Source organism: Nycticebus coucang, chromosome 10, assembly GCF_027406575.1.
Source record: "Nycticebus coucang isolate mNycCou1 chromosome 10, mNycCou1.pri, whole genome shotgun sequence".
Classification (NCBI taxonomy): Eukaryota; Metazoa; Chordata; class Mammalia; order Primates; family Lorisidae; genus Nycticebus; species Nycticebus coucang.
The window spans coordinates 89,112,056-89,173,003 of record NC_069789.1 but is presented as its reverse complement, the minus strand read 5'-3'; the positions used below and the strand labels follow the sequence as shown (position 1 = coordinate 89,173,003).

The 60,948-nt window shown below is 42.4% G+C and overlaps 1 protein-coding gene across 1 annotated transcript; it reads left to right on the top strand.

Moving 5' to 3' along the window:
* Nucleotides 1-22,462: 22,462 nt before the first annotated feature.
* FASLG (Fas ligand) lies at nt 22,463-30,082 on the top strand. The gene is made up of 4 exons (XM_053606736.1): nt 22,463-22,850; nt 23,429-23,474; nt 27,571-27,627; nt 28,897-30,082. Exons 1-4 carry the CDS (start codon nt 22,524-22,526, stop codon nt 29,289-29,291), a joined length of 825 nt encoding a protein of 274 aa, XP_053462711.1. The 5' UTR covers nt 22,463-22,523; the 3' UTR covers nt 29,292-30,082.
* The last annotated feature ends 30,866 nt before the right edge of the window (nt 30,083-60,948 follow it).

The following is a 60,948-nucleotide window of genomic DNA, read 5'->3' as shown; positions in this document are numbered from 1 at the left end:
TATGCCTGTGTGGCTTCGGTTTTCTGGGGATGCACAGCTTTCAGCGTGCTATCTTCCAAGTGCAGGCAGTCAAATCGATTCCATGGGAGGTTACATGTGTCTGTGGTGACGTGGCAAGGCAGCGATTAACAATGATATTTCAACCTACCGTTGTAACATGGGGCGTTTCATGTGATTAGATGTCAGGTAAGCATTTTTTATTTGATTACTAAGGGTATTTCCACACCTCGGCAGCACCTCACATATTGCCCACCATGCTTTATAATCAGCCCTCTGACTCACCTTGCATCGGCAGTTCAGATTCAGAGGGGCCCAGACCTTGCTTTCTATTCAAGGATGCTGACCAGCTGAGGCTCCACCCTTTACGCTGGCAATCACTGCAGCTGGGAAAAGCAAAAATGGAAAGCTGGCGCCAACTCTCACATCTCAACTGGAAGGCACACTCATTAGTCATTACCTCTTCTCCTCGAATGAAGACACTACTGGAGACCACCTGCTGTGTATTTGGTGAAACAAAAAATATACTAATGTTATATTCAGCTGATGAGATTACAGGATTGTTTGTTACTTAATCCAATTTAACCGCTTCAAAATATTGTCTTGCCTCATTCCAAAAAGAATTAAAAGTATCAATAGTTTAGGCTGAGCTGTGTGGCTCACACCTGTAATTATAGCATTTGGGGGGCCCAGGTAGGATGATTGCTTGAGGCTAGGAGTTGGAGGCTACAGCAAGCAATAAAGCTGCCACTGTCACCGGGGTGACAGATCAAGACACTGTCTCAAAAAAAAAAAAAAAACTTAAAGAGAAATATAGCACAATAGGATAAAAAAGTGACAGTCAGTTAAGGACAACATATAACATTTGCCTTACAGAATCACTGGTAGAAAACACAGCAGTAGAAAGTCCATAATTGACCATCTCCCTACCTTGACCACCTCCTTAAGAGGACTTAATTTTCATAGACCAACCATGCCCCACACGCACGTACCAGTACAATAGGCCCAGTTCCTTACGTTGACCATCACCACATGTTGACCAGTTTGTTACAGTGCCTTAGGTGGTCAACTTAGAGGGGTTCTACTCTATATCCGTCAGTGTGGCTGATACTCAGTAGACACGAGTATGTAGCACCAGCTCCTTTTTATGTTTGTCACCCTTCTATCTGTGTAACTGATGGTCCCTCCCACCTGGGTGCTTCTTTCACTTTCCATCATGATTAGGGAGACCTTCCTTGACTTACTTATAATTACAACCCAGTTACCTCCACCCGACACTCGTTATCACCCTTACTTAATTTTTTTTATCACACTTATCACCATTTGCCACAATATGGGTTTTATGTATTTGTGTGATGAACACTAGAGTGGAAGCCTATGAGGGCAGGGATCTTTGTTCACTGCTGTATTTTTAGTACCTAAGATATATAGTCTGTGCTGTATAAATATTTTTGAATGACTAATGAATCAATGAATTGTGCCTTGACAGTAGCTTCCAGAATCCTTAGAATAGAAAACCAAAATGGGGCAAATAGCCAATTGCTTGGAACTCTGGAGCATGGGAAAGCAAGTCGTACCCACCACACTGAGTGCTGTCTTTTTCATGTACACCCTCCTTTAGCCTGATCTGTCCGTCAGTATCTTTCCCGCCTCTTCTCCCCTCTTCTTCCTTTTCTGCATCCTGGTTTTGAGAGATGCTATCTGCTGGACATGCTTCAATAGCAATGATAATGAGGACCAAAGTGAAATAACGATTAGCAATTATTGAGCGCTTACTATTTATTAAGGGTCCTTTTTCTAGCTTCATGGCATAATTTATAACTTTCCACAAACTCTGTGGTGTGCTATTATTATTATTATTTGAAAGATGAAGAAATTGAGGCTTAAGGATACTGAATAATGTGGCAAAGTCCACACAGCTAATAAATAGTAATATGGGTGTTTTGGTTATCACTGTGTAACAAATCATCTAAAATACAATGATTTAAAACAAATTATTAAGGCTCATGGTTCTATGGATTAAATGGGCGTAGATGATGAGTTCTCTCTCAGGGTCTCTCATATGATCGTGTATAGCTGCAGTTAGATGGCATCTGTTCCGAATGTCCTAGGCGGTGTTCACATGCCTGCCATCTCAGATGGGACAACTAGAGTGCCAGGTCCAGCAGGGCATCTCTACCCCTTTCTGGTATCTCTCCACTGAAGCCCGGCTTTCCTCACAGCATGGAGGCCTTAGGGGCGTCAGACTTTGTGTGATGACTGGCTTACGAATGTCACTTCCCTCACATTCCCAGCTCTGACTCACAGTGGGAGAGCATGAACATACTGGAGGGCACGGGTCATGGGGGGGTCGTTTTGGAGACACATTGTCATGGTGGAACTTTCAAACCAGATATTCTGAACCTCAGCTAGAGGTTGCAAACTCGCCTACAGAACAGGCAGGTGACATAGGACTAAGGAAGGCCTGACGTGAGACCATCGAGACTGGTGCAGACCGAAGAGCCCGGGCCTTATTTATGGGCCCAGCACCAGCTGACTTAGCCTTCAAGACTACAAGCCCCAGGCTACTGCATCCTCTGTAGTTTTAAAGAAAATCAAGCAATTTGGGTTTTTATCTAAAATATCCTAATTTGAAAAAACACAGTATTGGTCAAGCAAACAACTGATCTGTGGGCTAACAGTTGGTGACAGATCTAGGGTCCTAGATCTCAAGGTCATTGGCACAGCGCTCAGGCCTCTCAGGACCTGAGGGGGCTGCCCTGCCTAACCAGCCTCACTCCTCACTTCTTTCCAGCATTCATATCTTCAGCAAGCATTTATTGATTTCTGTATGTTCCAGGTGCTGGGGATGTTCTAGAGAGTAAAATAAAGTCCCTGCCCTCAGGGGCTATGTATTCTAGTTGGAGGAGACAGAGAGATAAACAAATAAATGTTATTATAAAATGTCCGATGGTGTAAGCACCAGAGGGAAAAATAAAGCAGGGTGAGCCCCGGTATGGCAGGTTACAAGCACGCCTTGCTCTCCGGCCGTGCTCTTCTGCCTACCTTGCATGGCCCTCCTTCCCTGGCAGCTTAGCTGCCTCCTGCCTGTCAGTTGAGACCTAGCTTGAGGATCACACCGCTGAAATGTTTTCTCTGATTCTTCCATCCTGCCAGTGTGAAATAGCTGACCCTCCTCCTCATTTCCAAGACACTTATTCCTCCCCTTTCCATGTGATTATCTGTTTCTTAAGTCTATGTTGACTTTTGAGTACCCCCAACCAGGCAGTGAGCAAACTGAGGGCTTTTCTTATTCTTAAATATTCTATAAATCATTGTCAATCAAAGGAAAAGTGTCTTTGAAAAGATCTCCACCGAGAGAGCTGCTTCCTGGGAGAGGAATTCTCTTTTTCTCTGTTTTCTGCTTTCCCTTTTCCAATAAGAAAAGTTCTTTCTCTTGCTCTGCAGAGAACTGTGTGTGTAAATTTTTTGAAAACCAAGTTAAAGGAAATTGCTTATGTCCTTTGGTTTGGGGGCAGGTTATTCATAAGTGTGAAATATTGCCTTATATTTGATTGAGTCAAAGGAGCCCAAGCTAACTTTCCCTGGTTGAGAGAGGCTGATGGGCTCAGTCTGTCTGCAATATCATAGCACACTGAGCACATGAAAAGACGAAACTTATGTTCCCTCTGCCCACAGGCTGGGACTTACCTCTGTGCACTTCCCCCCAGGCGGGGCCGTAAACAGGATGCACACTTGTAATCGACAAGCGTCAAACACTGAAAGCTGCTCTGGCTCTGCCCTATCTCTGCCCGTATCTTTGACTTTCTGGGTGCCGTGGTTTTCCCTGGTACCTGTTGCCTGCACTGCCAGTAGTGAAAGCCTTCTTAGTCGAATATTCTGAGAACCCCAGTGAGCATGCCTTGGAGGCCAGCTCGGTTTTCTAGAAGATGCCAGTCTGGGGCTCCCTCTGCCCCCCATGTTGCTGCCCCATGGAACAAGATGCTGGCTAAATTTCTGTTGCCCCACGGAGCACACACATGTTCCACTGCGCTTTGGAACGCTTGAGCTCTCCAGCCCAGACCGCAGAGTGCTGTGGGCAGATGAGCCTCTGATCTGTCTCATCTCTGGAAACCCTGACTTTCAAGCTGTGTCAGTCTCTCCAGAAGAAAGTGACCAGGGACAGATCCTGCTGGAGGAAAGGGGCAGCCTCGGATAACAGATCACTGCCTGGGACGCTTGTGGCCTGGGAGGCTGTTGTGGAGAAATGACTGCTGAAGGGCACCGTGCATATGTGTGTGGGCTGCACACTTGCCTCTCCTCACTGGCCCTGGACAGTGGTCATCTACCACACTTGCACTTGGCCTTGTTGCTCCAGCTGAGAACCAGGGGTGGGAATGCCCAGAACGTTCTGAACAAACTGCAATGAGAATTGAAGTCACTTACCAAATTTATAATTTCTCTTGAATTGTTTTATATATTCTTTTCAATGGAATGGGCCCAAAGTTTTTTTTGTCTAGAAATAAAGTTGAAAAAAAAATGAAGATAATAATTCTTTAAGCTCCATCTCAAAGTCAACCTTCTGCATGAAATATTTCTTCTGCTCCTAACTCTGTCCTATTCCTCCACCTGCAGTCCAAATGTGCTTTCCCCCTCTTTTAAGTCAGTACTAATTTGGAGGCTTTTAAAAATATTCTCCCACTTGCTCTTATAACGTAGTCACTGTTACATGAAGACTGCTCGGCTTCAGTGCTGTTTTCCTGACTGTGGACACCCAGAGTGGGAGGACTGGTCTGCTCCCCTTTGCCTCCCTGGAGTGAGTAGCTAGTAGAGCTTATCTCATAGGAACTCAACTATCTATGGAAGAACCAAAGGGCTCTTAGCCTTGCACCAATCCCCTGCCCACTCCTGGAATGTGATGATGCACATTGGTCACAAGCTGGGAAGGGGATTGCAGAGCAGAATCTTCTAAATGTTTCAAACAGATCGGTTCAGGTTGGTAGAGCACGCAGTGTGGCATGGGCTTCAGAAATGTGTTATGTCTTGCCTGCCCATAATCCCTATAGCTATTTCATAGGCTGAGAATTACAAACAAGTTTCACTCTGATGGCAGCTGTATAAATTCCTTGAGGACAGGGAACATTTTTCATTCCATTATATACCCATAATGGTACCTGGTGCCTGGTGCTCAGGAAGGGTTGGCAAATGACTGATTAGGCTGCCTGGCTGTATGGGGCTCATCAGTCTATAATTTACCCCACCCTTCTCTACTCCAGATGGGGAAAAGGGACTGATGGTTAGCAGGAAGTCACTCAGGAAAGGCAACAAGAAAGTAAAACTTTTATTCAAAAAAGAAGGATTTACACAGGTCTCGAAGGTCCGATACTGTGCCTTTGCTCAGGGACTGAAGTGTGCCCTGTTTGTGCTCTGGAAAGGCAGAGAGGGATGACACTCAAAGGGGAAGAGGGACTTTAAGATGGGGATGTCTTTAGAAATGGAGGAAACTGATTTTAGCAATAGAGACCATGTAGCTGGTGATGAACTCTAACTTCAAGCATTTGGGGGAGCCTTTAAATTAAAAATTGTATTCTGGGGACTTGGAAAGCATTGTGGGAGTCAGAGGTGGTGAAACCTCAACAAAAGCAGTTTCAGATTCTCACACTGAAACTCAGTGGAATGTTAGGTGGGTGGGGGACCAGATGTCAGTCCAGGATGAGCTCTACTCTCCTGTCACTAGAGCACCCTACTTAGGGCTAGGACCCACCCACTCTGGGTGGGGTTGACCTTTCCTCTTCTCAGGAACCAGCAGCCATCAGGCCACTTGCCCAAAATATTGTCACTGCCCTTTCACTCTTAGCATCTTAGATGCTCTTAGATGCTCTCTTAGCATCTATTCGGTGTCCTTGCTGTGAGTATATGAGGTCTCTTCAGGTTGCAAATGACAGAAACCCAACTCAGATAGGCTTACCCTGAAACGAGAAAATGTTGACTTACACAATTTATAACATTTAGGGATCGAGTTCCCAGCTTGAGGTCCAGGCAGCATAAGGTTCTGAGATGACATCCGCGAGAGTCTGTGTCTGTCTCTCAGCTCTGCTATCTCAGACACTCCCAGGTAGAGGACTAGACACGCAGGTGCAGCTTCCCCTCTATGCTATTAGTAAGCCCAGCAGAACGGAGCACTTCTTTCCAATACTTGCAGCAGAAGTCTCAGAGCTGGGTCAGTCATGGCCCAGCTAAGGGCATTTGACCAGCTACAATCCAGTCAGTGGGGCTATCAAGACTCAGAGCTGTAACAGATAAAGTTGGGTTCCCTGCCTGTGTCTAGAATGCAATGGGGTGAGGTCTGGGTGGTGTCACTGCAACTGAACCACACAGACAAAGGGAGAGGACAGCTGGTTACTCAGAAGAAATTGTACTGTTGTTACCAAAAACGAGGTGATGGTTCAGGGCAAAGTCTATTGCAGTGAATGAGCGCCGGCACTCTGTAAGGGTTCCTACGTGTAAGAGTGATCTCGCAGACACACTCGTTTCCCTCCATCTGTGATTTAAGGGCTGGGACCCTGAAATTTGATTTTCCTCCTTTCCTTTTCTCTGTCCATACCACAGAGAAGCAGGTTTTATTTAAAAAGTCAGAGATTTTCTCACAGAGGGCCGTCATGAAGAGAACAAACACCATTTCGTGTTTCCCAGCCCAGGGAACGAAGAAAGAGAATCTCTGACATCATAGATTTATCTGGATGGGAGCAAAATTCATGCAAGTTGAGGCCCCCAGGGCAGCCAGGGTGTTTGGTGCTTCAGTGGGCGCCCCTGACCTTGACTCAGGCTCACAACCGGGCCTTCATTCTGTTGCTCACAACTGGGTTGAGCTGAGAAGTTCACTTTTCTCTGAGTCTCAGTTTTCCCATCTTTAGCTCCAGGTTTTGGACTAGATAATTTCTCTCTGGTGTAGTCCATTCCCTTTCTAAAAAGTCTGATTTTTAGCTGACACTCAAATCCATAATCTGAGTTCCATTCCATGTTCTTAGATGGGGGAGTTTAGGGACCATAAAAGACTAACTAAAAACCCCAACGTTCCGCTTGATTCAGGAAAGGGGAGTATGAGTGACAACCTTTCCTTTAGAACAAGAGATGTCTTCATATCTACACTTAATTTGGGGGATACTGTCAACGGTCAGTATCTACTGGCCTTGTGAAGTGAAGCTGCCTGCCGGCCAGGGTCCACCCTGTGAGTGCCTGAAGCAGGGAGAACACTAAGCTGGGAAGGAGAGGCATTGTGTATAGAAAACTGTCTACATACTGAAGATTAAATTTTCTAGGTAAACTCGGAGGCATTTTGTTACTGGAAATAATGGCCTGTCATCCATGCTGCTGGGTACAGTTTGGGGATGTCCTTCTGTGTCAGATCCCCAGCTGGATGATAAGGAAGTTACCGTACAGAGCTGAGACCCCAGGGCAGGGTCCGGGCCTCTCACAGGCCACAGAATAGATGCACAGTGGGTACATGAATGAATAAATAAATGAATAGATCAATGCTGAGATCACTTGCAGTTCTGACTGCCACTCCTGAACGCAGGGAGGACAGGGAGAACTCCTGAGATGTGTCTGGGCACTTAGAGAAAGGGGCTGTGGGAAGAAGACATTTTTAAACTGAGAGGTCCTTGGCCTTAACTTCTGTCCCCAGGCCTTCTGCAGAAGGAGGTGCTTCCTGCCACCCACTGACCACTTCCTGGGGTTCCCACCCACCCTACACTCCACTCTGTGGACCTGGAGCTGAACCGATCCCCAAAGGTGTGCTGGGGCAATGAAACTCCTTCAGTGGCCAGTTACTGGGTCCTGATCTGTGTCCTTTTTCTCTGGCCCATTCCAGCCCCCTCCTGTGCCTTGAGCATGGTGCTGGTTAACTGGAGCACAGTGAGAGTGAGCAGAAATCTGCAGGAGCACACACTCTCACTCTCTCTCTCTCTCACACACACACACACACACACACACACAGAGGCTTGTGCAAGGATCAGGGTGCAGGTGTGAGAAGGGCTGGCTGTGCAGGAGTAAGGAAGACACGAAGCTTTGAGGTACGGCTCATTCAGAGGTAGAGGAAACCCCAGTACCCTAGCTCCCTCTGCTGAAATTTCCTCCCTTAGGGATGGGCGTCAGAGGCGTGCCCGGGTCCCAGGGCTGAGGTCTCCCCTTCTCTACAGTCAAGTAACCTTCACATGTGAGAGGCTAGATGAAACAAGGAAGAAGTGTGTTGGGGTGGGGGGTTATTCATGGGCTGGAGATCTGTGAAGCAGCAGCTGACGCAGCCAGCGGGGGATGGATGAAAGTGTCCCAGTGTAGGCTAAAACCAAGCTCCCTTAGGGGAGGGACAGACCAATGGTGGGTGGCATGATGCAAAGGTTAACCTCTTTGTATTTTAGCTTGATGATGGAGCCAACTTTCTAAAGCTGGTCGGGCCTCCACAGCTGCCAGGCAGGGGACCAGGAGGCAGCAGGGGTGTCTGGGTAGGCTGACAGGGCGTCTGCCACAGGCCTTCGGGAGACACAGCAGCAGGTGCCAGGGACCGTGGGGAAGGAGAGCAGGTGGGCCCAGGTCTCTCGAGATGGGTGTGGTGGGCAGGGCTCAGGGACAGGTGGGGAGCGGACACCACTCCTGTGGGTGGTGGGCTACTCTGGGCCCTGGGAAACTGGACAGCCTGGGTTTGAGTCTAGGCTCTGCCACTGAGTAGTTGTACATGTAATTCTCAAGGAATTACTTAATCTTTCTCAGCCTGTCTCCTCATCTCCAACGGGTATACTTATAGGCCATGCCTCACTGGGTCAACTGAAGAATCCATGCCATAATCTGTGTGAAGGATGTGATTCAGTACCTAGACCAGTAGTTCTCAACCTTCCTAATGCTGCGACCCTTTAATACAGTTCCTGTGGGTCGCGACCCACAGGTTGAGAACTGCTGACTTAGACATACGGGTACCTTGCGAGCACTCCTGGAGGCTCTGTGGGGTAGCTCCTCACAAGCAGCAGGATATGAAGCTAGACCAGAGTGGCAACGAAGGGGAACCTTGCTGCAGCCTCCTGCCGTGTCCCCGCCAGGAAGTTAAACTAGTCCTGGGATGTGGTGTCTTCTGGGCCTACAGTGTCACCACATGCAACGTGTGATACATTCTAGACAAAGGGAGATGGTTATGGAGCTGGGGATCACCACAGCTGGGGGTGCCCCCTCCCCCCTCCCCCCCCCCCCCCGCTGTGGGTTGACTCTGGGGAGTGAGCACTTTGACTGCACTCCTGTGCAACTTGCAGCTGATTTCTTTGGATTATGGTTCCTGTTGGGGTGGGATGTGCATTAATCTGTTTCTGAGTAACTTCCAATAACAGCAGCTTGCAGTGTTAGCTGCAAGAAGTTAGAAGTCTTTCTGCTTCTCCCTCTGACCTGTGCCCATGGCAGGGAGGTGTTCCAAGAATCTGATTGTGCCTGCACACTTGGAAACCAAACTTCCAGTGTGGTGCAGCCAAGTCTGGGAGCAGAACCCCCAGGGAGAGCAGTTGGGGATGCATCCTGCAGGCCTGCGGCAGAAGGACACAGCTCGGTGGGCCCCACTTTCTCTCTGGAAACTAGCAGGGCTGCCTTGTTGCTGGTGGGGAGGTTGGGGAAGGGTGGGGTAGAGTCTGAGAAGATGTGGAGCCTACAATATATTCAATTTCTGGAGATCAATATAGCTAGTGGTTCAGAGTGTGGCTTTAGAATGTTTTCTTTCTTTCACTTAAAAAGAACGAAAACAGGAGACGTGAAGGGGTGGTGGGAATGGGCGTGTAGGAGAGTTGAAGGTGAGAAATGAGAATCCTCAACTTGGAACTCATATTCCCTGGGAGGAGAAGTGAGGTTTTTGATGTATTATGTGTTGGGGAGAATCTTATTTGTCAAAGGCATTCTAAGGGCACAGGAGAGAGCTGGTGGGGAGGAGAGGGCCACCATGAGAAGAAAAAGCTAAATAAAGAGGGACAATGGGGTCTGGTAGAAAGGCCTGAATTCAAGTCCAAGCTCAGGCACTTCATGGACTTTTTAACTTCTCTGGATCATTTGTAAAATGGGGAAAATAATATTTACCTTAGAAAAATTCTTGAGAGTCAAGAAGGCAATGTATATGGTGTTCCTAGCCTGGGGCCCGGTATTTAGTTCTTTCCCTTTTTCCTCCCCACCCACCCCAAAAGAATGCTGAGTTAGTATTCTCACTATGAAAGACAGAAACATCCCAGTGAAGTAGAGGGAATGTCAAGACAGCACTAGGAACACGACCCACCAAACGGTGAGCTCCTCGAAAAAACCTGCTGCTGTATCCTCACGTCCCCTCCGGGTGCCTCGCATGCATTAGGAGTTCAAGACTTACATGGATGGAACGGAACAGAAATGAGCTGTTTCTCATTTCTAGACATTTAAGATGCAGCAGGGAAGCACTGGAAACAGGAAAGGTTTTCTTCTTAACCCTTCCACACATTGGCCATGTGGTCTTGGGGAAAATCTTCTCATTTCTCTGAAGCTCATGTCCATGTCTATAAAATAAGAGATGGGGCAGGATGATCCCACGTGTGGAGATTCCAGAGCCCTGTAAGGTTTCAGGTTGGTAAGACAGTTGCTATGGACTGAATCGTGTCCTCCCCCCAGGCTCATGTGCTGAAGCCCTAACCCCCAGTGTGACTGTGTATTTTGAAAGAAGGCTTTTGGGAGGTAATTAAGATTAAACGAGGTTGTAGGGGTGGGGTCTGAATATTATAGGATTGGTTGCTTTATAAGAAGAGCAAAAGCAAGATCTCTCTCTCCATCACCTGAACACACAGTGGGAAGATGGCACCTGCGAGCCAGGAAGAAAGCCCCTCGCCAGAACCCAACGATGCTGGCACCCTGGTCTTATAGTCTGGTCTTATAGTTCCAGATTCCAGAATAAATTTCTGTTGTTTAAGCCACCCAGTCTCCAGGGTGAGTCAACTAAGGGAACAGTTCTGTAGCTGATTTGCAAATAAGGCTTAGAGATCTTATTTCTAAAATAACCAGTACACGAGCCAGGGCTGTTTTCACTCACTGGGCTGGGCTGAGGCCCTACTTTTGTCCCAAAGTCTGTGACAGCGAGCAAACCACCAAACTCAGGGATTGTGTGCTTACAAGGGCTTCTCATGAGCCCACAAGGGTGGAAGGCTCTCGAGGCATCCCGCTGCATCCAACATCTGCTAGGTACCCAGAGGAAACAGTGGGTGACAAAAGCAACGACTTTGACATTTAAGGCAGTCTTTTGGTGCATCTGCTTTCCCACAAACCCACTGTGACATGTGTTTTTGCAATGAAGCATTTCAAACACTAAAAAGGCCCTCATAAAAGAGCCCACAAGACCCAGGCATTTCCAGTCTTCATAGATGTTGTTTGGGGTGTGCCTCACACTCTCTCCTTGCTGTCCTGCAGGCAGGGCACCCCTCAGCTCTGTGCACATGGGGGCGCTACCTGCAATGGGGACAGTCTTAGGCATTCTTTATTTTATTTTGTTTTATTTTATTTTATTTTATTTTTTGAGACAGAGTCTCACTCTGTCACCCTGGGTTGAGTGCTATGGCATCATAGCTCACAGCAACCCCAAACTCTTGGACTCAAGCCATTCTCCTACCTTAACCTCCTAAGTAGCTGGGACTACTGGTAGTAAATAGCTGGTGTGTGTCACAATGCCAGGCTAGTTTTTCTATTTTTAAGAAATGAGGTCATTTGCTTTTGCTTAGGCTGGTCTCGAACTCATGAACTCAAGCAATCCACCCACCTTGGCCTCCCAGAGTATTAGGATTACAGGCATGAGACATTGCTCCCACCATGAGCATTCTTTTATATAATCAACCTCGTATATGCCCTCTTTGGTTTAGAATTTTGGCTCCCATGCCAGCAGGCTGTGTGATTTCAGGCAAGTCACTTAACTTATTTGAATGTCAGTTTTCTCATTTGATCAACAAACATTTAAGGACTATCTATAATACTGGACACTAAGTTTGGAATTCACATTTAGCCATTTCTTTTTGAAAAAATCAGACAGTCACTACATGACTTAGTAACCAATGTATGATGTCCAATCCCTTTCTCAGTTGTGCACAGGGTATTGTGCTGGCACGTGAGGGCTGAGAATGAAACATGGCCACTCTGCAGAGCCACTGCCTGAACATTACCATACCAGGGTGGGACACCAGGCTTCTAACTGCAGGAGAACGGGATGGGTCTCCTGAGGAACGTAGTGAATGCACTAAATGGTATATAAACCTTTGAGCCAGGAGGGAGGGCAGAGGTGTTCTGGGGCTTCTTGGGACATGCTTTGTGTGGCAAGAAGGTCATCAGGAGGCAAGAGAAACCAAAGGTTGCCCTGGGATCCAGTAATTTATTTTTTGGTGGTGGTGGGGGAATAAACCTATGTCATTCCTTGTTGCTTCAGAGTTTAAGAGCCAAAAATTAATAAGCAAGTAAGGAAGTGAATGAATTGTAACCTGAGGGGGCTGAAAAACCACTTCTTGGGGATTCTGTTAAAAGTTGTTTCAACAATTATTTATTGAGTGCCTTATTAGTTATTGGGCATTGTGCTAGGCAGGCTACACATAGTACAGAGTTAGCATACAGAAGATAGACATTATAAAATATGTACATATATATGTGTGTGTGTGTACACCTATACATAATATGAGAAATTGTCGTAACTTACCTCATTCTACTCTCTTCCTCTCTTAGCATGCTATAACCATGATGGTAAGTTGAGAGTTAGGAAAAGCCCAGATAATGCAGCAGGTCTTAGAAGTCATGGAAGAAGTTCAGATTTCATTCGAAAGGCAATAGGAAGCCACCAAAGTGTTATTTTAAGAGCAGACTGACACGGTCAGATCCTATTTGCATCAGTGGCCATGAAGGGGCAACTTGGTCTACCTCATCAAGAGTAATATGGGTTGAGTGTCTCTACTGAAAAATCCAAACTCTAAAATGCTCCTGAATCTGAATTTTTGAGAGTCAACAAGATACAAGTAGAAAATTTTATACCTGACCTCATGTGACAGATCACAAAGTACAGTCAGAACTTTGTTTTATGCACAAAATTATCACAAATACTGTAAAAATTACCTTCAGCTTATGTGTATAAGATATGTGTGAAATAGAAATGAATTTCATCTTTAGACTGGGGTCCCATCCCAAAGGTATCTTACTACATATATGCAAATATTCCCAAATCCAAAAAAACTCTAAATTTAAAACACTCTGGTCCTAAGCATTTCAGATGAGAGATACTCAATGTGCAGAAAGAGCACACACCTTTGGAGATGGCAGACTTGGGTGTGAATTAATCCTGGCTCCACCCTTCGTCAGGGCCACTTTGTTCTGTGCCTCCAACCATTCATCTCTGAGGGTGATATACGGTCGTTTTTGTAGGCTCGTTGTGCATGTTGTTAATGATGAAGGTGACAAATCATAATTATAGCTAACAATGGCAGAGCACTCACTATGTGTCAGACACTCTTCTAAATGCCTCTCCTGAATTCACTCTTTAAATTAATCCCTGTAATAATGCTTAAGGTGACAGAGATAAGGAATTTAGCAGAGGGGCTTTGGGTGTCCCATTGAATGGGCACAATGTTGGGGTGTATGGCACACTTTTAGGGGAATAAACCTGTGTCATTCCTCATTGCCTCAGAGTTTCAGAGCCAAAAATTAATAAACAATTAGCAAAATGAATGAATTATAACCCAAGGGGGAGCTGAAAAACCTCTTCATGGGGATACTGTTAAGAGTTGTTTCAATAGGACATAACTACAAGAGGGACTCTACCTAACAAATTCAAATATTGTGTTGGTTGTTTGTACCCTCACATTAACCTGATAATAGTAATAATAAAAAGGAATTTAGCAGAGTTAACAAGGTGACATATTGATATGGGTTTCTGACTTCATTCACCAAATCAACCCCCAGAAACAAGAAATAGCTTGATGAGCCTGAGAAATTGACATAGACCCAAGAAACTCTTGAGAGGAGAAGGGTGGTGCTTGGGTCTTGGCATGCACATGGCTGTATGCTCACCGTACCTCAGAGTGATGAATGTGAGATGCTGTAAGGTGGTCGGTTGATACCAGAGCTTCTTAGTTCCGGGTCTTTCTCTTTCCCACATTGCCTTGTTGTCACTGTGAGGCAGATAAACAATAGCATTTGCCTTGAACCAACAGGGTTTTGGAGGGAAAATATCAAGATGGTGCTGGAATCTGGCCCAGGTGGGGAAGAGTTAACAGCAGGTACAGGCAGGTGACTCTGATGGAGGAAGAAATCTCTTGAAAACTAGCACTGTCAGGCAGAACTTTAGGAAGGTTCACTTGGCAATATCAGTGGTGACCAGGGAATGGGTGAGCCTACACTGTAATGCCAGAGGCTCTTCATCCTGAACAGTGTCCCATTACCAACTCCCCAAACTCTCTAGGAAGAGCATAAGTTACCCTGAGTTCCTGGGCCTTAGCCACCCTCTCCCTCCTTCACTCCCAATTCCTCTCCACACTGGCCGGACACTATCGTCCATGATATCTGATACTCCCAGGAGAACACGGGCTCACAAGGAAAAAGAAGAGACATCTGAGAACATAACTGCTGCAAAAGAAAGACAACATAGTAAGCAAACAAACATGAACAGGCTGGAGAGAATATATTTAACATAAGCATGAGAAATATTCCCAAAGAGATAAAGGTAAACACTAATAACATTAACTGTGAATAAACAATTCCAGAGAAAAATCAGCTGGAAATGCTGGGCTTGAAAACTGTAATAGTTAAAATAAACATCTTAATAGACATTTGAATTATAGAAAAAAGACAGCCGAAGAGGGTATTACTGAGCTGGAGGTTTCCTGAATGCCTAAAAGCATCAAACAAAGATAAAAATACATTTTTAAAGAAAAGTTAAGTGAGAGGAGTAGAAATAAAAATGTCAGTATCTTTATAATAAGGGTTTCAGAAGAAAAAAAAAACCCCAAAATATAGGTACAGGAAAAAGTATTTGAACAAATAATGACCGAAGATTTTCCCAAATTAAAGAAAGATAGAAGACCTTAGCCTTAAAAAAATCTTATAAAATTCCATATTGGAAAAAAGCCTGTATCAATTTTAGTGAAATTAAGTACAAAGAGAACATTCTAAAAGCTTCTGGAAAGTAAAAAAAAAATGTCTAAAAAGAAATGCAAGTTAGATCGACTACAGCCTTCTCAATAACAGTCCTGGATACAAGAAGACAAAAAGTAATATTTGCAAAATTTTGAATAAAAAAAGGATGTCACATTTGTAAAGGTATGTCCAATTAAACTATCGTTTAAGTATGAGGGAAAATGAAACAGAAACATTTATCATAACCCAAATTAAAATTTTAGTCACTATCAACATGGTGGCGGTGGTAGCTGAGAATGGAGTGGTTACATAAGGTGCTTAAGCTGTTCAGGGGACTATGTAGATACTTATTTGTTTAAGAAACTGGCAGAAAAATAAATAAGACCTTGGGTTTTGATAAATTGAGAGTAATTACCAGAATAAAAATAAGATTTTTTAAATCTCTTATCAGACAAAAAGAATTGATCTACGTAGTAGAAAAAAAAGGGAGGAGGGGAACCTAATATATAATCACAAAGTGGCAGGTAAGCCCTAGTATCATAGTGATTGTAATACGGTACATGTAAATGGTTCAACTAATTTGTACGAGACAGAATGCCTCAAAAATTAATTAAAACTTCAGAAATAAATTCTTAATAAAGAAAGCTCTTAAGTATAGAAGTTTGAAATTAACAGGTGAAAAAGAAATATCAGATAAATATGAAACAAAAATCTGTGGTAGCAATTTTAATATCAGACTGAAGAGAATCCAAGGTGAAAAATGTCATAAGGCTCAAAAAGAAACAAAATAGACTATAGAAATGAAAATAAAGTAATTATGAAATAGAGTAATTATATAACCATATAGCCTAAAACGAAGTATCAAATGATGAATATAGGATGAAATAGGTATATCAATAACTGCCCTTGGAAATTTTAACTCATCCATCTCAGAAACCAACATATCAAAAAAGATAAAGCACACTTGGATGACATAATTTAGAAGCTCCAGAAAATAGGTATATAAATTATGCCAAATACATAGATTTGTAGCCAATTGAAATAGTTTTTTTCAAGCAAGAGGCACTCGTAAAAATAGAGAGCATCTGTAACTCTAAAAGAATGCCTCAATAAATTTTAGCCATCAACATTGTCCAGACTACCTTTTGCTCTCATTTCTGAGAATTTAATCTATATGGACTATGGCAATGAGCTCCCCTGCTCTCTGGCTTCCAGTAGAGTTCACCCAATGTGGAGTCTCAGCAAAAGGGAGGGAGGTGGTAGCACAGGGTACTTATCCTGGGGTCTTGCTTTGGGTGGTCACCTGGGGCTGGCTGCAATTCTGGACTGGAAATCATAATTGCTGTCTGAGAAGCTTTCTGCACACAATTCTATCCCTGTGTTCCAGTGACTTTGCTTTGTCCTTGCTTCCTGGCCACCAAGACCTAGTCCATGCAGCTCTAGAGCTTCACACTATCCCTTTTGGTTTCCCTACACCCACTTGCACGTTTATAAATGATCCCTCTAATAAGCTTTTTCAATTATTCTAATGTGAGTCTTCTACTTGTTTGCTGGCGAGATCCTGATGATACAACAGGGAACTATTATTGTAGAGGCAATATAAAAAAATAAAAACCTTTGGAAAACATCCCACCTATCAAGCGAAACTGTTGATGCAGTCTCTTTAAGATTAGAATCAAGACAAAATCGTATTGAATGGAGTTAAATTGAAATCATTTCCACTTAGATCAGGAACCAGGCAAGGTTCCATTGTCTCCATTGCTCTTTAACATTGTAATGGAAGTTTTAGCCATTGCAATTAGGGAAGAAAAGGTGATCAAGGGTATCCACATAGGGTCAGAAGAGATGAAACTTTCACTCTTTGCAAATGATATGATCGTATATCTGGAAAACACTAGGGATTCTACTACAAAACTTTTAGAAGTGATCAAGGAATATAGCAATATCTCAGACTACAAAATCAACACCCATAAATCTGTAGCCTTTATATATACACCAACAATAACCAAGCCGAACAAACAGTCAAGGACTCTATTCCTTTCACAGTAGTGCCAAAGAAGATGAAATATTTGGGAGTATACCTAACAAAGGACGTGAAAGATCTCTACAAAGAGAACTATGAAACTCTAACAAAAGAAATAGCCGAAGATGTTAACAGATGGAAAAACATACCATGCTCATGGCTGGGAAGAATCAACATTGTTAAAATGTCCATACTGCCCAAAGTAATATATAATTTTAATGCAATTCCTATTAAAGTTCCATTGTCATACTTTAAAGATCTTGAAAAAATAATACTTCGTTTTATACGGAATCAGAAAAAACCTTGAATAGCCAAAACATTACTGAGCAATAAAAACAAAGCAGGAGGAATCATGCTACCAGACCTGAGACTGTACTATAAATCCATAGTGATCAAAACAGCATGGTACTGGCACAAAAACAGAGAAGCAGATGTCTGGAACAGAATAGAAACCAAGAGATGGATCCAGCTACTTACCGTTATTTAATCTTTGACAAGCCAATTAAAAACATTCAGTGGGGAAAAGATTCCCTATTTAACAAATGGTGCTGGGTAAACTGGCTGGCAACCTGTAGAAGATTGAAACTGGACCCACACCTTTCACCATTAACTAAGATAGACTCTCACTGGATAAAAGATTTAAACTTAAGACCTGAAACTATAAAAATACTTGAAGAAAGTGCAGGGAAAACTCTTGAAGGAATCGGCCTGGGGAGTCCTCCTCATATTTTATGAGGAGGCTCATAAAATATGAGGCTCCCAATATTCTCCCCCAAGGCTCAATGGGGGAGAATCTACTTCCATGCTCCTTCATGTGGTGCTGGCAGGCTTCAGGTCCTTGCTAGCTCTTAGCCATATTTTATGAGGAGGACTCCCCAGGCAATTAAAGCAGTATCAAAAATACACTACTGGGACCTGATCAAACTAAAAAGTTTATGCACAGCCAAGAACATAGTGAGTAAAGCAAGCAGACAGCTCTCAGAATGGGAGAAAATATTTGCAGGATATACCTCCGATAAAGGTCTAATAACAAGAATCCACAGAGAACTCAAACGTATTAACAAGAAAAGAACACATGACCCCATCTCAGGATGGGCAAGGGACTTGAAGAGAAACTTCTCTAAAGAAGACCGACGCAAAATCTACAAACACATGAAAAAAAGCTCATCATCCTTAATCATCAGAGAAATGCAAATCAAAACTACTCTGAGATATCACCTAACCCCAGTAAGAGTAGCCCACATAACAAAATCTCAAAACCAGAAATGTTGGCGTGGATGTGGAGGAAAGGGCACACTTCTACACTGCTTGTGGGAATGCCCACTAATATGTTCCTTCTGGAAGGATGTTTGGAGAATACTTAGAGACCTAAAAATAGACCTGCCATTCAATCCTATAATTCCTTTACTAGGTTTATACCCAGAAGACCAAAAGTCACAATATAACAAAGACATCTGTACCAGAATGTTTATTGCAGCCCAATTCATAATTGCTAAGTCATGGAAGAAGCCCAAGTGCCCATCGACCCACGAATGGACTAGCAAATTGTGGTACATGTATACCATGGAATACTATGCAGCCTTAAAGATAGATGGAGACTTTACCTCTTTCATGTTTACATAGATGGAACTGGAACATATTCTTCTTAGCATATCTCAGGAATGGAAGAAAAACTATCCAATGTACTCAGCCCTACTATGAAGCTAAATTATAGCTTTCACATGAAGACTATAACCCGACTATAGCACAAGACTATGGGGAAAGGGCCAAGGAAGGGGAAGGGAAGGGGGAGGTTTTGGTGGAGAGAGGGTAATGGGTGGGGCCACATTTATGGTGCATCTTAGAATGGGTACAGGTGATTGCACTAATGTACACAGCTATGATTTAACAATACAAAAAAGAAAAAGAAAAAATAAAAATAAAATAAAAATAGAATCAAGACAAAGATGTCAGCAATCGTTACTGTTTTACACAGTGAGGTCTGGGATAATAGAAAAAGAAAATAAAAAGAATGAGACACAAAGATTGAAAAGGATGACTGAAACTATTAAGATATTGTCAATTTTCCTTTGACAATATACATCTATATAAAAAAACAGAATCAATAGACACATTATAAGAAGCAAAAAGAGAGTTCCAAATGGTTGCAAGATTCAAGATTATATGAAAAAGGTTCATCTAACACCAGTTATCTATTGCTACATAATGAATTGCTCCTAAGCATATGGCTTAAAATAACAAACACACCAGAACCTCCACCACTGACCACCTCCCTACACTGACAACCTCCTTAAGTTGACCTAATTTTCATGTAAACATGCACCACTTTACCTATCAGTACAGTAGGCCTAGTTCCTTACGTTGACCACCTGTATGTTGGCCAGTTTGTTATAGTATCTTGGGTGGTAAACTTACAGAGGTTCTATTGTATTTGTTATCTCATAGTTGCTGTGGGTCAGGAATCCCAGCTTGGCTTAGCTGAGTGACTTGGGCTAAATTATGCTATGCAGTGGGGCAGCAATAATCTCAAGGCTCAATGGGGGAGAATCTACTTCCATGCTCCTTCATGTGGTGCTGGCAGGCTTCAGGTCCTTGCTAGCTCTTAGCCAGAGACATCAGTTCCTTGCACATGGGTCTGACCATTGGGCTGCTCATTATATGGAAGCTACTTCCTCTGAGTGGGGGAGGGGAGAAGCCACAGAAGCCACAGTCCTTTTCGTAGCTTAGCCTCAGAAATGGTATCCTGGGTGGCGACCGTAGCTCAGTGGGTAGGGTGCCGGCCACATACACCGAGGCTGGCAGGTTCGGACCCAACCCCGGCCAGCTAAAAACAACAATGACAACTGCAACTGCTAAAAAAATAGCCAGGCATTGTGACAGGTGCCTATAGTCCCAGCTACTTGGGAGGCTGAGGCAGGAGAATTGCTTAAGCCCAAGAGTTTGAGGTTGCTGTGGCTGTGATGCCATGGCACTCTACCGAGGGCAACATAGTGAGACTCTGCCTCAAAAAAAAAAAAAAAAAATTATTTTTTTGTATATATGGTAGAATTCTTGAAACTAGAATTGCCGATTATTTATTTATGAAGTTTAAACTTAGCATTGCTTGTGCCTATGAATAAAGCCATATGTGAGATCAAAACTCCCATTAGCTTTGCTCACCTCTAAAGGATAGTGAGAGCATCGTGTTGGGCTGTTACAGCGCCTCCCTTTCACCGTCTGTTTTTTTTTTTTTTTTTTTAATTTATTTTTATTAACCATAGCTGTGTACATTAGTATGATCATGGGGCACCATACACTTGGTTCGTAGATCGTTTGACACATTTTCTTAGTTATTTTGCCAAGACCTTTACATTCCACATTTACTAGGATTCACATATACCCTTGTAAGATGCACCGCAGGTGTAATCCCATTAATCCCCCTCCTTCCCCCTCTCCCCCCTCCCTCCCCTCCCTTTCCCCCTTCTCCCTATTCTTAGGTTATAACTGGGATATAGCTTTCATGTGAAGGTCCTACATCACCGTCTGTTGTAATCTCATCCCTTACACTTTTTGTGAGTGCAGTGTGGGACACGATGAGGTCGTGGGAGCTGTTAGTTGTCTGACATAAAAAGCCTTGGGTCACACTGAAAAGTCTGTACTATTCCTGGAATCCAACCTTCCATCAGAAGGTTTTAGTGAGAGAAATAAGATCATCAGGTTTGTTTTTAAAAATGTCATTCTTGCTGCCTTTTATAGGGTGACTTAGGCTTGGGAAATGCTGGTGGCAGAGAGAGCTATTAGGGCGCCATGGCAGTGTTTCAGGTAATAGTGATCCCAGGCTGTAACAGTAGGAAAAATGGGAGTGGGGAGGGCGTGCTGCAGGGAGGGAAATAAACAGCCCTCAGGTAAAAGCAAGGTCCTGAGTGGCCAGTTAAATGTTGGGGGAGTGGAAAAGAGAGGAGTTGAAGTTGTCACCAGAGTGACCTCAGGAGAAACAGGTTGCAGGAAACGTGGAGGTGGGAGGGGTGGGAAGAACACAGAACAGGGAACTAATGTATTTTGCGTTGATTTGGTAGAGTCGAGAGAGCTAGAATGATAGTCACAGAAATCCCAGAGCATGAGACTGAAACGTAGAGTTCTTCAATAAAGTGGAAAATAGGGATTGATGGGTGGTGTAAATGGTTTATCGGGAGAATGACTGGGACTGACTCTGAGGACTTGGAAACTACCGGTATATAAGTGAGGCCAGGGGAAAAGGTGGAGTTAGCTCAGGTAGAGCTTCCAGCCTTAGTAAAGGAAATCAGACAATGCAATAGGACACATCATTAAATTTAAATTTCAGAAAAAAATGAATATTTTTTTAGTGTATTCCATGAAATGTTTAGGAAACATCTGTCCTAAAAATTATTTATTGTTTATTTGAAATTCAAATTTATCTGGGCACTATGTATTTCATCTGGTTACCGCCGTAACAGGGGCTGCAAACAGGAAGGCCTGCTGGGCCAGGGCAGGGACTAGGTGGGTATTTCTCCTGGTGTGGAGGTTGGGGAGGCTCTGTGGAGGGCCCGTGGGGGGCCGGTGGGATGGCCTGGAGCACCTGTGTCTTGTCCTAGAGGGCAGCAGCTATCCAGCTGTGGCTGGTTGGGTTTGCAGAGATGGCCTCCAGGGTATTTAGTTTCTAATGTTTCAAAACAATAGAAACATATATATATTTAATGTGGACTATTCTTGATTTTAAAAGTGGGCAACTGATGCAAAGTAAAACATTGTCAAGTACAAAAAAGGCATGTCTAGGGTTTACACAAGGCACAAGAGCCACTGGTTTGCTAGCTCTGAGCTAACTCTAGAGTGGGTGGGGCAGGCTTTTGACTCGTGATCTGAGGTCAGGGTGAAAAGCACCTGGGTGTGGGAAAGGGATAGCGGCAGGGGATGGTTTCCTCTCGCAAAAGGTGAGGGAAGTGGGAGTGACATCTCTGGCAGTGACGCCTCGGTCTCGCCCCTCAGGGCCTGAGGTCACACCCCAGGGCTGCACCCAGCTGATTTGCCCTGCGGACACAGACAGGCCAACATAGCCTACCAGCCTTCCAGGTAGCTCGGCGACAGCGACTGGGGCTTCGAAGGCTTTCATCAGAACATTGTGGGCGGAAACTTCCAGGGGTTTGCTCTGAGCTTCTTGAGGCTTCTCAGCTTCAAAGTGAGTGGGTGTCTCTCTGAGAAGCCGAAACACAGACAGAGAACCAAAGAGAGAGAGAGAGCACGCGCGAGAGGTGTTTCCCTCCGGATGGAAACTATAAAGAGCAGCTCCCCTTCTCTCGAGCCGTCAGCGACAGGAGGCCTGTCCTTGGCACTTGGGCCTCCACAGCACCGAGAAGTAAAACCACCTGCTGGGGCCGCCCGGGTCACGGCCATGCAGCAGCCTTTCAATTACCCGTATCCCCAGATCTACTGGGTGGACAGCAGTGCCAGTTCTCCCTGGGACCCTCCAGGCTCAGCCCTCCCCTGTCCGACCTCTGTGCCCGCAAGGCCTGGTCAAAGGAGACCACCGCCACCGCCTCCACCGCTGCCACCACCGCTGCCCCCACTGCCCCTGCCACCCCGGAAGAAGAGGAGGGACCAGAGCACAGGCCGGTGTCTCCTCGTGGTGTTTTTCATGGTTCTGGTGGCCCTGGTTGGATTGGGGATGGGGATGTTTCAGCTCTACCACCTGCAGAAGGAGCTGGCCCAACTCCGAGAGGTAAGCCGGCTGGGGGCTGCTGTGCCCTGGGGTCTGCAGTGGGGGTGGGTGGGGGAAGGCTGCTACCCACATGGACCCCAGGCCGCCTTGCAAGCTGTGTTTCAATTCTTCTTTTCTGTCTTCCTAATGGATTATTCTAGTCATTCTATTCTATAGGCAGAGAAATAGAGGATTGTTCTCTAGCTTGTAAATGTAAAATAGAAATAGACATCCTAAAAAATAGAAATATTTTCTATCTTGTAATGCATCAGAGCACCCGTTTCTTCCTTTCTTGATTGTCCATGCAGTCTTTGAGCCACTTACTGCCTTCCTAGCTAGTGATTCAAGGGATTAAAAGCACTTTGAGTCTTGCCTGGAAGTAAGTTTGTTTAAGTGACTGAACTGAAGCTTGAAAATACTTAAATATACTGATACTATTTCAAATCACAAAACTAAAGGACAGCGAGGCACAATTGCTTGGCCATATCTGGAGTTAGAATGAGTCTGGAGGTATTTGGATTCTTTTTCAAGGCCTCTTCTGCTTAAAGAACTTCTTGTGTATTATATATCTTTTCTCTCTCTCTCTCTTTTTTTGCTAGTCCACTGGACAAAGTCATACAGCATCATCTCTGGAGAAGCAAATAGGTGAGTCCTTCTATGCATGTACTTTGAGTTCCCAAAGATAATCCTCGACACTGACCCACCTTGGTGGAATGCCTTCTATTTTGTCCCATTTGTGGGCTTATACTGTGAGAAGAATTCTGGCTAATTTTGAATCTCTGCTCGACATGGTTCCTTGAACTGTTTTAAAATCTGAAATGAATCTAATTGCTCAAAATCAGTGTTGCCGAGCACTGCACACAACTCAAAATCATTTCCACTTGGCTTTGGGAAGAGACACACATATACAACTGTGGACCTTTGCCCGCTGGGCAGCTGGCTGGAGGCCCCTCCACTTCCACAGGCTTCCTGGGCCTGGCCCACCTGCCAGAGGCTACTACTCCCAGGACGAGAAGGGGAGCAGGAGGGAAAGTGAGGGCAGAGAGGGCTGTTTCTGGGAAATGTCCTCTCATCTTTTAATTTCTCTAAAAGAGATTACTCAAGAGTCAAACTTTATTTTAAAAATATTTTATAGGCTATGACTGAGCTTTTAAGAAGTGGACCTTCACCCACATTAGGATGATTCTTTTGAAGTCACTGTGAAGCTTAGGGGAAGACTTGAGCCATCATTCAAAGGACTGTTCTGCTTCAGTCATGGTCAGGAGCTGCCTTTTATAAAAAACTAAAATCCTGTGTGTGAGAGCCAGCACAGGAAGAAGATGAAATATTGAACACTGACCTCATGAAATTTCAGGGCATAATTTTGGAAACTGTGGACAGAGATTTTAGGATGTGCCTCGCTTGCCTTAAACTAAGAGTCATTCAATTTTTAGAGTTGGAAGGGAGCTTAGAGTATATCTGATCCAGCCACTTCATTTTTTCAGAAGAGAATAAAACCCCAGACAGATGATACAAGTCTGAGATCACTAGTATGGAACTGGAGCTAGAGGCAATGTGACCCTGCAGGGGTCCCCAGCACATGGACTGGTGCTTATTAAATAAAGCAACTCCTGTGTAGAGTGGCCATGGAATGAGAAATAAGTGAACAGCAGGATACCTCTGCAGACACAATAGGTAATTTTCATCTTTAGACACTCAGAGGAAAACACATGGCAACACTGGCCATCTCAGGACTGGCCTACCATAAAGTCCACATTTGTCTACTGTCCTAGCATACGTAGGAACCATTGTTGGGACAATCTGGTCTTGAGTTCTGTGTCTAGGTGTTAGAACGTCCATATGAACACAAGTAAAGTGGAAATATTTGTTAGATAAAAGAAGCCCCTGGAAAACTTCTAAAATAAAATCACTGTGAAAATCAGTGGAATGTGGCTGGTCAGACAGGTACCTAATTACTCATCTTTCACCCACTCTGTGGAATGATTTCAGTGATTAAAAGTCAAATGAATAGATGAGTCAGTTCAACCTACCCTAGTAAATAATTATCTTTCCTAGTTCAACCCAGACAGACCAGAAATTGGTGAATTATCACATGGAAATCAAATTAGTTACTTTATTAAAAAGATAAAGAGATAAAAGTTAAAACATAGAGATACCTACTTTTATACATAAAATTAGTAAAGAGGAAAAATACAAACCTAGCCTGGCAAAGATGTGAGAGAAAAGGGCCTACTTAAACATTAGTTTTAGCCAGTGTATATCTAAATCGCTATAACTTGTATACATTAACATCTTGAAGCTATTAGCTTACTCTGTAATTCTATCACTAAGAATTTATCTTAATCAGAGAAGTGCCTGTAGATTTACATATAAGGTTGCTCATCACTTCCTTGTGAGGCTATTTGTAATGAACAATTCAGAAGAAACTTAAAGGCCTCATGATAGGAGATTAGTTAACTATGTATTGGTGTATTCAGATGAAATCAAAACATTCAGCAACTAGAAAACATATATCAGGACATTTAATGCTACAGGGATTGTGCAGTCTGTATGGCTAAATAAAAAGACAAGTTGCTAAAGGTGTGTTTAGTTTCATACTGGCTAGGTAAGCATATGTGCATATTTTTATATTCCTAGGAAGGAACTACAACAGTACTAACAGTGATTTTTCTCTGGGAGGTACTATTATGGATTATTTATATTTTCTTACTTCTTTTTACATTTCCCATTTTTTTTCATGCAGTGGAAATTCACTAATTGAAATCTTTTATTCATTTGCAAGAATTCTCAGAGACTTCTGATGTGCAGGGTTAGGTATATGGGTGTTGGGTGCTGATTGAGAGAGAGACAGAGAGCCAAGGGGGCCTGTCCCCATGGAGCTTTTAACATAGAAGAGATAAAATCAAACAAACAAATACATAATTTCAGTTGTACTAACTGCAAGGCAAGATGGAGTGGTCTGGAGAATCCTGCTTTAGCAGATGCTGGAGGGTAGAAGTGGGGTGAAGGGATGAGGAAAGCATTCCTGTGCTGAGAATGGTTTGTGCAAAGACCCTGGGGCAGGAAACAGCCATCACCAGTGTCTAGGATCTATTTCCAGTCCATTTATTTCAGCATTTGCACAGCAGTACTTTCAGTGAGTACCTCCTGTAATAGTAACATGGTACTAGGTGCTGTGAGGGGCGTCAGGCTATGCATTGTGTGGCTCTGTGCTCCACTTCCTGTCAGTACACGGCCAAATGCCAGATCAGCTGCTAGATGGTTTGTGGTATAGGAATGTAGCAGGGACTCAGTTTTGCCTTTCCTGTTCACTAACACCTCATTCATGGTAGGTTGTTGTGGGTGGCTAGAGAGGTCACGATTGCTCAGGTAATGTTCAAGTGCATCAGGCCATCCTCACGCTATATGTGAGTTTCACAGGGTAATTGCAAGCCTGGTATAGACAAGCACCTTTCTATGAATCTTTCTTTTTTATTTATTTAATTCTTTTTTTTTCCACCATAAAAGGAAGAAGAGAGTATGAATCTTTCCTGAATGTTTTAGTTTCTGATTTCACTAGCAAAGTGATAGCCTTTCTACCTTGCTTGAAATATTCGAAGCCAGAGAAATAGTGTCTATTTTGAGAACTACTGTTTGTTCTAATTTCCTCCATTTAATTTGGCAAGCATTTACTAGTAACATGCCCTTTATTCACAACTAGGCTGAAAACTCTGCTGAATTCAATATAGTATAGTAAGGAACTTGCCATTATTTACAAAGAGTAAATTATACAGTTACCACAGAGAAGGGGAGACTCAACTAACAAAAGAGGGAAAGATGGAGTAACCCTGGTTTCAAAGGAGGGAAAGAGCATATTTAATTTAAAAATCTTGGGGAGGATGTTCTCACCCCCACCCCCACCTCCAAAAAAGAGGTGCTTTAGCTGGCCCTCACGGTATTGTTAGGCTTTGACATTTGAGTTCTGATTGGGAGAACATTCTGAGCAGAAGGCACAGAGATAGGCAAGCGGGCACATGTTCAGGCCACAGAGCTCCTATTGTGTGGCAGAGTCCAGAGCTCCTATTGTGTGGCAGAGTCCAGTGTGAGGGCTGGACAGACAGGCTAGGGTTGTGTGATGGGGGTAACTTGGACACAACTGCTTGTTCAATGAGGGTCCATTAAATGAGTTTGAGGTGTCAGTGTTAGAAGGTGATTGTTGAGGCCTTCAGATAAGGAATTTGGGGTAGATGGCAGCCTCTGCCCTGTAAAGTCAGAGGAACAGCAGAGTCAGAGTGGGTAGAGCCCCAGATTTGGAGGCAGGAGACCAGAGTGCTGGTTTCCCTTCTGACACTGAGTATTTGCATTTTCTTGGACTAGTCATCCACCTTCTTGGTTCCTCTTGTGATCTGTAACGTAGGACATCGTCTCTATCTCAAAGGGTTGTGGCGAGTTCTAAATGCAGTAACTAATATGACAGACAGCTCTTTAGGAATCAATCTTTATGTTAATTATGTTTTACTGTAACTTTATTAGTTAAGCATGTGGCTATGTTAACACAGTTTATTTTTTTAACTTCTCTATATCTGAAATACGTAGTGCAGACTGCTGTGAATGTTACTGTTTGAACTTGCATGGTTAGTGTGTTAAGGTATTGCCATTTATGGTTTTAAAACATGTATTTTTTAATGGTGGGATTCAGTCCCATCAAAAGCATAGGTGATATCTCATTTTTACATGTAGCTTTCATCTTTCCATGTTACAGGCAACCCCAGTCCACCTTCTGATAAAAAGGAGCTGAAGAAAGTGGCCCATTTAACAGGTCTGTATCTGGATAATACAGGTGGGGTCTGGGAAAGCTTTTGGCTAAAGGCATAATGGCTGGATGGTTAGTTTCCATTATCAGGCTCTGAGGGAGTTGCTGCTTTCCAATGACAGTATTTGGAACCTAAGAATACTCACATCTTTATAGTCAGGCCAATCTGATAAACATACTTTGAGTCCCTATGCTGGGCAAGGCCCTTTTCTAAACTGGAGATCTGGAGATAATCATGAACGATCCCTGCCCCTAAGAAGTTCTTTTCTTAAAAAATAATTCCAAAGGATTTGGGGCACAGCTCTAAGAGGTTAGAGCTGAGAGAGTGGAGAATGAGGAACTATTTTAGTCAGTGCTATTTTGGTTTCTTGGAAGAGCTTCCTTCTGCTTTGTCTAAGAGTAGCAAAAGGAGTGTGAGGGGACACTCCATCCTGGCACTTGGGGACTTTGAGGATGTGAGTGTAAAGTGGGGTGAAATGGTTTGCTAGCAATATGGTGTGGGCACTCCAACTACGAACTTCATAAATAATTCAGAAGTGAATAAATACTGTAGAAAGTGATGTTTACTGTCCCTGAAATTATTTAGGCAAAAACTCTAGAATGATACAGTCAGATCATTAGACTCTTATTGAGCAACCTGCTGTGTACCAAGATTTGGAGTTACGGAAACGAATACTACGTGGTTCCTGCCTCCAAAGAGCTTGAAGTTGAATAGGGAAAGATAGGCCCATGGTGGGGATTTCAGTACTGTAGAGATCTCTGAGTAAGGCATGCAGATCACGCTGTGAGGATACAAGGAAAGGAGTTCAGCCCAAATTCAGGGGCTGAAGAATCCTTATTGTAGGTAAGAAAATGGACCGGACAATCTTAAAGATTTCTCTCAACTTGAGAACTTTAGAGTTCCTTGAATCTGGGTTTTCTTTTCATGGAAGGACCTCAAAGCCTAGCCATTTTGGGAGCTATTTCTGAAGACTATAAAATCTTTGTCCCAGAGAGCTAAAATAATTTTAATAATTCCTCATTATAATTGATTAGGGGTATATATTATTGTTCTAGTCATGTGGGTGATAAAATAGAGGCGTGCATTTTGACAGAGGTATTGAAGGAATTCAGTGATGGATCAAGTTTTAAGTCCTCAGCCAATTCTATATGCAGTGCATTATTCTGGGGAAAACATTTGCTCAAGGAAGAATCCATGGTTTTGCCTTAGAATGCACTGTTATCGAATATAATGCATGAGCATTCCTGGGTGAAAGCGCCTCTCATTTATTTCAGGCAAGCCGAACTCAAAGTCCCTGCCTCTGGAATGGGAAGACACCTATGGAATTGCCCTGATCTCTGGAGTGAAGTATAAAAAGGGTGCCCTTGTGATCAATGACACCGGGCTGTACTTTGTATACTCCAAAGTGTACTTCCGGGGTCCATCTTGCAACAACCAGCCCCTGAGCCACAAAGTCTACGTGAGGAACACTAAGTATCCCCAGGACCTGGTGATAATGGATGGGAAGGTCATGGACTACTGTACTGCAGGGCAGATGTGGGCCCGCAGCAGCTACCTGGGGGCTGTGTTCAATCTCACCAGTGCCGATCATGTGTATGTCAATGTGTCTGAGATCTCCCTGGTCAATTTTGAGGAATCTAGGACATTTTTTGGCCTATATAAACTCTAAGAAGAGCATTTAGGGATTTTTTTTCCTATTATGATTCCTTACTACAGGTGCTGAGAATGTTGTCTTGAATAAGGGTCTTTTTAAGCCCTCTTGAGATCAAGTAAGAAGATATGCCTCGGGACCACAGGGTTCAGCAGGTCTGCAGCCCCTCATGTAAGCTAAGGGCCATGAGCCAGGCAGGAGGAGCAAGATGACTGATGAACAGAAAACTCTGGGCTGCTATGACAAGATGCAGAGGCGTGGAAAAGCAGCCACCAGGTGTCCACACTCAAGTGGCCAAGAGCATTTTGGCACATCATAAAGAACACGTTTTAACTCACCTCTCAGGTGGGTCTACCTGCTACCTCAGGGGAGGCTGTCTTTTGGATCCACCACTGTGACATGAGTGTATAAGGGATGGAAAGGAGGTAGAGGCTCGCACAATAAGCTAATGAGACTGAAGGAGGCCAGCGCCTCACGGGCACTGTCTTCACTTCCAAATAGATATGTAACCTGAGCCATCACGAGATGCTAGCAGAGAAGAAAAGGGATCTTTCGGGGACTCAGTCCATTTCCTACACAGCACATGTATTTCCAGTGCCATTGTAGGAGAGAGAGAGTGTGTGTGTGTGTGTGTGTGTGCGTGTGCACGTGACTAAAGAATCACATAAGTAGAGAGAATGTGGGTATTGTGAAGTTCATGTTTGGAAAGTATGGATTGCATTTGGGGGTAGATATTGAATGCTTCTTGGCAACCAACTCTAATAGTCTTCAAACATCTTTGTCAGCTACTGATGCTGTTTTCATATAATATAGCCAATATTTATATATATTCTGTGCATTTTTAAGGAAAAACTAATAAAAACCATCTTTTCAGATATAGATAAATATAATGAATGTCATTTTTAGCATTCACTCACATTTGAATTTCACTGCTTTCTTCCCTGGTTTCTTCATGCATTCTGAGTTCAGCTCACTTTAAGAAGTATTTACTGGGGTAAGAAGAACTATGAAGCAAATCTTTCCATCTTTGCCAGACCTTCCTTTTTTTCTATATATTCTCTTTCCTCTCCACCTCCCAGAGTTTCCATTACCAGTATTATTACCACTGTTAAACTTACCAGATTTTCCATAGAGTTGATGACGACTTGTCTTTCAATGGGAGCAGACCCATGGCAGAGTGTTAAGGGCATAGAATTTGAAGTAAAATCCTTAGATTTGAATCTTCATTCTTCCACTTGCTAACTATGCAATCTCTGAACAGATCACTTGACTTTTCTTGGGCAAAAAAGAGCTGGAATGTACAAAAGTATCAGATACATAGAAGAACATCAGAAAATGCCATCTACCATTCTATCCAGGTACTTCATTCTCCAGAGGAGCCACTGATATGCGGAGCCATCTAAATCCTTGGTTTCCTGCATTCTCATGCTTCTCACTCACACTGACTTTTTCTTATTTTCTCAAACTACTCTCCATGATGGCTTCTCAGCTTCTCCCTTGACTCTGTTATCTTTAGAAATTATAATACATCCTTTGGAATTTGATTTCAGCTGTTGGATTTTCACAATATCATCTCCTATTATTCAATGGATCTAAAATTTTCTTTCCTGAAATAGTGTTTTTTTGTTGTTGTTGTTGTTTTTAATTTTATTATTTTTATTTTCTTTATTTATTTTTTATTTTTTGCAGTGTTTGGCTGGGGCTGGGCTTGAACCAGCCACCTCCGGCATATGGGGCCAGCACCCTACTCCTTTGAGCCACAGGTGCCTCCTGTGTTTTTTGTTTTTTTTAATTGAGACTTCTAAGTAATAAATTCTATTTTCTTATAGGTCCATCAGCAACTTCCTCATTGTCACTTCTCTGTTCAGCTTAGATTTCATCATCTGTCCTTACAATCAGTACTTCAGAAAGACCCCCAACTCCAAAATACTCTCTTCCTCCACCATGTTCCCCTCAGAAAAAATCCTGTTTTCTTTAAGCCGATATCCCAGCGGCTCAATGTCGTTGAAGACAAACAGGCTGGCTGGTTACATTTTATTTTTATCTATCATCTGTTAAGCTGATAATCAATAACAGATCTATCACTGATTTATTGATTGATTTGAATAGATAATGAATGTACATGATATAAATTTGAAAGGTACGTAAGGATATAGACTGAAAATAAGTCCCTTTTCCACCCAGTCTTCTGGCCCCATTTTCGGCCCCAGATAGGACTATTGTCTCCTTATGTAGCCTTATAGAAATGGTTTGTATGTAAGTACAATATCACTTTACATCAGGGTTTCCCAGCTTTGGTTTTATTTACATTCTGAGCTATGTAATTCTTTCCAGCTGTGGGGCTGTCCTGTGCATTGTAATATGTTTGGCAACATCACTGCCTTCTACCCACTAGATGCTAGTAGCACCTTCCCCTCCCTAACCCATGACAACCAAAAAATTTCTGCCCAATGTCCCTGAGCAGGGAAAGGAGCAAAATTGCCCCTGGTTGAGAACTTCTTCTTTGCATTAATGATCACAGATCTCAAATGATCATTCAATGCTGCCCAGCACTTTTTCTTCAGTTCTCTAGTGAGCATGCTTCTGCACTCTTCCAGTCAATTACATCATAATTTTTCCTCTTAGAAACCAACCTTCCCCTCAACCACATGCCTTCCCCTCACCAGGTGACTGTCCCCCCTGCCATCTGCATGATCTCTCCTTCCCAGACCATTACAGTGGAAGGAGGAAGTGGACATCCTCCATTTCTCTACCAGACTCACATTCCCTCTCTCCTACTTTGTTGCTTTTAACATTTTCTTCTATCCGCTGGATCCTCAAACTATGCCTGTTTATGAAATCATTTCCAACACTATGTACAGAAATTCAAGTATCCCCTCTTATTAAAAGACAACTCAAACCAAACCAAACAAAAAACTTTTTTTTACCCTTCACCCTCTTTCCAGCTCCGGCTGCACTCCTTGCTCCCTGGGGAGAGACAAACACCTGAGCAGACCATCTCCACCTACAAGGGCTCCATTTCCCTCTCCAGGAATCATTGTCCAGGTTCCTCATGTGGAGTTCAAAGGTCATCACAGATATTCTAAGTACAGCGCCATATTATTCTGATTTACTGATATGTCTTCCTTTCTTAGTAGTTAACATATGATTATATTATTCTTTCGACCACTTTTTTAAATATTTGAAATTTTTCACTGGAATAAAAGTTCCAAAGGCAAGGCCTTTTCTACCTTTTTAGCATTCTGTCCTAACCCAGTGCCTGATGCACATTAGGTACTCAATAAATATTTGTTGGCTGAATAACCTTAACTATAAGGCAAGTGTCTCTCAGCTTGGGTATGTGGACATATTTTTAGGAGTGGTGAATCTATATTAGTGTTTGCTCCTGCATGAGTGTCAATGCTTATCCAGCTCTAAGTGGATTATCCAATGAAGGGTCGAGGTTACAGATGAAAATAAAAAACAATGCATCGTAATTCATTGCATTTGAAAACAAGAAAGATATACAGTAGAGCCCTTGTAAGTTGACCACTCAAGGGTCTGCGACAAACTAGTTAACATATAGAGGTGGTCAACATAAGGAACTAGGCCTACTGTACTGATACGTACATGTGGTACACGTGTGGTCTATGAAAATTAGGTCAGCTTAAGCAGGTGGTCAATGTAGGGAGGTAGTCAACTATGGAGGTTCTACTGTATTTGTTCCATGACATTACCAGGAGTGAGGGGAGGAATCAGGGAAATTGCCAAGTCACCAGATCTAAAACTATCATTTAGAAGATACTCAATAAATATTTGTCAAATAAATTAATCAAACCACAGCTACAGGTTGGAACGTGTCATCTGCTTGCCTTAAAATTCCTTATTCACTCATCTGTTTTTGGGTGGTCAGGCTCTTGACCTGGTCCCTCATGGAGAAACTCAGAGAGGTATTTGTCCTTTTTTGGCTGCTGATCTGCATTCCAGCCCTCAAGATGAAGTCCTCCTCTTCCTTTTATTGCTCTTTTGGCTTCAATCATCAGATATGCCAGTTCCCAAGCCATGAGAAGTTTGCTGGACCTTATTGTTATTATTATCATTTTTTGTCAATGGACTTTTCCAGATAATGGCAACCAGAACAAAGAGGAAGTGGGAAAGGGCTGGGCCATCCTGATACAGCTTGATGTCATTGATGGTACTGACACCACCAGCACTTTCTCCCTTCTAAGGCGTAGCTGTACTAAGACACCTTTGGGATTTTTCTGGAGATATGATTGTAGTTTATATGCTTTAAGCACTGATTCCTGGGAAAAGAGATGGACAGTTCCTTTAGGAAGCTGGATTTTTTTTTTTTTTTTTAACATCAGTTGAAACATAAGGAATGTCAAAACCCCAATACTTTTGAATGTGTTTATTGAAAATGGAATCTGCGTTGTTCCTTTATGAAATTCTTATGAAATAAAGGAACTGTGCACGCATGTAGAGACACAGAAAGGGTGCTTCTAGTTCAGTAGTTTGAGGTTTTCTTTCTTTTTTTCTTTTCGAACAACTGAAAACACATTAAACTCATATCTTTTCTTAGACCCCCAGAGTGGTGACTTTGTATTCTCTGAAGTAGGTTTTGGCTTACCACAGCTGAACAGGAAGAGAGCTCTAGGGTGGGGGGCATGGTTTTTGAAAGTGACTCATTTGAAACAGTCTCTCAGAAGAGAGCTGGAGAGAAAATCCTGGCCCATCAAAGTCAGTCTAAGCTTTCCTTAGTGGGTTTAGCCCTGACATTCCTTGTACTTTATGTAAGGAAGAGTAGAGTGCACATGCTAAATTATGCATTTCAAAGGAATTTGAGTAAGTTTTGGTGTTCATAGAGATACATTTTTACTTTCTGTTTTTTTTCTTTCCCAAGTTTTTTGATCAAAGATAGAATGAGGTGATCCTAGAAAAGGGGAAGTGGGACTGTCTTCCTTCTGGTATCCAGACTCAGAGATAAACCTGTGATGGTGCTGGGGACCTTTAGGATTTACCCAGAAACCAACAGGCTTTGGCAGTGTTGATAGTAAAGCATGTATTCCCTCATTAGAGTTAACCCAGAGGTGAGAAAACATCACATCAGTGAAGATTTTCTCACTTTTGTCAAAGCTTCCCCTTTACTGGAAGATACTCGTTCAGAGTCCTGCCAGTAGATCATCAGAAAAAGGGTAATGTCAATGCTCCCCCACCCCACCTGGAGGCTCCTTTAGCCCACTTGGTCACCATTTCTCCTCATTCTCAACAGAATGATAGGAACTTCCTTCTTACATTCCAAAGAAATAGAAGAACCTTCTCCCCCAATTTTCCAGGATTCCCAGGGGGAGACACTCACTCCCTTCGGCAGTCACATTGCCACAGGTTTCCTGGGTGTTGTTAGGCTCTGTACCTCCCATTGTGCAAGGCCTTATTGCCTTCGCCACTACCACAGGTTACTGTGTGTGCGGAAAGTTGGCTGAAAGTTTGGGGTAATGGAGAGATATTTCATTATGACACCCACAGTGTAAATGACACCTAAAATTGAGTTTTAGACATCACCAGCATTCCCTGAATTTGCCACAAGGAGCTCCTTAAAAGTACCACTCAAAATTCTAGTGTTGGAAGTGAGCATTAGTACATCATTCATGCAATCATTCAACAAGTACTTACTGAATATCTACCATGTACCAGAAACTGCCCCAGGGACTGTGGGTATAATGATAAACAAAGTCCTATATGGAGCTGTATTTTAATGGAGAGATGGTAAATAGACAATAAAAGAGAAGCAAATTCATATTTAATAAATAACGTGGTCATAAAACTCCATGAAGAAAAGTCAAGCCAGGAAGGCAGCAGGGAGGGACGGAGGAATGGTGATTGACAAGCTGGGACAGAACAAGCACTTGGACATCTAGGGAAGAGCATACCAAGCAGAGAAATAGCACTCCCAAAGTCTCAAGACACAAAAGAATCTGGCACATTGAGGCCAATGTGGCTGGATGGAGTGAGCTGGAGGGAAACTGATAGGAAACAAATTTGGAGAGGTAACCAGGGGCTAAATGGTTTGGGTTTTGAAAGCTTTGGAAAGGAGTGTGAAGTTTATTTTAAGTGTATTAGAAAGTCTCTACAGGGCCGAGAGCAGAGAGCGATGTATTCTAATCTGTGATCTAAAAAAGGACATTTTAGTTGTTTATGGACAACTAAATGTCTATGGTGAGTCTTTATGTCTATGGTGAGTTGGGAGACAAGTAGGAAGGTTATTTAGGCAACCCAAGTGAGAGATGGTGATGGCTTGTACTGGGGTGTTTTATATTAGAAGCGTTGAGAAGGAGTCCTTTTGATCTTAGAGTCCTGTAGGTGTGCCAAAGGATTGGATGTGGGAGTGAGAAGAAATGATAATTTCCTGATTTTTTGGTCTGACCAGTAGGTGGATATTGGTACCATTTACTGTGTTAGGGTTTTGCCACTGTCATGTAGGAGGCATGGTCTGTTGTGGAGGCAGGAACCTCTGTTTCCTGCTACACACCTTGGTTGTGTACCAAGGGCGAGCTCATCGTTGAAGAGTCAAGGGCAAAGGGGCCAGCCAGCCTTTGGGCTCTACATGAGATCTATTTTTTTTTTTTTTTTTTTCTTTTGGCCGGGGTTAGGTTTGAACCCGCCACCTCCGGCATATGGGACCGGCGCCCTACTCCTTGAGCCACAGGCACCGCCCCATGAGATCTATTCATGGACATAACTTCTTTAATAACAGCCTTAAGAAGAAAGGAAAACAGTGTGTTTTAAGATTGTCTTTAATAAACCTGAAGCTTCCCCAATTACCGATTTCGCTCATCACAGATCTTGGGTTCAGGAGTAATCTTAGTAATCTTAGTATCAGGTACCTTGCTTCTAAGGCAGAAGTCCTTTTTGCCATATTTCTAACAGGTGGCCACCCAGCCTCTATTTGAACATTTCCTGGGAAGGAGGAAAGGTAAGGAGTCCTTTTCTGCACTGGACTATGTTACACTGCAGAAAACTCTTTCTTACATTAATTGAAATCCTCTGTATGTAACTTCCACAAATTGGTATTAGTTTTTGCTATTTGATACTCCTGTAGTATTTCATAGCTTACAAAGGTCTCTCATGTACTTTATATTGTTCAAATTTCACTAACAACCCTGTACGGTAAGTTGTGATCTTCCTTATTTTATTCATTCATTAATTCATTCGCTCATTCATTCATTCTTTTAGAGACAGGTTCTTGCTCTGTCACCTGGGAAGAGTGTATCAACCAAGTTCACAGCAACCTGGCCTCAAGAAATCCTCCTGTCTCAGCCTTACAAGTAGCTGGGACTACAGGCGTGGACCCCCATGCTTGGCTCATTTCTTTCTATTTTTAGTAGAGATGGGGTCTTGCTCAGGCTGCTCTTGAACTCCTGACCTCAAGTGATCTTCCCACGTTGGCCTCCCAGAGTGCTAGGATTATAGGCCTGAGCCACTGTATCTGGCTCTCATTTTATACATGAAAACAACTGAACTGGTGGCACCCGTAGCTCAGTGGGTAGGGCGTCGGCCACATACGCCCAGACTGGCGGGTTTGAACCCAGCCTGGGCCAGCTCAACAACAATGACAACTGCAACAAAAAATAGCTGGGCATCGTGATGGGCTCCTGTAGTTCCAGCTACCTGGGAGGCTGAGGCAAGAGAATTGCTTAAGCCCAAGAGTTTGAGGTTGCTGTGAGCTGTGACACTATGGCACTCTACTGAGGGTGACATAGTGAGACTCTGTCTCAAAGAAAAAAAAAAGAAAACAACTGAACCGTTGAGCTGTACTCAAGGTGACAAGGCTGGGGAATCCACCTTAGTCATTTAATACTACAAGTTCTGTTTAGGGTTACATGTTTCTACTTGCAAAGAGATTTCTCTGAACTATACTTTATGTGCTGACACTCACCATTCGCCTCATTCCTCTAACTTGTAGTGACTGATAGTGACTGCCTTCACACTTGTCTCTTTGCATATCAATTTCAGTCTCACTTGGCTCAATATCTGTATTCTGTGCTCTCTATAACATAAATACATATTTATCTCTACATTTGTTTGGTATCATGATCCTACGGGTAGAGGTCATGGAGTTTCAGAATTGAAAGCTGCTCTCAGGGTCCAGTTTCTTCCTGAGAGAAGCTGTTTTTCTCTCTCTCCTACATTCTATCTTAATTCCCACATTACCTCTCTGCCATCCAATGGCTTCCTAGTTTTAACAAGGGAAATTGGAAGAAGACTGAGCTTGGGGTCATCAGCCTCTGCTACTCAACCAGTTAAGGTATGTGACCTAGATAAGTCACACGAATGGGCTGAGATTCAGTTGTCTCCTGAGTGAAACAAGGAAGCCAATCCTTATAACTTTACAGGGATGTTGTAAATTGAATGAAGCTACTTTGCGACTAAGAAATGTATTCCTAAAGGTAGGTTATATTCTTCCACAACTTTCCTGACAGAGTCATTGAAAAAATATTCTCATTTGCTATTTATATTTTCACAAAATTGATCATCTATAATCCCACTTACATAAAATCTCATCAACCATAAAAATACCAATTAAAAACAACAGATAGGAAAATTTTATCCTCTGAGGCATAAAAATTAAAAAATACTATCTTAAATTGGCATAGCTTTTTAAACATTTTTATACCTCTTGCCTTTATTGTGTTGTTTGTTTGTTGGTTTGTTTAAAATACACACATATGTTTCTGGTTTATGTTAGAGTGAGTTAGTTGAATATAAATGTTAGTTGAATATAATGAATATATTCTGTGCTTATTACCATATTTTGCTAGGTACAATGTGATCCCATGTGTAATACACAGCCACAATTTTTGTCCAAACTTTCAGGAAAAAAATCTTTATGCACAAAAGTTACCAAAAAAAAAAAACTGTTTTGAGATTTTCTAAGGGGTTTTGTAACAATTTTTATAAAGCTATCCACTAGGTCACTGGCTCCCACTTAACATGTATGAAGAGAAATACGCCACTCTTTGTTGGCGGAAAATGCTTTGGTTGCAAGTTCAGAAACCAATTACTGTATTCTAAGGTATTACTTTGCATATGGATATTATTATTGCTTTCTAGAGTCATATTTTTAATGCGTAAGCATAAATAAAATAATTAAAAACATTTATATAGATAAAGAATGAGTACAATTCATGTGAAATGTACATCTTTATTTCTCCCTCAAAAATTTGAGCAAAAAGTGTGCCTTATTTATGGCAAAATATGATGTATTCACAGCCAGGTATGATTAGCCACTTAGATGTCTGTTTTTTTTATCCTGACATATAGTTAAACAGAATGAGAGTTACATGTTTGAATGGGAAAATATAACCCTTAAACTCACTGTTATTCTTACGGATAGGCAAACCCATCACTCAACTCAGGGTCATCTCAGGCGATGTGAATTGTTGAGGGGACTCCCTGCCTCCAGCGGAGTTTATCACAGAGGAGCTAGAAGTTATTGATTCTTATGTCACAGTCTTGGCTTTGAACCACTTCAAAGCTGCTGTGAGTTGAAGGTAAAGATACCCTTGAAGTTTTCATGTTTTTAAAGCATCCACACTTGTAAGACATTATATACAAGACAAAAACCTCCACCAAGCAGAGCCAAGAGTTGATAGGCATCTACTTGCTAGTATGCGTCTCTAATGTTTCTCTGGGACAGGATCTTTGGTCTAGGGGTCAGTTTTCTCACACACTCCAAGCTAACTCCACTCTTGCATAACTTCTAGTCTGTGGAAGGAAAATTTCTAGACGTCATTCCTGATTAGAAGAGAAGGTTGCTGGAAGATCCAGGAAGCTACAAAGAAAGCTTTTCTATGGCCTTAAAGAAGTGGACTAAGGTTCTAGACCTTTGCAATAGAGATCAATGATTATAGATTGCAGGGACTGAGATTCCAGTAGCATAAAATAGGTTTACTCTCCACACCCCAAATTCATTGAGCAGAGATGACAGTTTTGACCAGGAGGTGAGAAAGAGACACAAAGGTGTTAAACAGACCTCTGAAGTGTGAGCTGCGAGGGAAGACTTATCTCAGACCTCAGCATCCTCTTTGCATCTCTTGGGTGAGTTGTATTTTGGCTTCTAAGAAATTCTGGAGGCTTTGGCAGGGAGTCTAGGAGGAGAAGTGAAAAGAAGGGAGCCATGCAGGGGACTAGGATGGTTAGTACTATTAGTGGTCTGTTCTGGGGTTTCCTGATGTTGTTGACTAGGCAGGCCAATTAGCACTTCCTAAGTTTCTGAGGCAAAGACTGCTTCTATTCGGGAAGGTGAGAGGTCAAAGACCAAAATAAACATGATTCTGAGACACAAAACAGAAAGAGAAGGGAATCCAGGTTCTGTGTGGGCAACATCAGCTTTTATTTCCACCCCAGTGAGGGCGAGCTGAGTTTGAGAAGGAAATCAGTGCATGGGTAATAGTGGATGGGGGTTTTAAAGGTCAGAAGGGTGGGGGTTGGCACATCCCCTTTCCAGGGTAAGACATCCATCGGAAGAGTGGGGTTGGTCCCTTTGGGCGGGTTCCTACATTTGACTCTATCAGAAGGAAGTACAGTAAGTAGGGGGAGGTGACCAAGTAGCTGGATTCCCTTCTGAAAGAAAGGTGACTATGGGCAAGTTTTTCCAGCCACGTTTATATTTATGGCTCACTAGATGGGTAGGAAGGTCAACTTTTTATTTAAAAATAATGGGACACTTATTATAAGACTTATTTATTCTTGCCCTGAGACAAATTCTGAAGTATATGAATAGCCATAATAGTTTTAATATATTGACTCCCTTTCTGTAGGGATTATGCACAGCACCCTACATTTATGTTTATTAATCTTCAACATCCCCCCAAGTCAAATATTACTAATTCCATCTTGTAAGTGAAAAACTGATTCAGGTTCAGAGAAGGGAAGTAACTTCCAAGGTCACAGCAGAGCTGGGATTCAAGGCCAGGCTGGACTGATCTAAGCTGACAGGAGTCATGGTCCCAAAACAGGGAGTGAGCTTGCCCCACAGCAGGAGTAGAGTGAAGAACTGTGTGGCTGGAATCTGAGGATGGCAGGAGATGAGGCTGGGGAGGTTGATGGGGGCACAAGCAAGATATCGTTTTGCAGCTGGGGTGAGGTGAGTGCTAAGGGAAGCCACTGAAAAGCATAGTTTGCTTTCCAGGGGAACTGGAGGGAAGTGAAAAATTTTGATATATGTCTTGATAGTAAAGTTTTTGGGTCCTCCAGCTGAGTGTGGGGTGGATAGCAAAGAGATGCATCAAGGATTATACCTACTATTTTTCATTCCATTTCCTTCACAAAACCTACCTGTAATGATCTCCTAGACTTTTTTCCCCTATTTGTTTATGTCTCCAATTAGATCCATGTCTAAATTTGTTCTGATTTCAATACAAATGTGTTGAATGAACAACTTGAGCATTTCCTCTTACTTCTTCCATATAAAACTACTTTATTCTTTCTTTCTTTTTTTTTTTTTTTTCTTTAAATAGGGTCTTGCTCTGTTGCCTGGGCTAGAGTACAGTGGTGTCATCATAACTCACCACAGCCTCCAGCTCCTGGGCTCAAGCAATCCTCCTGCTTTTCAAGTAGCTTGGATTGTAGGCATGTACCACCACATCTGGCTAATTTTTCTATTTTTGTAGAGATGAGGTCTCACTATTGCCCAGGCTGATCTCAAACTGCAGGGCTCAAGGTAGGCAAGGAAAACAGGAGGACTCAGTCTGAGGACCAATACAGTAAGAAGTGAATTATCAGTAACTAACTTCTCAAATGTCAGCCAACACCTTTACTAATGCTAACATTTTTTTATATACTTACATGTAACAACCTGAGAGCAAGACTCTTTGAGAAAGCAGATTGGATGGTTTGAGCTCAAGGAATTAGAAGACATCAAGGAATAAGAGAGAAAAAAAATCCAAATGTTTTAAGTCTCCTGGGCTCTAATGATCTTCCCTCTTTGGCCTCCCAAAGTGCCAGGATTATGGGCATAAGCCACTATGCCTGGTCACATTATTCTTTTTAATGACTATTCTGCATAGACCATCACATGTTTTTTTGTTTGTTTAGCAGGCCTGGGCCAGGTTCAAACCTGCCACCTCTGGTGCACGGGGCCAGCGCTCTAACCATTAAGCACAGGCACCCAGCCTAGACCATCATATCTTTAATTATTTCTGTACTAAGGGACTTCATTTAGGTTGTTCCCAAATTTTGCCTTTCCCCCCAAAATGTTGCAATGACTATATTCACATATATGTCTTTGTTCATTTCTCTGGGATAAAAAGGTAGGATTGGAAGAGTTAGGTATAAGCTATATGTTACAACTTTTGATGAATATTGTCCAATTGCTCTCTAAAAGCTGTACCAGTTTATACTCCCAGCCACATAGTGTAAGAATACCTTTTCTCCATATTATAGGTGCTATCTTATTTCATCATTTCTAAACATTTTTTTCTAACACTGGCAGGCAAAAAATGATTTCTTACTATAAATTGCATTTTTAGAAAGTTTGAGACGTTGAAGCTTTCACTTTAGTTTTGTTTATTGCCATTTGTAATTTTTCTCCAGTGAATTAGTATAATCTGTCCTTTTAAAAATTAAGCTGTTGTCTTTTATGTTACTGGTTCATAACAGGTCTTTACATGGAATGAATAACCTTTTTATCTGTTATGTGCATTACAAATGTCTCCTCCCTGTCATTTGTCTGTTAACTCTTTCCGTGAAGAAATGTTTAGTTGTTTTTAAAGCAAATCCCTTGTTTCTTGTATAGCTTCTTATCACACTTGGACTTACCTCACCCTGTGATTACAAATATATTCTTCTATATTCTCTTCTAATGTCAAGTTTTTGTGGTGTTTTAGCTTCATAATATCTTTTAAAAATCTATTTTCTTCTAGTGGGAAGTAGATAATGAACTTGATTTTTTCAAAGTAGTTAACTTATCATGTAAACATTTAAAATAAAAGTACTCTCTTAGACCAAACTTCCCTTTATGCTAAGGCTTGGTTCTGGTTCTCCTAGTCCCTTGATTTTTTATTTATTACTGGACTAATGAGTCTATTTTAATAACTATATTTTTGTAAACTTTTTATTCAAAGTGTCTTTGGCAATTTTGGTATTTTTACTTCTTATCAACTGTATAATCAGCTTTTCAAATGATCTTCCCTTTCTCCCGCATCTCAGTCTATTGGACTTTTGATTAGAATTACGTGGAATTTATTACAATTTCCCTGGGAGGAATTTGCTTTACACTGTTATATCTACCTTTTTAGGAAAATACAGTGTGACTCAGCATTGATCGAGGTTGTCTTCTATTCCTTTGGAAAAATCATAGTTTTCTTTACTATGGTTTTGTGCATTTCTTAGTTTTCCTGCATTCCTACATATTTCCTATATTCCTATATAATTTGTAATTTTGTAACCCCTTATAAATGTGCTAGACTTAAAACATTTGGATTTCTTTTTTCTCTTATTCCTTGATGTCTTCTAATTCCTTGAGCTCAAACCATCCAACCTGCTTTCTCAAAGAATCTTGCTCTCAGGCCATTACCCATAAGTACATAAAAAATGTTAGTGTTAGTGAAGATGTTGGCTGACAGTTGCTGATAATTCACTTCTTACTGTATTGGTCCTCAGATTGAGTCCTCCTGTTTCCCTTGCCTACCTTGAACCTTGCAGGCTGGATGTCCAGGGCTTCTAGAGGCATCCATAGGAGATGGGAGGGCAGACAGAAGGCGTCTGGGGCTTCTCTCCCTTCCTCCCTGACTCAGTGCAGTGGTCCCATGGGCAGTAGCAGCCACTGTCTGATCCCCTGCTATGGTGCCACCTCTGCAGGTGGCGGGTAGGTTTCAGTAACCACATCACCTTCCTTTGTCTGCTGGCCCCTGGGGCAGCAGTATCCCCTTAGCTCCAATTGCCTTTTTTGCTCTCTGGTCACTTGTACAGGGTTTTCTACTTTTAAACATTTACAGTGGTTCTCTTTTTCCTGGCTGGACCATGACTGATACACATTTTCAGCGGGTTTTCTTATTTTTTTTTTTTAATTCAGAAGGAAATCAAATAAATTTTTAGAAAAGTATACATAGCACATGGCATGGTTAGGTCTACCAGGAGAATTTCAGATAGGGGAGATCTGTGGGGCTGAGATCCTGCAGTGGAAGGTAAGGAGGAAGGGAGAAAGGAGGTTGTTGGTAAGGAGGGTAGAGAGGAGAAGCCCACAATAATTTAACACCCAATTTATAATGGTGACCATTCTAGGTACTTTCCTTCAACAATCTTGTCTTATTATTATAATGTAGATTACAATGCAAATGGAAATAATTATTATTAGCACACACTGTCATGTCTCACGCAAAGTGGTCAAGCCATGTCTGCAGTCTGGTTTCGAAGCAGATCTTCTCCCTGCACAGTGGTTTCTGAAAACCCAAAGAACTGAACAAGACTTTAATGGTGTAGTTGCAATGGTGAAATGCACACTGAACAGACTACTTCCCCCCAGTTCTTCCATCTTCTTCCCCATGTAACTGCTCTGGACGTCCAGAGATGGCTCTTGATTCTGCCGGGTCTTTCGTCCATCTTGGCCATGCATGTGAAGTCTTGCTTAATTCATTATTTGATTTTAGTGGCAGACAGTGTGGTGTCTTTAAGGAAAACCATTTACTAATACATGAATTTATTTCAACTTTTTTCTTTTAATATTTAATTTTACTTGCTATCATCTCCAACTGAAAGTGGGTCAAACTAAAGTGGCTTTGGACACCCACCCCTAGCTGCGTAGACTTGTTCAAGATAATTGAATAGGCAACATTTATAGCTGGTGATATCTTTCTACTATTGGGAGTTCCCCTGCATTTTTGATATTCCCAACATCAGGGGCTACACCGTACCAGGCCAGGAAGCTCCATCTCTTTCAGTCATTATCTTTTGTCTTTCATCAACACTTACCTTTCTTGAGTTTTATTATCTTCTGTAATAAGGGTAATCAATTAAAGGAGTTCAAAATTAACCCTAGAGAAAGTGTTTGGCTGAAGTGTAACTCTTCTCAGGTAACTTAGTGCTTTTATACAGTCAAAGTCTGTTTTTGTCCTTATAAGGCCCATAAGGGCCATTGCTAATAGTAGAAATTATATTGAGTACAGGAGTGAGGTAGGAGAGCCTTTTGGGGGGCTGGAACTTTGACTCTCTCCAAGGCATGGCATTTGGTATTTATCTGTTCCACTCATGGGTTGTATCCAGATCTTAGCATCTACATTAAAAACATTTTTTTCTAAGAGCTTTGTTTTGTTGCATGGACTTGAGTGCCATGGCCCCAGCCTAGCTCACAGCAACCTCAAACTCCTGGCTCAAGTGATCCTCCTGCCTTAGACTTCCATGTAGCTGGGATATAGGCCCTTGCCACCATGCCTGGCTAATTTTTCTATTTTTAGCAGAGATGCAGTCTTATTGTGCTCAAGCTGGTCTCAAACTCCTGAACTCAAGCAATACTTCTGCCTTGTCATCCTAGAATGCTGGGATTAGAGGCATGAGCCACTGTGCCTAGTCTTAAAGTATGGTTTTTAAGCCATACTGCCATACTTCAGTTCCATGTGAAATTTCTCAGCAGTTGATGGAAGGGATCACACATACAGGTGCATCTTATAAAGTTTTGTCATCACTGCACTTGACCCAGTGATTTTATCAGGTTTCAGGGACCTTTTGAGTTTGATATGTCTCCTTAAATCTAGCCTCTGGGTATCTGAGTTTGAGATTAGCTGCACTACTCCTCACCCGTTGCTGAGCAAGACAGAAGCCCCAACTGTGGTTCCTGTGGACTAGCCAACGTGGACTCTGGCTTCAGACATCCCTCCTGGTGGAGAGGCAGGAAGATAGGCTGAAGTGTCCAGAGTCCTCCTTCCAACTCTTCTACTAAACCAGCCAGGCCACTGTGCTTGTGGAGTCCTCTGTTATACCTCATGGGAGAGGAAACACTTAGATTCGAATCATTTTGGATCTGTTAGGTTCCTTCCACATCTGTGGGGCTCTGAAGGTTGGGGTTTTGGTTCCTCTTTATTCATGTGAATTCTTCAAGAGTAAAGGGATCAGAGAAGAGCACGGAGAGCAGTTCACTTTTGTTTCGGGTGCAGCCAGACCATTCCAGCACATGTGGACCCCACTGCATTCTTCCTCCTGCCAGGGAATAGTGCAGATTGAATAAGGTCAATTACGGAGAATGCAGGGGGTTGGAGAAGGGTGGTAAGTGTTGTAAAGTAGGGTGTTCAGCTCCGAGAGGCATCTGATCTGTCTCGTTCACAAGGCTACAAATCTTCAGCACCTGCCACTGAGACGGGCATGACATAGGTGCTCAGTAAGTACTTGTTAAGTGAATGATGCTTAAATTGTGGCAAGGAAGTTGTGATGTAATTGCAAACTCAAGGTTACTTTCGTTTCTGCAGGTTGTAATGTAGGGTCCATTTCCTTGGTATGTGAGCTAATGCCATTTCTACTTTCAAACCAGCACACTGAGCAGCTCCCCAGTCTCTAGGGCTTATAGTCTAGAAGCTTCGCTTCCAGCTCTAGAATAAGAATACCCAACTTTTGGTGCAGTGACTATAGAATGTTGAAATAACAACTTGAGTAGCACATGGATTGCAGGTTCTTCTCATTCCCTTTGTGATTCTCAATGGATACTTACAGAGCATTATAAAATATCTATGTTGATTTAAACCTCCCCTGCTCATTTGTAACTAGAATCTCATGTCAAAAAAAATCTTCTGACTTTGAAAATTCTTGCATCTTTTGTTTATTCATAAATCAACTTATTTAACATTCATGAATTAAATATTTAGGGTGCTAATCTGCACCAAAACAGTCATCCTTGAGGTACAACGGACAAACAGTAGCCAAGTCTCCTTCCCTCATTATACTCTGGGGGGCAGGGTTCTAGTCCTCTTTTTTTCTTTCATGCCACTGTACTCATACGAACCTCTCCAGAACTCTCCCTGGTGCTCTAATTTTGTCATTATCTTCTCTAAACCCTGGAATACTTGTAGTATAAGGGATTATCATTTTTCCATACGATGTAATAAATGCAAATAGGAGAAGCAGGAAGCTTGGAGTTTTAGAGAAAGAACCATATCTTCATACCAAAATGTATGCTTTCACACTAGCTAACTTTCATTGGGCTCATAGTCTACCCCAGACAGTAGGTGGTATGCGAGGGTACCCATGAGCCATGTGGTGTTGGACTAGAATCTCCCATCAGCAGCTAACATTAACAAAACAACTTGTGACCACCAACTAGAGTCTGTGTTAGAGAGCTCAGCAGTGAGACACACATAGAAGAAGAATGTGCTCCATCCACCAAGAAAGAATAGAGTTTACATCTTTTACATTTACCTGGATAGAGTTGAAACACATTTTTTTAGTAGTATCGTAAGAGTGGAAAAGCAAATATCCAATGTATTCCATACTAATGTGAAACCAATATATGAACAATTACATGCTCATATGAACATAGAATACAAACATAGAACATGGGGGCAGGGGGAGGATAAAGGGGGAAGGGGTATGGGGGGAGGATGATTGGCAGAAGGAGAGAGGAAATGAGGTGGGATCTCACCTAATGTGCACATTGTGTGGGTGTATAACACACCCCCTGGGTGAGGGGCTCTTTTACAATTGGAACTTTACCCTGGAAATGAAAACAATGTAATTAAAAGTTTGTACCCTCATATTAATTTGAAATAAAAAAATGAAATAGACTAAAAAAAGAAGCAGCAGCAAAATAAATGCCATCCTGAAAAAAAAGAAAGAAAGAAAGGAGGGAAGGAAGGAAGGGAGGGTATTTCATGTGGAGTCAGGCATTGCCCCAGAGGTATAGATGGAGGATGGGATGTTCCCAGGACTGTGCACAGGATGAAATGGCATTAGTGATAGGAAAGGTTGCCACCTTTTTCCATGAAGAAGCTGGGAAAATTTTCACAACACCAGATAATGAGGAGTTTTAAGATAATAGATTGTGGAAAGCTTAGAGATTAAAATGCTAACTTACTTAGGGTGCTAAAGTTTAGTTTTTGGGGGTAAAGGTTTTAGAAATTTTCATTTAAATGTTGCGTAAATGCTCTTTTCTTTTTAAAGTTTACTTTATCCTCATGGGTTCATACTCGTGAAAGTAGTCCACAGAGATTTTGCTACCAAGAAATTTCATCAACTATCAGCAAGTTTCGTACTCTATGAACATCTGTACAGTTCTGTTATTCCAAGTCTAGAACAAATTATCCAGAATCAGTGCCTTTGCTATGTGTTAAATATTTGGGTAGGTTAAAAGCTGCCCACAATCATAAAAACAAACAAATTTATTTAATTTATTTAAATTTGAGAATATTGTGACTCAATATTCAGCATAATTAAGAGATTTCTTTAAAAAAAAACCTTAAAAAATTGGATATAGCATGGTGTTTACTTAATAGTAATTACTATGGGTTCAACTCAAGGCACTAACAGATAGTATAATCTAGGCATATATTATGAGTCTACAGGTAGTTCCAAACACCTTGAATGAAAGAATTCATCTCCAATTTTCTCAGTGTTACTTTCATCAATAGATATCTTTTATTCCCTACCTCTATTTGGCTTTTCCCTAAAACCATTTTAATAATTTTCTTTCTAATTTCTAACCTGTGTTAAATAGCTATCATTCAATAAATGTACTTTGAGGTTCTACTGTCTGCTGGGTTCTGGCCTAGGTGTAGGATACAGAGATAAAAGAGACAATCCTTGCTTTCCAGGAGCTCACAGGATAAAGGTGAGGTGGTAACATCAAACACATTTGGCCAGGCAAAACATATAGTGGCTCACGCCTGTAATTGTAACACTCTGGGAGGCTCAGGTGGGAGAATTGCTTGCATTCAGGAGACGGAGACCAGCCTAAGCAAGAGTGAGACCCTGCCTCTAAAAAATAGCTGGGCATTGTGGCTGGTGCCTATAGGGTTTGTTTCCTTATGGTGTAGACTCATAAAGTAAGTGGAAAGATGATGGGGACCACCATACCTGCCTTTCCCCCAGCCTGCAGGATTGTTTCTGATTCACTCTCTTGGCTAAGGGGTGGCTGTGGTGGAGTTTGGTTTTCTACCCTCTGATCTATTATATTGCAAATGACCCTAGTTATTGATCTGGTGGCTAGAAAAGGAAGTGGGAATAAATTCTGATCTTTGAAAATTTTGTCTTACAAGACAGTGGCTTCTTAAGTGTTGTCTTCAAGCAAGAGAGAAGCCATTAGCCTTTAATGGGAAGGAGTGAGCTGCTTCTGTGGGCCCAGAAAAGTCAGGGAATCTGCTGATACAAACTTTGTATCAAACATTAGCCCAAATGTTCCATTTCCAAGTCTCAGGGCAACATTCTTTTTCAATCAGGGTCCTTATTCTGACATAGCCGACTTGTCAGGCTTGAGAATTTAAATTTCTTTCTCTGGGGTCTCCTTGACCTGATAATTAAGATCTGCAACTGCTCCTCAGATTTTTTTCATTTGTTTTTTGGGTTTTTCCTCCAGCTTTAGGAGGTGAGGGTCTCTTTGGTGCTGCTAAAGGGGCCTTCTGACTTCCTGGCTCATGTGCACTGTCAACATTTTGGGCCAGGTACGTCTTATGGTGGGATGTCCTAGAGACAGACCTAGAATTAAATTCAAACCATACTTCATCCAGTGAACATGCTCTTCCTTCCAGCCAGTTCTTCAGAGCAACTTCCTGTTCTCATGACGAACAAACCAGGGTCAATTACTTTATGCAGAAAAGACAGATAGAAGAAAGAGAGTGTCATTTCCTATTCTGAAATCATGACCTAATATTCATTCACTTAGGTCAAACCTTTAACCGAAAGTTCGGATGGACAGCTAATTATGGGGAAGACAATGCATTTAATTTTAGAAACATTGAGTTTCAGTATCTAGTGAGGTCAACCAGTTTGGGAGTGAATGCAATTACTTTGCCTTTAATCACGCTGAGCCTGAGGTCCAGGGGGACTTCAATGTGGCTGTGACTAGGTGGCAGGACTAACACACAGGATTGATGACAGGCCCAGAGCTGTGATTTGGGAGCCTCCTGTGTGTTGGAAGATTTGAGGGGTGTTGGAGAAGCACATGGACTGATAAGAGCAGAAGCTGAAGATTGAGCCTTGGATTACACCTGACTTGGCGGATGGAAGGAGGAAGTAACACTGGTAAAAGAGAAAGATCAGCACAGGACACAGTGAAATTGTGATCATACACCTGCTTGCATGCCTGGGCAGATAGAAATCTGAAAAGGAAGCCGTGGTTATGTGTGTCTGTGACTAAAGAGAGAGATTGGGAGCGTGAGGGCTGAGCAAAAGCCAGCTGATTTGCTGACTGGGAGCCACTGGGGACACTGAGAAGATTGTTCCACTGGAGTGGTATGGACTGGAGCTAGGTAACTTGGATAGGGAGTGATTCATTGATAAGGAAAGAAGAAGATGAAAACAGACAGCCTTTCAAAAAAATGTAAGCAGGAAATTAAGGAGAAAAATAACTCCAGAATTAAAGTCCAAGTTATCGTGTGCTGATGAAATAGACTTCAGGGCTCCTCACTGCTCTGGCCCTGAGAGGCCTTGGATTTTGTGATACTTATGATATTTTTATCAGCTTTTTAAAAATGTTCCATTGGTTACAATTTCTCTTCTCATTCTGAATAAATGCTCATTTTTAAACCTGATTTTATGTTTATAGTTTTGTATTCTTTTTCCCTAAACAATGCCACCCAAATTGTTTAAGCTTTAGGTTGTCCAAACCTGGATACTCTCCATCAAGGATCTAAGATCATGTAACAGATTCATCCATAAGGGAATTTTTCTCTCCTGTCTTCTAAGGCCCAAGTAAAGTTTTGGTAGAGATGAGTTCTAACTCTTCCAGTGAACACACTGGCCTGTTGGCCTTGCCTAAGCCGATGTGACAGTTAGCCTATGTGTGGAGAGGGCACTTAATTTGGGTTCCTTTCTTCCTTTCCTTTAACCTCTCATTAGCACATATCGCTTGATCAGATTAGTTACTGTTACTTTGGAAGGTACTTACTGGATGTGGTTGGATTCAAGTTCTTTGTCAACTTGAGGTTCTGTATTTGTTTTAGGGGGCAAGACTATGGGGGCATCTGTGACCAGATAGAGGCAGGGTGGTAGGGAGGGTATGGCAAGAGCGAAGAAGCGAGCTGCCCTGAGGAAGGGTAAGGAAGGGGGACAGCGTAGGTGGTCGGTCCAGATGAGGTTCCTGAGGTGGAGCGGCTGGGTTTTCTGGGGCTGAGCAAGATCACAGGTGCAGACAGGACGAGGGAAGAACTGAAGCTGTGCCTTGGGAGGATGCATAAGAGAGGGAAGCGTGGAAAGGTGAGGTTGGTGTCAGGGGTGAGTGTGGCTGCTGCAGTGACACCTCCAGAGCGCCTCCCTCACAGGAAGCCCAAGCCTCGTCTGCTCATGACTCATCATGCTGCCTGCCCTTCCGGTGCTTCAGCTTCCCTCCTGTGAGACGAGAAGCACCTCAAAGGGGCCTGGAGAGGAAAATCTATGAAGAACAAAACATAAATACTGCTGGTGTAGAAATTCTTCTGTGGTTTCTATGGTAACAATCCTGGGCTGAGCTAAAACAGCAACAACAACTATATAGAATGAGCTAAGTACATGTCCACTTTGCTGGTGAAATGGATTTCAAATGTAAAATGGATTTTAAATTCTGGGTTTCCTCTTCCAGGGACAGTCACTAAAAGAGATAATTTCCTCAAGAAAATTCCACATATCAGGGTCCCATTGACATGCAAAAGTTAAATAAGGCACCTTTTTCTTTTTTTTTTTTGCAATAAGGAAAAAGTGGTAAACATGTATTAGCCCTTTTATGCAAAGCAACATTTATTGAGTCCCCACCTACTATGTGCTAATGTGCCAGCCTTAAAACAGGTGCTAACACTACAGAGCTGGGATGGGTAGATTTAGCCTTAAAATAAGTGTGACAAGAGAAGGGAACACAGCTACTTAAAGTTTTATGAGATGAGGCTCTACTCCAGAGGTGTCTGCTAGGTGCTCTGTGAGATCAAAGGAGTCATGTGGGGACAAAGGGGAACCCTCGGACACTGTTGGCGGGAATGTAAATTAGTGTGACCACTATGGGGGAACATATGGAAGTTACTCAAAAAACTAAACATGGAACTACTATAAAATGCAACAATCCCACTGCTGGGTACATATCCAAAGGGGGAGAACGAAGTGTATCCAAAAGATATCCAAAGATATTGCAGCACTATTCAGAATAGCCAAGATATGGAATCAACCTAAGTATCCATCAGCAGATAAAGGGATAAAGAAATTGTCATACATATACACAATAGAATATTATATAGCCACAAAAATGAATGAAATCCTGCCATTTGCAACAACATGGATGGAACTGGAGAACATTATGTTAAATGAAATGAGCCAAGCACAGGACAAATCTCACATGTCCTCACCTATATGTGGGAGCTAAACATTAAAAACAACTGATCTCGTGGAGACAGAGAGTAGATGATGGTTATCAGAGGCTGGGAAGGGTAGTGGGGAGGGTAATGTAAAATGGATTTCAGTAGGACCAGTAGTGGGAAAGGTTAATGGGTGCAAAAATATAGTTAAATAATTAGATAGAATGAATAATATTTGCTAGTACAGCAAAGTCACTATAAACAACAAGTTAAGGTATACTTTAAAGTAACTAAAAGTGGAATTGGAATGTTCCTAACACAAAGAAATGATAAATGCCTGAGATGAAAGATATCCCAATTGCCCTAACTTGATTAAGTTACATTGTATGCCTATATTAAAGTATCACATGTACCTTTTAATGATATACAATATTATGTACCCATAACAATTAAAAATTAATAAAAGAGGGCCCATGATTGGAGGGGACAGAAGTCAGCGTACGTTCCCCTGAGAGGCTGATGTGTGAGCTGGGCTCTGAAAGTGTGACACAAATGAGGAGGCATTCAGCCAGCAAAATGAGGGGTGGGAGCTCCTGCTCTGATGGGAGGAGCATTTTCCTACTTGGGCAGTAAATGGCCCAAAGTCAGACTATTAGACTGATATCCTGTTTCCCCAAAAATAAGGCATCCTCCGAAAATAAGACCTACTTAGAGGAAAGATAAGACATCCCCTGAAAATAAGACCTAGCGCATCTTTGGGAGCACACCTTAAAATAAGACACTGTAGTTCCTTGGAAGCTGACACCATGGTTGATTCATGTTCCTATATCCCAGGGACTTTTTCCAGACCCTTTCCCCCAGTGGAGCACCAACAAGCATTTCTGTTTAATTTACTCTCTTGTCTAAAAGCCCTCAGGAGCTTGGTGGTGATGATAATATGAGCCACCCCCTGTCCTGGGCGAGGGAGACCTACATGATCTTTACCCGTTACACTCTTGACTTTCACTCATAGTGTGTGTGACTGGCTAGTTCTCATTTTCCAGATTTCTACTTAATCTCTTCTCCTCAGAGGAACTATGGCTGCCCAGCTTATCATACTCCATGCTGATTTTCTCTAGATTGTTTCCTATAAATAAAATATTTGCTGGATAAATTCAATGTCGAGTAAAACATTTATTGAGGGTTTACTATATGGCAACTACACAGTGCCAACACTATTCTTGATTCTTTACAAACATTACCTTGTTTAGTCCTCATAATGCACTTATGAAATAAGTACTGTTATTATTCCTGTCGTACAGAAAAGGAAACTGAAACTGAAGAGAGGCCAGGTGAATTGGCCTAAGAAACACAGGTAGTGATACACTGACAAGCTTAGAAATCAGAAAGTCTGACCTCAGAGTCTGTCCTCTTAAACATAGTTACTTAAGTAATTAATTTTAAATGCTTCCTTTTGAATATGTATGATCATACAAAGTGTTAGCAAATTATTATCATATATTTATTTCAGACCAGCCTTGATTTTCAGATTAGTACGTTAAGTCATCAGGGCCTTTAATCTAGAATCTTCTGTTACATTTTCTGTTATTATCTCTGACATGAAATGATATTCCTTGTTCATTAGCAAAAAGGAAAATGTGAAGCTAATTCTCTCTTTTCTATTCCTTTAATTTTTCTTGCCTGCAATTTATGTGATGCTTACAAATTTATTCTCAGCGGACAGGGCCAAGGCAGTGCATCTCACACATTTTTGTTAGTAAGAATCACTTGGGGATCTTAGTAAAACACAGTTTCCAATTCAGTAGGCCATGGATGGGGCCTAAAAGCCTGCATTTCTATTAACCTCCCAGGGGAGTCTGGTGCTGCTAGCTAGGAAGCACATCTTGAGTAGCAAGGCCCTAGGGCAGTGGTTCTCAACCTTCCTATTGCTGGGATGTATTTTCATTGTTACAAAGGGGTTGCGACCCACAGGTTGAGAACCGCTGCTGTAGGGGTTGAGTGTAATGTAGAACTTGAATCTTTTCTTTTTCTTTTTCTTTTTTTTTATTAAATCATAGCTGTGTACATTAATGCGATCATGGGGCACCATACAGACCATTTATAGACCATTTGACATATTTTCATCACACTGGTTAACATAGCCTTCCTGGCATTTTCTTAGTTATTGTGTTAAGACATTTATATTCTACATTTACTAAGTTCCACATGTACCCTTGTAAGATGCACCGCAGGTATAATCCCATCAATCACCCTCCCTCCGCCCATCCTCCCACCTCCCTGCCCTCCCTCTCCCTCTTCCCCATATTCTTAGGTGATAACTGGGTTATAGCTTTCATATGAAAGCCATAAATTAGTTTCATAGTAGGGCTGAGTACATTAGATACTTTTTCTTCCATTCTTGAGATACTTTACTAAGAAGAATATGTTCCAGCTCCATCATGAAAGAGGTAAACATGAAAGAGGTAAAGTCTCCATCTTTCTTTAAGGCTACATAATATTCCATGGTGTACATATACCACAATTTATTAATCCATTTGTGGATCGATGGGCACTTGGGCTTTTTCCATGACTTAGCAATTATGAATTGGGCTGCAATAAACATTCTGGTACAAATATCTTTGTTATAATGTGATTTTTGGTCTTCTGGTTATATACCTAGTAGAGGAATTATAGGATTGAATGGCAGATCTATTTTTAGATCTCTAAGTGTTCTCCAAACATCTTTCCAAAAGGAATGTATTAATTTGCATTCCCACCAGCAGTGTAGAAGAGTTCCCTTTTCTCTACATCCACGCCAACATCTGGTCTTGGGATTTTGTGATATGGGCTAATCTTCCTGGAGTTAGATGATATCTCAAAGTAGTTTTGATTTTCATTTCTCTGATGATTAAGGATGATGAGCATTTTTTTTTAATCTTTTCTTCTAGCCCCAACAGGGGAAATGGAATCTTACCTAGTGGCCGTGTGGGGATAGACCTTGGTGAGGATAAGAATTAGGACATGAAACTATACTAGACTTTAATCTCCAGGAGATCAGAGTTCTGTTCTACCTTGTTCACAGTGTATTGCCCATTCCTGGCACACAGTTAGAGCTTTATTTATTTATTTATTTATTTATTTTTTTATTAAATCATAGCTGTGTACTGCTTACGGGAGAGAATCTGCCCTTGCTTAGAACTGTAGACAATAGTTCATAGCCTTATTCTCCCATTCCTCTCCAGTCCTGTGTTCAGACTGGATCCATATCAAGGTAAATTCCTTTCCCATATAGGTAATTAGCATGAAGAGAGTGACAGGAAAGGCCTGCGTGGGAGCAAAAGAGTAAAAAATGGGATCACAAGACTTGAACTTCTACTTTGATTAATAATTAAGTTCCTTCGGATTTGTCTTTTCTGCTTTAGGGCCATGTGTGATAGACAGTTTCCGAGTGAGTTGAGTGTTTCTGAACACATTTACTCATTCCTCTAACATATATGTGAAAAGTGAACAAAGATCTCTATCCTCATGGAGTTTCTATTGCAGCTGGTACAGACATAAATAATAAATAAAACAAATAAGTGTATTATATGTTATAAGGTCATCAGGGCTACAAAAAAAAAAGAAGTAGAGCAAGGCAGGGGAAGTGTGGGAACGTGAGGTAGAAGATGGTTGTAGCATCAAATAGGAAGGCCAGAGCAGGTCTCATTGAGTTAAGACTTGGGTGGGGTGAGGGAATGATCTAGGCAGATTTTGGGAGCATGAGTATTGCCAGGCAGAGGCAACAGCTGGTGTAAAGAGCCTAAGGTAGGAGAGTAGATGGAACATTCCAGGGACAGCAAGGAGGTCATTGTGTCTGGAATGCAGTGAGGATGAGGACAATTATATAAAGTGAAGTTGAAGAAGTAAGAGGATAGGTGAAAGGTCATTCAGGTAGGTCCTGCAGGTTGACTTCTGCTCTGAGTGAAGTAGGGAGCCTATGTAGAGTTCTGATCAGAGGAATGACATGATCTTACTTAACATTTTAAAAGAGTACCTCTTGATCTTTGAATAGACTATGGGTAAGGGCAAAGGCAGGGGGACTGTAAAGAGCTATGGGAATAACCCAAGTGGGAGATGATGGTGACCAGGACTGGGGTGTAGGAGTGGAGGTGGGAGATGATGGTGATCAGGACTGGGGTGTAGGAACAGAGGTGGGAGATCATGGTGACTAGGACTGGGTATAGGAGTGAAGTGGAGATGGGAGATGATGGTGACAGGGACGGGGCTGTAGGAACAGAGGTGGGAGATGATAGTGATCAGGACTGAGGTTTAGGAACAGAGGTGGGAGATGATGGTGATCAAGACTGGGTATAGGAGTGGAGTGGAGGTGGGAGATGATGGTGACAGGGATGGGTGTATAGGAGTAGAGGTGGGAGATGATGGTGATCAGGATCAGGTGTGGGAGTAGAGGTAGGAAATGATGGTGATCAGGACCAGACTGTAGGAATAGAGGTGGGAGATGATGGTGACCAGGACCAGGGTATAGGAGTAGAGGTGGTAAGATGTGGTCAGGTTATAGACATTTTGAAGGTAAGAGGTGACAAAATTTCCTGACTGGTAGGATTTGGGTTGTGAGAGAGAGGAGTCAAGGGTGCTTCTGAGGTTTTTGACCTGAGTAATTGGACAGATGGAGTAACAGTTAACAAAGGGGAAGACATATAATGGGAATGATCAGGAGTTTAGGTTTGAGAGAGAAGAAGAAAAGTTCTATTTGGGGAAAATTAAGTCAGAAATGACTGTTGGGTTTCCACGTAAAAAATATGGAAGTAGGTGATTGTGGATATATGATTCTAGTGTTCAGGAGAGAGGTGTGAATTAGATGTAGAAATGTGGGAGTCACAGAATACAGGTGAATTTGAAGTCATGAGAGACTGGATAAGTGAATATCCATAGAGAAGATCAGAGGACCAAGGCTGAGTCTTGGGACACTTGAGACATTGGAGAAAAGGAAGCAGTAAAGGAGATGGAAAAAGAATGACCTACCATGTAGGAGGAAATCAGAGAGCGAGGTGTCCTAGAAAAGAGGTGGGGAAAGTACAGTAGAACCTCCACAGTTGACCCCCTCCCTACATTGGCCACCTCATTAAGTTGGCCTGATTGTCATAGACCAGACCAGACAGACACCACATGTACATATCAGTACGGTAAGCCTAGTTCCTTATGTTGACCACCTCTGTATGTCGACCAGCTTGTTATAGTCCCTTGAGTGATCAACTTACAGAGGTTCTACTGTATATCAAAGAGTAGGGAGGGTCTACTGTCCCAATGCTTCTGAGAGGTCAAGTGTGATGTGATCTGAAAATTGCTGAGAATTGATCATGGGAACCAGTGAAGGAGGGCTCGTTGGTGACCTTGATAAGACCAGGTTTGGAGGAGCCATGAGGAAAAACATCTGGTTGTAAAGGGTTTAAGAAAGAGTAAGAGAAGAAAAATTCTAGGTGGTATGTGGAGACTCACTTGAAGATTTCTGTAGTAAAAGATAACGTATTATTAAGGGACCCAGAGTCAGCCATATGAAGAAATCTGAAAGAGAAGTGGAATAGAAACCAATACAATTAAGCAAGATGAAGAATAAGGGAGGTATGGAAATTAGAAATGTATGTATTGGCAGAAAATTAATATTGCCAAAGATTCTTATTAAGAATGCTTGCCCTGGGCTCTCGTTGCTCAATGGTTAGAGCCCTGGCCCCATGTACCAGAGCTGGTGGGTTCAAACCCAACACAGGTCTGCTAATTAAAAAAAAAAAAAATAGCCAAGTGTGGTGGCTCATGCCTGTAATCCTAGCACTTGGGAGGCTGAGGTGGGTGGATTTCCTGAGCTCACAGGTTCGAGACCAGCCTGAGCCAGAGCAAGACCTCCTCTGTAAAAATAGCTGGGCATTGTGTGGGCACCTGTAGTACCAGCTACTTGGGAGTCTCAGGCAAGAGGAGCACTTGAGCCCAAGAGTTTAAGGTTGCTGTGAGCTATGATGCCACAGCACTACTGAGGGCGACAAAGTAAGACTCTGTCTGAAAAAAAAAGAAAGAAAGAAAAAGCTTGAGCTGGGGCATTGCTCCCTTCAGTCCTCAAAGACTTATAGTCAAGTTGGTGGGACAGACTCTCTCCAAAGATAAATGACCACAAAGGAATTGAACCAAGGCAGTAATGGGCTTGCTAAGTGCCAACTTAAAATTTCACATCAGCCCTGATCTGAATTACAAGAAGCAGAGGGGATTCACTGTGGGACAGGCTGGTGAAAACCATTTCTAGAGTTTGTGAGTCAGGATCTGGACCCATTTCCTTGAGCAAGGGATGGTAATGGACTTGGTGAAAAATGTAAATAAAGATAAGGAACAGAAATGCTCTCAGTGTGTGCAAGGCCCAGCAGATCCACCCTCTAGCACTGCGGCGGAATAGATGTTTAAGAGAGGGCAAGGTTAGAAAATAGGATGACAGGGCTGTAAACCCCTTCAAGGTCTCGTTTTAGTCATTAGTTATGACTTCCTACCATGATGAGCCTTTAGTTTTGAGTCAGTAAGAAGAAACAAAATCAAGTGATTGTTCATCCTTTTAAAGCCACCAATCTTCAACTCTTCCCTTCTCTGGGTGGTACTTACAGAGGGGCCACACCCAGTGATGGGCAGGAGAGAGGAGGAGAATGTGACACGTTACTCAGGCAGACAAGCCAAGGGACTACCAGCCTGCTGTCTACCTGGGCTGTGCAGGGGAGAGGCATTTTTGTATGTCAGTCAAATGTATGAATAAATTATCCTAGAAATTAAGCTATCAGGGGCATATGTAATATACGTTCCTTTTTTCAACGTCTGTATCTTTTGTACCTTGTATAAAGAGAAGGAACATGAGAGGAGCTTGTTGCATTACTCAGCTCAGTCCCCCCTCCACCCTCAGGAGAGTTGCAGGCAACAGGCTTGTTCCCTGAGCACATTTGCAGGAACAATGTTTATGCACATGTGTGTGTGGTGCAGGAAAGGAACACGGGCATGAAGGGCAGAATAAAAATGCCAAGCGAGGGCTGGCCTTGCCCCCTTCCTCCGCCTTCCCCAGCTTCATAGCCTTTTCCTAGCAATCACTTCCTGTTCCTGCATCTGTCCCCTTCCCTGTGCCCTCTGTTACCTGCCAGGCTCCCTTCAGGAGAGCAGCCTCTGCTGATCCGACAGATGAGCCCCTCGTCAAAACAACCCTCTAGTTCCTGACCTCTTGGTCTCTCCCTAGGTTACCGTTCTGAGCTCTTATGAATATCCCTTTCCTGCTGGAACAAAAGAAGACAAAACTGCTTTAGTGTGAGTCCCCTCTTGTGAAAAGGCATTTCCTGGCAGCGTGCTGTGGTCTTGTCTGAGGTAGGCTTTGGTTGAGGTTTCAAGAATTTTCATAACGAACAAGGGCTGTCAGGAGGGGAGCCTTATTGACTGCTGGTAAGTAGACATTTGGGGGATAGATGATTCATTTCCACACGTCCTGCTGCCCTTTTACCATAAATGCAAGAGATTATACAAAAAGAGGAAAAAAGCAGGAAGAAGTACTGGAGAAGTCAACCAAATACGTAAACCTTCCTCTTCTCCTAATGTTTTCTCCTAATGTTTGTTCTGCCATTGGACAGAAAGAGAGGTTTTCACTTAGCCATACATGTTTATTGTGTACATGTTGGTTTTAAATATTTCAAACCAACATGTACACGATAAATATGTATCATTTTTATTTGTCGATGAACAAATAATCTTAAAAAGAGAAGTTTTTATGTTTGTTTATGTTAGTTTAATAGACTTCTCTCCCCATGCAGTCAACTCCTCACTCTGTGCCTCTCAGTCTGTTCAAAGAGAAGGAAATGAAAAGAATCAGAATTCCCCCCCCATCACTGTCACACCAGAAACCCAATTAAATTCCAAACAACATGTGGCACAAATAAAGGACACTCACTAGAGACTTGTAATACTTTACTATAGTTGATGGTTGTTTTAAATCTATTCCTTCTCAAGAAAAATATAATTTAAGTCATTTTCTTATCCTTAGATACAGTAGTCAACACTTACTAAATATACACAGCAAAGAATACAAATGAAATAGAGTTCCCCTGAGTGCACAGACATGTTATGTAATCATGCCAATGAATATTCTTGGATCCAAATATGAAGAAGCTGCATTATTTTATGTGGCTGTTTTGTTCTCCTCTGTGTAGACCTAAACGCTAGGTCATGTGCAGAAATGTCCTGTGATGTTTCTTTGGAGTAGAATGAATAATGATCATCCCAACAGTGTGACTTTCATTGAGTGTGGAAAACTCAGGCAGGTGGGACAGAACCCTTTACCAGGTTCAATTTTGTGTTTGACCTCACTGAGGATCTTCTCCAGTCATCTCAGTAGTACAAAGTGCCTGAAGTATGGTCATTTTAACAACCTTCAGGAAGGAGCAATAAAGTGCAGTGTAGTGGGCCCCCACCCCCAGTGGGAGTTTAGGGTAGCTGCCCCAGCCAGTAAACCACTAGGGCCACGTGTGTGTTGGGGGTGGGGACTCAGTTGTGTGTTTATTTATTCCAGGTACTCAAATCCATGTTGTAAATAAGGTCCCCAGATTCCTGAGCCTGTTGATAAGAATACCTTTGATCAACATATTTGTCAAAAAATATACTTGATCAACATATTTGTCTGTTGTCAACTCTTGCTGACTCAGCTGCACCTCAAAATGAACATTCCTTAAATTTAATTTATGATCCTCCTTCCCCTCCCCAGCCACTGCCCCACCTGCCCTGTTCTGAGTCTCAGTAAATGATGCTGCCATCCATATGAGGCCAGAGGTCTAGGGGTCACTTCTGTTCACTCTCCCTCCTTTACCCGTTCCTCTAACCCATTATCAAGACTACCCCTCACACGCTCTCCTCATCCTCAGCACCTTCCCATCGTAGTCCTCTCGGCTGCTTCCCGGTCCTTTTGGTCCCACTCTTGACCTCCAGGAATCCATTCTGCACCCTGCCGTGGCTTCTCACTGCCTTGGAGGTTGGCCCCAGTTCCTTATGTGGTGTAGCTGCTGGTGTAGCCTCCAGCTACCCGTGCAGCTGCTTTGACAGTTACCCTCCAGCCTCGGCTCAGCCTCCCTTTCTCTGCCCAGAGGTCCATGATGACTGTCAGTTTCTCAAAGATGACCATCTCCTGCTACTCCTGGACTGTCCCTTTGCCTGACCCTCCTTCCCCTCAGTCACACAAATGTACACTCTTTGCTTAAATAACTCCCATT

What these genes read in the sequence shown, in the direction of transcription:
- FASLG (XM_053606736.1), top strand. Translation starts at nt 22,524, where the DNA reads ATGCAGCAGCCTTTCAATTACCCGTATCCCCAGATCTACTGGGTGGAC. An exon ending in ATCTCTGGAGAAGCAAATAG is followed by an intron (nt 23,475 to 27,570) that starts GTGAGTCCTTCT and finishes TCCATGTTACAG; the next exon opens with GCAACCCCAGTCCACCTTCT. An exon ending in GAAAGTGGCCCATTTAACAG is followed by an intron (nt 27,628 to 28,896) that starts GTCTGTATCTGG and finishes CATTTATTTCAG; the next exon opens with GCAAGCCGAACTCAAAGTCC.